The following is a 60,948-nucleotide window of genomic DNA, read 5'->3' as shown; positions in this document are numbered from 1 at the left end:
AGAGAGTTAACACTACAAAGTTAACCTCTGACCTCCCCATTGCATGAGGTATATATGTACACACACACACACACACACACACACAATTTTTAAGAATATCATTCTTTGAGGATGACTAGTTAGAGCTTTATGAATATGGAGAGTTGGAATACAGCAAACTGAGAGCCTGGTTTTTTTGGGAGGGGTGCTCTCTTCAGCCCCAGTAATAACCATTCATTGCCCGCCCTGATTCTAACCTTCATTCTTTCAACTAAAGGTAGAACCTTTGAGATGTATTGAGTTGGCAAATCATTAGCTTCCCCCATCCAACAGCTAAGAATGTCTTCAGATCATGCCTGAAGCCCACAACAGAGTTTCCCCATCTTCTCTGTAGGCCCCCGACCTGAGTTTCTCAGGGTATTTGATAAATGCCTTGAAGGTTCACAAAACAGCTTCCACAGGAGGACATGTTATTCTTGGTCAACCACAACTTGTGTTGCAAAGCTGTGGTCACTCACATTTGGAACAGAATAGGCTTAGTCTTATCTTAGGAGGTGCGAGCTATGTTTTGCAACATCTATATGGTGTCTCACAGCCTGACGCTGTGTCTTACCTTGAAGACTTTCTTCAAAGGACTGTCTCACTCTGCTTGATACAGCATCCCGTGGTGTGGAAGCCCTTTTGCACACTCACCCGGTCCCCATTGCCAGGCTGTGTGGGCTGTTTGCAAATGTAGCTTCTATAAACGACATCAACAAATAATCCTTGAACGCCCATTGTCAAGAACACAGTGAGAACTGAATTCAGAATATATTACATGGAAAAAATTAATTAAAAATATCCTATGATGAATTCTTAGCACTAATTAGAGGGAATTGTTGAACCCGAGAGTAAAAATAGTTTACTTTCAGTAGTAATTGCGAAGTGTTCCTGAATTAATTGGAGCTCTTACCACCAGGCAGAATGTTCATTTACATGGTCCATAAACACGACATCGCTTTCCATTCTGTACTAGGATGGGCTGCAGTTTATTGATGATTCTAAAGATATGAGGTCCTAGTCTCAGTGACCGTTCATGGTACACGATAAAGAGTGAGGATCTTTGTAGAAGCTCACAAGTAAGGAACGGGTGAGTTATCCCTGCAGGCCAGTGTGAGCACTACTGTCCTTATGAGACAGAAGGAAATTGGACACAACTAGAAAAGAAGAGGCTAGGACTAAAGAAGGAAGATGCCACAGCTGGGGTTGTGGCTCAGTGGTTAAGAGCACTGACTGCTCTTTTCAGAGGATCTGGGTTCAATTCCCAGCACCCACATGGCGGCTTACTGTCATCGGTAACTCCAGTCCTGGGAGATCCCACATCCTCTTCTGGTCTCTGTGTGCACCGGATATGCTGTGGTGCACAGACATACATGCAGACAAAAACACCCATACACGTCAAATAAAAATAATAGTTTTTAACATTTTTACTAATTTCTTTTTAATAAGGGAGGTGCTACAGTGCCGGGTTGGAAGGTGGAGGTAAGGCCACAGGCCAAGGAACACAGCCCAAGGAACTGGAGAAGGGTATAGAAGCAGACTGTCCTCGAGGCACTCCAGAGGGAGCATGGCTCTGCCAACACTCGCTCGTTGGATTTAGCTCTCCAAGAGCCTGGCTTAGAACTGTAAGAGAAAACAAATGTGCTGCGAGTCTCCAGGACACTGGTAATTCCTTATGGAGGTAATGGCCAGAGTGGGAGGGAGGCTTCACGCTGTCAGGGAGGGCAGCTACTGCCTGTCAGCCTCTACATCCTGTCATGCAAGCCGTGTCCCTCTAGCCCAGGCTTGTACCTCCTACCCTGCAGCGTAAAAACCTCACGGCCCACAGGCTTCACATTCTTGGGAAGGTGGCTGATGCGATCACAGCTTTCGAGCTGGATGCTAAAGTATTCCCCCTAACCTCCCGCAGATCTCTCCAACAAGGTGCCAGCAAATAGTGTTTCCTTTATCTCTGCTTCCAGCATGCTTGTTGTGTCGTATAGATTGCCTTGGGGACCTCGTGTGTCTATAAACATTTTTATAGCGTTATTTTGCAGCTCTCACAGTGGAGCACTAAGGGCCGTCTTCCCCAAGGAGGATGTGGGTGGGAGGGACCCCATTCTCTATGAGGCACAGCTTCTCTGTTCAGTTTCTGCAAGCGCAGTAGCATCCTCCACTTGGTACTCTCTCGACATCCCGGGGAGGAAGGAAATCTGTGTTTATTGAGGTTATCTGCAGGTTGCTAGAAAGGGGTTTAGGGAAGTATAAAATCTGAAGCTTAATTCATCCAGTCAAAGGTTCAGGTCTGGAGGGCAGAAGAGGAAGTAACTGCTGGGCAAACTCTCTTCATCAGTGTTTTTCTACATTCCTAATGTGGCAATGCCTTAACACACACACATATATACACACACACAAACACACACACACATACACACACATACATACACGCACACACACATATACACACACATACACATACATATACACACATACACACATATACACACATACACACACATTCACACACACATACACATGCACACACACATATACACACACATACACACATATACACACATATACACACATACACACACATACACACACACTCACACATACACACACATACACACATATACACACACATACACACACATTCACATGCACACACACATACACACACATACACATACATATACACACATATACACACACATACACACACATACACACACACATACACACACATACACACACATACACACACATATACACACATACACACACACTCACACACACATACACACATATACACACACATATACACACATACACACACATATACACACACATATACACACATACACACACTCACACACACATGCACACATACACACACACTCACACACACATACACACAGACACACATATACACATACACACTCACACATACATATAAACATACACACATACACACTCATACACACACACACACACACACACACACACACACACACACTTACCTTGCCCCATGCTCTGGGCCAAGCAGGTGAGAACTCAGAGGTACCTGCTCCCTAAATTGCCTGTTAAAATAGTCCTGGATCCCCTCAGATTCCTTCTGGCAAGCAGAACTGGCCAGGCAGTAGATGACATACTAATTATCCCAACTATCAGAAACTTCCCGTGTGTCTGTCTGTAACATACCTTGACAATCCAGTGGCTTGTCATTCGGAGGCCTCTTAATTGGCTACGTGATTGACATGCGTGTGGGGGATTTTTATTTTAAGAATCAAGGCAAGTCTATGCCTTTAAAGTGAGATCAGTTATACGATGCCAAGAAACCTGGTTTGCACCCACCATGAGCTAGAATGTGAATTTTAGGGTGACTCTGATCCTAGATAACTAGCAAGAAGGGCAGTGAGAAAGTGAAGTCTTTTTTTCTGGGTTTAATAGTTATCTCTAGGCTGTCCGGATCTCCCCCTTGCAATGAATGGCATCTTGGGCAGATGTGACCTGACACCTTGCTTTGTCTGGACTTAGTCAGTCAGGTCTATTTGCAGTCGTTTAATTTCCCCCCTAGAGTATATAACTCACAAGTCCAAGAGTTGAGCTATTTAAATTCTACTTGTCCACAGGGGTACAAAGAGCAGAGGCAGCCCCTGTTCGTCATTTGTTTGACTCAACCTCTACCTCCCTTCTGTGAAGTTCTTCTCTTCTAGGTTAGTAAAGATGGCCTCTGGTTCTGATGGCCTGATGATTCTGTAAGCCACCCTTACAGAACCCCAATTACCCATCATGCAAGAAAGTGAGCATCTCTCTCAAGTTCAAATGATGGTAGCAGACTTGGAAGGGGCTCATTGGTCCTGCTAAACTCAGGCGTTCTCTTGGTGCAGTCACTGAAGGCAGGATTATAGGGTCGTTCTATGGTTGGTCAGGCGCCAGCCACAGGATCAGACGGGCCTAAGATTGCTCCGATTGGCAGTCCCAACAGACCACATGAGATGGGAAGATGGCTTCTTTCAGTGACCCAGGGGTCTGGGGCAGCAGAACAAGAAATCATCTTCACAGACACTAGAACTGAAACTGTGGAAAGGCAGTCACTGGTAGATCCCATGTCTACCCCTTTCCTTCTGGAGTCTCCTCTCTTGATCTGGCAGTGTGGCCAGCTAGGGCAGGGAGCTTTGAGTTGTCAGTGTGTTGTTCCCAATGTGTAGAAAGCTGGGGCTACTTTGGTGTAGGGTATCCTGCTGGGGAGGGCGTTGTCTAGTTCTTTGGACTAGAGTTGATGAATGGAAGGGAGGGCAGACCTTTTGTGGGCTTCAAAGAGAACACTTCTTCATATGAACTTTCTCCTCTTTCCAAACACGACCCACACTCTGCCCAGGGTGTCCAATGGACTCTGAATTGGAGGATTATGAATAGTCTTTGGAAGCTCAGTTCTTAGTTAAAATAGGTCCTTGATTGCTGGGCTACTGCGGCTCTACAATCTTCAAAGAACATTTGGTTGTTGGTCACTTAAAGCTTCCTTTATTTATTTTGCAAAAACGTTGGCTAGGAAGACCCTGACAAATTACTGATCCACATCCTCACTTGAAGCTGGACGTCTCCGTTTGAATGCCTGAAGAAGTGACATCCCTCACCTCCCACCCCTTTGGCAGACTCCATTGCCAGAGGACAGCCCAGAGGTCAGAATGCTCTTTACTTGGAGCCTAACTCAGTCCTTAGCTTTGGCACACTGAATCTGCCATTTAATGCTAAACACTGCTTTCGTGGGCTAGAGAGCTCAGCAGTTAACACTGGCTGTTCTTCCACAGGATGCAATTGCCAGCACCCATAGGGCAGCTCACAACTGTTCCCAACTGTAACTCCCGTCCCAGGAGATCACACAGACACATGTATGGACAAAATGCCAAGGCACATAGAGATAATATAGATTTTAAAAAAGACTCCTTTGTGTATCTCTTCCCTCCTTTCTCCCCACTTTCCATCTCAGTTAATCTTCTTTAGTTCCGTGCTAACTGCTTTGCATTCCCATGCTCAGTCAGTCACCAGAACAGCCTAAGATGTAGGGAGCAGCATCACACACACATTTTATAGGTGAGGAAAGGGTGGCGTACAGCCATGGAGTCGGAGGTCAGATTGGGCCAGTACCAGAGCTCATGCTTACAACCTCAGCTGACCCACAATTTTTCTAACAAAAAAAAAGTCATATAAACTCAATATTCAGAATAGCCCTAGACAGTCCATATGGCCCTGATCAAGAAGACCAGCATTTTAGGAACGATGGAGGGGAGGTGTGGAGAAGCGCCATCTTGGAGAACATGAGGAGATCCCTTACTACATCCCTGAGGACCTGGTCTCTAGCTTTAAGGGTGATACTGAATGTGTTGGCCTGAGAAGAGGGCTCTGGGATGAAGTGAGTGAGAGTAAAAGCTCAGGAGACAGCACTGCATTTTATTTTAGACTGTACCAGAGAATCGAGATGATGTAGCTTATGAGAACTGGGGATACCCTCCCATCCCACCCACCTTGAAGAAAAGTTGTAAGAACCAGATGGGGTGACAAAATAGGATTTTGAAGCTTGCAGGAAAACATCAGTAATCGAAAAAAAAAATACCCAACTTTGCTTCTGCATAAACAACCCCACATTTTCCAGTTTCTGTGGGCAACTCGGATTTCTGGGACTCCCAAAGCGGAACCAGAAACCGCTGCGGTGACAGGCGACAAGCTGAGAGGAAGGATCGTTTTACCTAGAGAGAAACCCCTGTCTTTCCACATTTGTCTGAGCAGATGCATTTAGATCCTCTCCCCTTCTTTGAGGATTCTCAGAGGCTCTGCCCCAGGAGTGATGGATGTGAATCAATCTGTGTGTCTGGAATAGCTCATCGGCGCTGTTTTCTCTTCTCTCGCAGAGGAACATTAGCTCGCCATAATCTACCCTCTACTATAGCATACGTACAGATTAATCTCTGCCAAGCATTCCCTGGTTTCCCTCGGCTTCCCTCAACACCACCAGCCACCCCCACACCCCCGCCTCTGCAAAATAAAGTAAAAACCCCTGGACTTTTTCAGCGTCTAACAATCCCTCTGGTGATGGTTTCTATTGATTGCCAACTTGACAGATCTAGAACCAGCTAGGAGACAAGTCTCCAGGTATGCCTGGGAGGGGTTACCTTGGGTTAACTGAACTGGGAAGTCCCATCTTGCACGCAGGTGTCCGTGGGCTCAGTCTCAGACTGTAAGAAAAGGAGGAAGCTACCTGCTCATCGGGTTCATCTCTCTCGGCTTCCTCACTGCGGATACAATGCAAGCAGCTGCCTCAGGCTCCTGGCACCATGACTTCATCCTCTCTGACCGTACCCTCCAACTGTGAGGCAAGAGAAACCCTTCTTCAAGTTTCTTTGTGTCAAGTATCTCGCTGCAGCAAAGTACCCTTTCTTGGTTTATGTCTCCATCCTCTTTCCCTTCTTCCCATAGGGACTTTTTATTTTATTAAAACAAAACAAAAAAATCGAGTGCTGGGGTTGGAAGCCAGCGCTTTGCGCACAGAATTCAGACAGTCTTGTCTTCTGAATTCATGAATTGAATTCCTCATTTTGGACCCAAAAGTCGTTCAGTCCATAGAATGCCAACATACTGCGGGAGAAAGGGGAAGGAAGGGCTTTGGGAATCGGCTCTGCAGAAGATAATTTTAGCTACAGAGGATTAGGCTGTCGGTTAAAAAGAAAATTAAAAATAGCAGAAACTTAAACAGGATAGACATTCGTTATTCATCCAAAAGAAGTCTAAGGCCAAATGTAGTAGGGGTGCATATTTATGAAGCCTGAACCCCAGAGGCAGAGGGGGACAGGTTGCTACAAGTCTGAGTCAGTCCTGGCTACATAACAAGGTGTCGTTTACAGCAAAAACAATAAACAACCAAGTGTTGGACCCTGAAGAGATGGCTGTGCAAGTGCAAGGACCCAAGTTCAGAGCCCTAGGAACTCATGTAAAAGCTGAATATGCTACCATGCACCTGTAACCCCAGCTGGGGACTAGTGTGCACCTGTAACCCCAGCTGGGGACTAGTATGCACCTGTAACCCCAGCTGGGGGACTGTTGGGTTCAGGAAGGAAGTCGATTCAGAGATAAAAGCTTTAAACCTGAGCTTTCTTTTCTGGGGGCTCAGGGAGGTGGCCAGTTCAGGATTTAAACCACGCTAGGGGAGGTTGTACAACATTTTTAAAAAGTTTATTCTTTAATCTTTTTTTAGGTTCAGACTTTATCCCCCTCCTGATTCACCCTCCAACAGTTCCACATCCCACACCTCCTCCCCCCATCTCCAAGAGGATGTCCCCAACCACCCCCACTCCATCAGGACTCCCCACTCCCTGGGGCTCCAAGACTCTTGAGGGTTAAGTGCATTTTCTCTGACTGAGTCCAGACCCAGGCAGTCCTCTGCTGTATATGTGTTGGGGGACTCATGTCAGCTGGTGTATGCTGCATGGTTAATGGCTCAGTGTCTGAGAGATCCTAGGTATCCAGGTTAGTTGAGACTGCTGGTCTTCCTCTAGGGTCTACCTCCTCCTCAGCTTCTTCCAGCTTTACCCCAACTCAATCACAGGGGTCAGCAGCTTCTGTTCATTGGTTGGGTGCACATATCTGCATCTGACTCTTTCAACTGCTTGTTGGGCCTTTCAGAGGGCAGCCATGCTAGGCTCCTGTCTGTAAGCACACCACAGCCTCAGTAGTAGTGTCAGGCCTTGGGGCCTCGCCTGAGCTGGATCCCAATTTGGGCCTGTCACTGGACCCCCTTTTTCTCAAGCTCTTCTCCATTTTTGTCCCTACAGTTCTTTCAGACAGAGGACATCATGAGTTTTGCAGGCAAATGGATGGTACAAGAAAATATCATTCTGACCGAGGTAACTCAGATCCAAAAGGACATGCATGGTATTTACTCACTAATAAATGGATTATTAGACCAAAAAAGTACAGAACACCCAGGATACAATCCACAGCACTCAAGAAGGCTAACAAGCCAGAGGTCCCAAGTGAGGATGCCTCAATGCCACTTGGGAGGGAGAAGAAAGCAATCACAGGAGGCAGGGGTGGGGGTGGGGATGGGTAAGGGGACAGGGTGAGGAGAGAGGGGAACATGATCAGGTATTGGTCAGGGGAACAGTACTGAAGCCCCGAGGGCCAGCAGAAAGAATAGAAACAGGCAACCTAGGGAGGTAGGAGGTGGGGGGACCATCTAGAATATACCAGAGACATGGGAAGTGAGAGACTCTCAGATCTCAAAGGGGGGAGGTTCCTTAGATGAAATGTTCCACTGTGGGCAGAGAGAACTTGTAGAGTCCACCTCCAGCAGAAAGACGGGGCATCAAGTGGAGGGATGGGGTTGCCATCCCACAGTCAAAAACTCTGACCCAGAATTGTTCCTGTCTGAAGGAGTTGTATGACATTTTTAAAGCAGGGGTACTCACATCGAGAGTAGAGCTGGGGCGAGCTGCAGTGCTGTGTGATTGTGTTTGACATTATGGGTTAAGCCAAGGAAGTACCTATTGGAGCCTGGGCCGTATTCAGGGCATCTGGCTCCAAGGTCCTTAACCCATTCTCCTGGACAGAGTGCTAAAGGGACAAATGAATAAGTCAGCTGCAGGTAGTTAATTAGGGTATAATGACGATTGGTTATATATTTTTACAACTTATAAACCTGGGTTTAGATAACAGTGATTTCTATATTCTTTACTGGTTAACAGGTTAACAGACAATTAAGAAAATGTTTGGAGAAGTGGGATAGGTGTTTATCCCTAGGCTTGGGAAGATGAATTTGTTTAACCCCGCGGGCCAGATGGAGAAGTTGTCCTTGAGATAGCTGGACTCAGACAACTTCCTCCTTACGAGGTGTCTCTGAGATGCCGAGACGCAGACAACAGAAGCTGTTCAGCTCTTAGGGAAGTCTCCAGCTTCCCTAGGGTCTGGGACCTTGAATTTAGTTTCTCCCTATAACGAAATGGAATCTTTCCCAGGAGTTCACTGGTCAGTCAGCCTAGCTGGAACTGTGAGTTCCAGGTTCACTGTGAGATAATAAACAAACAAACAAACAAACAAACAAAACTCAATACTCAGCATCAACCTTTGACCTCTATATGCATATGCACTAGCACCCATACACACACCGAGCACACACACACACACACACCACATACACACACACACCATACCACACACACATACATACACACCACACAAACACACACACATACATACACACACACACATACACACACACCACACCACACACACACACACACCACACACACACACACACACACACACACAGAGAGAGAGAGAGAGAGAGAGAGAGAGAGAGAGAGAGAGAGAGAGAGAGAGAAACTAGAGGCAAGCAGTCAAGCAATGTCATTACATGGTGCCTCAGGGTCACTACAGCTCGAGCTCCCAACTTCCCTTCTCTTTCTTGGCATGAGGTTTGCAGCCTCAAAGTCGGTTCACATCCCCAAATACTTACTAGGCATTTTATAGGAGTTTTAGGCTCATTACAGAAGCTAAAATAAGACCAAAAGGCAAGTGTTCTAACAGCCCATTCTCTTTCAATTGCTTCTAGGAAGTTCCAGACAAAACACTTGCTCACATTTTATTGACCAAAAATAATTCCAGTGGCTATACTTGGTAGTCCCGTAGTGGAGTGTCTGGAATCAAATTAGTGTTGTATTGTTAGAGACACAGAGAATGGATATTATTAGCTGCTAGCCATTCTAAGAAAGGTTTACTTGAGATAATTCACGCATTGTACAATTCACCCACTCGATATATATGGATTTCATGGTTCTGATGAATTCACAGTTGTGCATTTATTACTTGGCAGAGTTAATGACACCTTTTTTCATTACCTCTCCACCAATATGACAAGCACCCTGTAGCCACTCTGCCACCCCTAGCCTTCTCCCTTTCCTTCCCCACATAGTCTCCAGCCATTAGCAACCTCCTTCCTACATCCTGGCCGCAGGTTTGCTACCACGGACATTATACTGTAAGTGATATCAAAGAAAACGTGATCCAATGTGACCAGCTTCTCTCACAGCATGAGTTCTCCAAGATTCATGCTGGCTGTAGGGTGCACCCCTAAGTTCTTCATCCCCTTATTGGTTTTAAATCAATATTCCATTGCACAGATACGTCTCATTGGTCTGCATACTTTTAGGCTGTGGGTTATTGCAAACAACGCAGCCGTGGGCACTTGTTAACAAGTTTGAAGTGAACACGTGCTTTTATTTCTCCTGGGAGTCCGATTTCTGAGTCAAGGGACAATTGAACACCTACCCTTCCCATGAGCTGTCAGGCTTTCTTGAAGTGGCTGTGCCATCTCATGTCACCACCAGTGGTTCCAGAGGACTTTCCATTTTGCGGCATCCTTGCCCTGCAAAGACGGATGTGGAATTATGCCTCATCTACCTGCTGACAAGTGATAACGAGGCTCTCTTGCTGTGGACCATCTATCTTTCAACCTAGTGGGAGCATCCATCCGGATCCTTGGCCAAGGGTTCACACTGGGTCAGTCATGGTTTTAAGACTGAGTGGTAAGAGTTCTTTCTGTATCCCGAATACAAAGTCCTTTACTGGATATGCGATCTGTAAATATTTCCTCTCATTTCCTGTGTTACCTTTCCACTCCACTGATCATGTCCCTGAATGCTTAGCTGATGCCCACCAATTCATCTGTCTCTTGCCTTTGTTGCCTGCCCATTTGGTGTCAGATACAGTAGACCACTGCTAAAGAGCTACATTGTCATTTAAATAACTTGCCAATGCCCAGATTTTGTCCCAGGCCTTATGGGCCTTGGCCCAATGTTCCTTATCTCCGTATTTATCCCTTTAACAACTCTTCCTCTATTAAGGTGTTCTAGACTTGCCTCCACTCTTCGGAACAAAAGAACTAAGACATACTTCATCTGTGTGCTCAGGAACAACAGCACTGGAGCCTCTGAACGCACATGCTAAGAACATGTGGAACTGAATGACCAGGGCTGTCTCAGAAGTGTTCCCCTTGTAGGCCCGCCACACACACCACCGTATTAAGACCTCTGAGGAGGTGGCTTGTAATAAAGAAGCCACTTTGATTTTGTTCAGTGGTTAAGTAAGTACATATTTTGGTGGACCTTCCATTCTCAGCCTGCCATTAACATGTACATATCGTTATTTTAGGTCTCCTAGATCCCTTTCAACTTTCTCCAATAGAGATTAACTTCCATATACTTTGCATGGTCCCTGACTTCCTGCTCACTTTCCAATAATAAAGTATTACAGTGCCAGTGAGTTTCACAGTCCAAGGACGGCCACCAGAAGGCTGTGTCTGAGCCACTCCAGGTACTCCAATCTTGACTCAGGTCAGGCTGCTTCAGACTCTGAGCTCAGTGAACAGGAGCTCCTGCTTCTCCTTCCCTATCTGATGGCTTTCCTCCCTGTCTACTCTGACGTTGGTCTGTGCTTTCTTCCAATTAAGCATAGAGACAAAAAAGACAAGCCCACTCAGAAGACACCCCAAACTCACAGTTCTAAGTGACTTGTGCTCTCACATGATGTCACGGCTGGCTCTGATTGGCAGGCCTTGGTTGAATTGAGTCATTCACCAAGTCTAGTTTCTTCGTTTGTAAGCCATGGCTAGAGAGCGTGCAGTGAAATTAGTTATATGGAGATGATAAGTGACAAATTTCCCTTGTCGTATAAGTTACTATGAATAATTGCTATAGAAAACACAGAAACCGAGCTTTGGAATCCAAGAGGTTGGAAGAGTGATTCCGGTTGACACACCAGGGGCGGGGTTTAATAGAAAGATGGTTAGAGAAAGCAGATGAACTAAATCAAGGCGAGAAGTTGGAGACCTAGGAAGAAAGACGGACAGAGCAGGAGCTGGGACAGTTGACAGGATAGAGACAACACAGTCTCTGAGCAATGGGAGGACGTAAAGTTCTCCACAGGGGAAGAAAACCCTGGAGATTAGAGGTTGAGGGGAATCCTAGTGCCATGGCCCAAGCCTGACCCAGAACGGCAAGGTGGTCTCCGTGTGGGACAATTACACTGAAGGTTCTGGATAACTGAGAAGTTCCAGATAACTTAGAAGTTCTGGATAACTGAGAAGTTCCAGATAACTTAGAAGTTCTGGATAACTGAGAAGTTCCAGATAACTGAGCAAGTAGATCCCAGAGAGTAAGGATTCTGTGCCAACCAAGGCCCATACAAAGCACCATCAACTAGGAAGGAGACTCTAGAAAGAGTGGTGAATTTTTTTCTTCTTTTTTCTTTTTTTTCGGAGCTGGGGACCGAACCCAGGGCCTTGCGCTTGCTAGGCAAGCACTCTACCACTGAGCTAAATCCCCAACCCCAAGAGTGGTGAATTTAAGAGGAAGTGTGAACATTTAAGTAGGTCATCCATGTAACGCCCCAGGTCTGAAGCAATGGGAACTTGAAATTATGCTCTGATATTGACAACAAAGAACCAAAGAATTTACCAAACTAATGATATGATACTTTTAATAAAAAGTGGTCTTCTCTCTCTCTCTCTCTCTCTCTCTCTCTCTCTCCCCTTTCCCTCTTCCCTTCCCCCTCTCTTCTCTCTTCTCCCCCTCTCCACCGTCTCCCCTATACCCTGACAACACAATCACCAAGTGATAAGGAAGCCCAGGCCTTAGAGAAACCATATGTAGGAATTCCAGTCAATGATATTCCAGTCAATTGTCCCATTAAGGTTTCTGCCTACAGCCAAGTCAACCCTAGGTATTCAAGAAAACATGACTTCAGATGATTCCAGCCACCGTCTTCAATGTTTTCCAGACGAGGCCTTAAACATCCTGGATTAAAAACATGCTGATCCGTTGTGTTCTCCCCCAAATTCCTGAACCCCCAGCCCCACCCACCTACCCTAGACCACCACAGTGAGAAATGGTAAAAATTATTGTTGTTTTACAGTTTGAGCTTTGGGAAGTTTGCTTTACAGCGACAGAGAACTGGAAACTTAGGAAACAGCTCAGTCAGTGAAGTGCTTACCTTGCAAGCATTAGGACCCAATTCTGGTCCCCGGAAACCACATTAAAACAGAACAAAGCAAAACAAAATAAAACTGGGTGTGGGCTTGCCTGCTTGTAATCCCAACATTAAGGAGGCAGAGGCAGAGACAAGCGTATCTCTGGTTTTCCTGGCCAGTCAACCTCATTGTTTGTTAAATTCCAGGCTAGTGAGAGATTCTGTCAGAAGAGATTCAGGCATGGTGGTGCGTGTGCCTTTATTCCCAGCATACAGGAGGCAGAAGAAGGCAGCGTTCTGTGAGTATGAGACCAGCCTGGTCCATATAGAGAGTTTCAGGACATCTAGGGGGTAAATAGAGAGACCCTGTCTCAAAATGAATAGGAAAGGGAGGAAGGAAAGAAGGAAAGAAAAGGAGGAAGGAAGGAAGGAAGGAAGGAAGAAAGGAAAGAAAAGAGATAAAAACAGGTATGCACCACTTAGTGACAGCTGGTCCTCTGGTTTCAATATGTACATATGTGCATGTGTACCCACATACACATATGCACCTGCACACATAAACTCTCACACACACACACACACACACACACACACACACACACACACACAGAGAGAGAGAGAGAGAGAGAGAGAGAGAGAGAGAGAGAGAACGGAACAACCCATCACTCTTATGTATATGTCATGTTTTAGCCTTAAATTTCCATAGCTAAATGTCCTTGCTTATTGACTCTTATGCTGTATTGCTGTGCCACAGGACAGCTCCAGGGACCATTAAAAAGGCATAAAAGGCCCAGGAGAGCCTTCCATGCATGCAGCAGGTAAGAGCAGAGGACTTGGAGAGGAGGAAGGAGAAAAAGAAACCACAGAGGAGAGTGACGTTGGTTGAGAAACTGTGGGGCAGGTAAAGAAAGAGTGGGGCACATGGAGGAGGAAAATGGTCTGTGACACATCCGGGGATTGCTTGTCCTGTCCTACTGCTGACTCACTTCCGGGGAGACCCTGATCGACCTCTCTGCAGGAACCTGATGAGTAACTCAAAACCTGATGAGTAGCTCAAAAGTGCATGGGAAAGCATCTGCCTTTCTTCCTCAGGCTGGAGGCTGCAGCTAGGTACTGTCAAGTCCAAGTTGGAGAAAACTCCCCTTCCTGGCTCTGTGTTGGGACCTGGGAACCTGGATGCTCTGAGACCCCACCCTCAAGCAGACAGTGTTCATTTGGGAAATAGACAAAAATACTCTGTCATGGTATTTTCTCCAAGGAGGGCCTCAGTAAAGAGGTAGAAGTTTTCAAATGCGCTCTCTCTCTCTCTCTCTCTCTCTCTCTCTCTCTCTCTCTCTCTGTGCTGTGCTCTGTGTGTGTGTGTGTGTGTGTGTGTTCACGTGTGCATGCTAGGGTTTGATGGTATTATAGGGAGGAAGAATCTTACTGTGTGGATCTAATTAAAACAAAAATACTGCTTTTTATTTTGAAAGCATTTGGCTAATGTTAATGAACCATCTGGGACCAATTTGATGCTTACTCCAGGGGCTTTGGCAAATAAAAGGGGGTGGGGGATTCCAAATTGGGTACCTTTCAAGCCTGATAGTTGGACTTTAGTTAGAACAAAGTCAGTTGAAAGCAATTCAAACTGGCTTAAAGTGAAAGGCCCGCGATTACTCTGGCTCCAGCTTGGGCTTCTGAACCATATTCCCGCAGGGAGCCTGGAGCCAGGCCCCTCTCAGGCCCAGCTTGGCTCTGTCTATTCCCGCTGAGGGTGGCACTCCTTAGGTGGACAATGTTTGCTTTGTACCCCTCTTTGAGTTGGCCGGGGCTTTGTCAAATATGCTTCAGAAAGTCGCATGTGGGGACTGTTAGGTAAGTCACAGGATCCTTCTGTGTGGCAGGTCTAGACCCTTCCATCTCCGTTTCTAGGGAAGCCACATCCAGTAAATTAGAATGTTAGCTGCTAGGGAGATGTGGCCACTCTTAAGGGATTGCCCTTAACAAAAGCATAGAGCAACCCCGAGAACCCAGTCCTGTTTGGCATTCTATATATAATGCTTTTTTTCTATTGTAATTCACGAATGGAAAGGTACACAGAACATAATATTTACAAAGTCAATGAATTTTAACAAACCACTTTTTCCCTCACCACCCACAGCAAAGAGAGACTTCCCTCTCCCGCTTACACCCCTTCAAAGTTCTCCACAAGTTTCTCATTCCGAGCTTAACGGAGGAAGCACCTGTGTCCATCTCTTCTAGTCAATGGACCAACAGATTGGAAAAGGCACAGAGAGACTTCTCTTTGATGGGTCTGTTTGTTTGCTTTAAGTGCAAAGAGTAAAAATTGTTTTTAAACTGGTTCCAAATCCATGGGTATTTTCGAGGCTCTGACTAGGAGAGGGGAAATAGAGAAAAGGCGGAAGCTAGAGTCTGTTCTATCCTTGCTTGGAAGTCTAATCTTGATAAGCAAAGAATGTAATTAAAATGGATTACAGACTATTAAACTCACACAAGAACAAAATGATTGCAGTGTGTACACGCCAGTAATTAAAGCTTTAGAGGAGGAAAAAGTCACCATCACTTAAAATGATTATCTGTCAAGGTTAGTAACAAATATTGACATGCAAGCTTCCCCCTCCCTGTTCTTGCTTCTTAGAGGCACTCAGCAATTAGTGGCGTAGATTCCAGGATCAATATGGCCTTGGGTCTGAAGGAGAGGGATCCATACATTTTAAAATGAGCGGGCAGAGTGGCAGACAGGCTCCATGAAAAAGAACTCCTTCCAGGATCATTCAATTAGTGCTTCAAAGACAAAGAGGAGCCAGTCAGGGCAGTGTCTCCCTAAGTGGGTTTATCTCCAAGATGTTCTTATGATAACGGCAGGGAGAGACTTCTTCACATCACTGGTTCCTACACATTATCTTTACTATTGAAACAACTGAAGGCAGGAAGTGGACTCTTGCTTTAAAGTGTGCTTCAGTGATCAGAAGCCTGGACTCTGTGGTCAGACTTCCTGGATTCAGATTTTAAAATCTTCAATTTTTTTCTAACAGATTTTGGGCAAGTTGTTCATCCTTTTTAAAAACCTCTTCACTCCCTTCTCTGTAAAATAAAATAACAATCAAATCTACCTTATAAGATACCCAAAAGAACAAATGAGATCTCGTAACCAAGAGTCTTGGAATGCAGTGAGGATTCAAATAGCAGGCACTGCTGCATTAGGAAGGACGGGCTGGGTTATGACACAGTGACACGCAAGCCCCAAATCCTGCCGGCTTTACTCAGTGAGCTAAGTTTCTCAGTCAAGCTATGTCTTTCCTATAGGGCAATGGGAGAGGGGCAGTCTAGGACTGTGCTTCCGCAGCTACTCTGAAGCCTAGCACTTCATAAGAATGCCAAACGGAACATTCACAGAGACAAGAGGCTGCCACCTAGGCGTTTCGTTGCTACCACTTAAGAGAGACAAATGTGACTTATAACCTATCTCACTGGGCAGAATGAGTACACTGAGTACCAAGAAGTTTCCAGAACATTAACAGCAGAAAGAACTGTGTTTAGCAAGTGCTTCATGTCTGCCATATGTATTTTCAGTGGCGCCGCCGCCGCCGCCGCCGCCGCTGCCGCCGCCGCCATCATCATCATCTTCATTGATGTCATAGGTCTGTAAAGGTTTTGCCACGTGAATATGGAGAACATTTAAACCTACGATACACCTGAATCCTCAAAGAATTCAATCATCACCTCATCCTATACTCATGCTTGAAGTAACATTATTCTTGGGTAGCCCACCAGGACGAACTTGACTGACTAAGGACTTCCGTCCCACGGACCATTCAGTACAATCATGACACAAGAGAGTAAGTACAGCAATCTCTGTAGCAGGCGGCGCCAACATCGGACAGCTTGTGGGTGTCAGTGTTGAGGCTCACATGGCGAGAAGATGCCAGCCAGAGGGAGAGCTGCAGAAATGTCCAGACAAAGGGAAAACTCAAGGGGTAGCAGGGGCCAGAGACATAGGCAATTTGGTTGGAAGGTAGGGAATGAGAGGAGGAGGTGACAGATGACAGAAGGGACCAGGAGCCAGTTCAGTGACCAGGAGAAGACACTTGGGGTTGAATTGCAGGGAGGTAGGGAACTTCGTGATTTCCAACAGGGAAAAGCAGCCGCTCAACTTAACTGCTTTCCAAGGTCTCAGTGCTGATGGTGAAAGGGAGAGATAGTAACAAAAGCAGAATCGAGAGGGGGTAATCTGTAACAGAGACAGATGGAATCCTCCAGCTGAGGCCTGGTGGAGGCTTGGATAACACTGGAGCCAGCGAGCGAGCGAGCGAGCGAGCGAGCGAGAGAGAGAGAGAGAGAGAGAGAGAGAGAGAACATCACATATGGACATATGGGGACACTTTGTTTGTAGAGCAGTTGATAATGGAGTTAGCTTCATGGCTTGCGTCCTTTCCTCTGACCAGTTCTCAAGTGTCCAACGTTTACTCTAAGGACCCTTTGAAACCACCCACTCTTGGGTGGACCATGGGATCAGTGACACCCCTGAACTCTTCCATTTCTCCAGAGCACACAGATCCCTATACAAAGGTTTGACAGAGTCCTTGAAATTTTCATTCCACAGTGAACCCAAGTCAATGCTTAGTAGAGATACCCAGTACAAATCTCCCATTCTTCAGATTTACGGCCTAAACTTCAGCATCTTCTTGCCTTGTGCCAATAGTCTCCTGTTTGGGGCTGTGTGTGGATTAGAGCCTTCTTCAAAAATCCTATATATGAAGCTCAGGTTTTTGCAGAGGCAGGGGTGGACATCTGGGCAGAGCCCCCAAACTAGCATCCCTCCCGTCTCTGGGCTTCACTCTCACCTGCTGTGAGGAGGGCCTTGGTAAACACTCCTGAGATCCCTGCAACAGCTACTGGCCCAGAGTTTGGATGTCATGCACAGGGCCTCCAAAGACAAGTAAACAAAAGCTCCTGGGCACAGTCGGCTTACAAGTTAGTGGAAAGGACCCCAAACACTACTTCTAGGTCTAGCCTTTGTGATTATCCCTCCACAACATTGGAAACCTTCCTTTTTTTTCCACTTTCATGTGGGGTAGATGGTGGTACTGAAACGCCTGCCATTTTGTAAATCTGAACACTGGTTCTCACATATCCATGTTCTCATCTGTCCATGCAGTGAAATACCTGTGGGCTTACAACTCCTCTTGTAGCCAACAGGAGTTATGAATAAAATCTCTCTGAGGCTATAACGAGAATTAATGAGGCTCAGCCTCTATAAGGTCTTGCCAAGCAGAGCCCAGGCAGTCAGGAGTGCTTATGAATCATGGGGTAAGTCATGTTTGTTTTGAGTCATTTCTTGCATCACTAGTGCAAAGAGTCATAACCTTTTGGAGTAGAAGAGGGTTTGTTGTGATGTCATCCAGACTCCATTGGGCTTAGATCGCCCCACCTGTCAGTTCTGCCATCTGCTACACACATAAACTCTCCCACAGGCTGGTTCCACTCTGTACCCACAGCTTTTCTTAGCACTTGTCTCACGGTCCCAGCATTTCTAACTCCTTAGGTTGTGTCTTCGTCATGGGTTTCCACTGCTGTGGAGACATCGTGACCAAGGCAAGTCTTATAAAGAAAACATTATTGGGGCTGGCTTACAGTTCCAGAGGGCCAGTCCATTATCATCCTAGCAGGAAGCACGGCAGCATGCAGGCTAACTTGGTACTGGACAAGTTGAGAGTTCTACATCTTCATCTAAAGGGGCAGCTAGGAGGAGACGCTCTTCTGCAGGCAGCCAGGAGGAGGGTTTCAGTCCACATTGGTAAGAGACTGATCATGGGAGTCTTAAAGCCCAACCCCATAGTGACACACTTCCCCTAACAAGGCCACACCTACTCCAAAAGGCCTCACCCACTCTAACAAGGCCATACCTCCTAATCGTGCCACTCCCTAGCCAAGCATATTCAAACCAGGTTGCCACTGAAACTTACATGGCATTACACAGAGCAGTGGTCCTCAACCTTCCTAATACTGTGACCCTTAATACCTAACAGTTCCTCATGTGATGGTGACCCCCACCCATCAAATTATTTTCACTGCTATTTAGTAACTGTAATTTTACTACTGCTATGAATTGCAATGTAAATATCAGATATGCAGATAATTTTAGGTGACCCTCATGAACGGGTCATTCAACTCCCAAAGGGGTTGAGACCCACAGGTTGAGAACCACTGCTCTAAGGGTCTCATTGCAGGTAATCTATCCATGCCATACATTGCCCCATCGCTGCAGTTTTCCAGAACCTTGGCGCAGTCTCCTAGGACCTCATAATTTTGCATTTTGTGTTCCTGCAAACCCAGAACCATGTGCACACTTCACTGTTAGCTCAAGCACATAAAGTTGCAGGTTTGTTTCCCCTGCTGGGTTTCAGGGTTATTTTGGTCAGATATTTCCTTGGTGTCCTCTCAGTCCTCTCCATGCCATTGTATATGGGAAGGATGTATGTAGTTTTTTGTTTTATAGGGCTCAGGGTTCAGAGATTACCTTGAACTCTTTGGACGTTGGCCCTCTGAACAATGCTAGAAGTTAGTGGGCTTCTGCTGAAGAACTAATTGTATTTTTCATTATGAGGTGGCTGAACTTTGACCAAGAATCAGGGTGGTGGAGTCATATACATATTCCAGACGGAGAGGGGTCTAGGGAAGGAATCCTCTGGTGCCTGCAGCCTTTAGAGTAGGAAGTGGCCTTGAAGCCCAAGCAAAGGGGTAGGTAGGAGCTTCCCATAAGGTAAAGCATGCCGTGTGGCACTTGTGCCATCCAGAGATCCACATATGTAAACTTTCTGGATTACCATCCTCTCAACCCACCACCACAAATTCTCCACATCAATTCCTTGCCACCCACAATTTCACCATGGGCTCCAGAACCAGCACCTCCACCAAGACCCCAGGTGTGGTCCAGCTCTTTAGCTAACAACCAACAACACTGGGTGTTGGCATTTTAGACCCAAAGAAAATGGCCTTAGGGGGAATTTGGCTTCCCCCTAAGGGAAGCTAAGAACCTGTGGAGAATGTCAGGTAGCGTCACCTTGATGAAAAGTATCTAGACCCATCTTGTCTTTAACAATAAAGCTATGGGACACCACCGTAACCCACATCTTCAGGGCAGACAGGCCATCTGGAGGATGCCTTCCTGCCAAGGTGACTGGTGTGCGCACTACTGAAGCCTGACAGAGCAGTAATGAACCATTCCTCTGTGAGGTCATACCTCCCTGCAACTGACAACATGTAGGTCAAATCGCATTGGGGGCAACTTTGGGGCACCCTGCAGGATCACTGTTTTTAGAGCAATTTCTTTTCAGTATAGATTAAAATAAGTCCTCTGTCTTAGGGTTTTACTGCTGTGAGCAGACATCATGACCAAGGCAAGTCTTGTAAAGGACATTTAATTGAAGTTGGCTTACAGGTTCAGAGGTTCAGTACAGTATGATCAAGGTGGGAACATGGCAGGACCCAAGCAGGCATGGTGCAGGAGGAGCTGAGAGTTCTACATCTTCATCTGAAAGCTGCTAGCAGAATACTGACTTCCAGGCAGCTAGGACAAGGGTATTAAAGCCTACACCCACAGTGACACACCTACTCCAACAAGGCCACACCTCTTAAAAGTGCCACTTCCCTGGGCTGAGCATATACAAACCATCATAATCCACTCCCTGGCTCCTATCAGCTTGTTCACATAAGTCTATGGGGCCATACCTAAACATAGCATAATGCAAAATGCATTTAGTCCAATTTCAAAGGTCCCCATAGTCTATAGTAGTCTCAACAATGTTAAAAGTCAAACAAATGTTAAAATTTCAAAGTCTCTTCTGAGATTCATCCAATCATTCCAAAGCAAGACAGGAAACCCGCTGGGCAAACTCCAAACTCTGCATCTCCATGGCTGACGTCAAAGCAGTCTACAGATCTCCAAATCCTTTTTCATCTTTGTTGACTGCAACAAACTTCTTTCTCCTGGGCTGGTTCCACTCCCTTTTAGCAGCTTTCCTCAGCAGGTTGTCTATGGCTGTGGCATGTTGAATATCTTGGGGTCTCCAAGGCAACGTCAATGTTACAGCTTCATATCCACACATGATCTTCTGGGCTCCTCCAAAGGGCTGGCATCACTTCTCTAGCTCTGCCCTCTGTAGCACTCTAAGCTCAGGTTGATCCCCTCCACTGCCATTGCTGTTCTTGGTGATCATCCTGTGGTATTGGCATCTCCAATATGCTGGGGTCTTCTGCTGTAACTAGGCTTCACCAATAGCCTCTCATAGGCTCTCTTCATGGTGCCAAGCCTCACCTCCTTTGCATGACCCCTTCAGTCCTGGGCCATCAACTACAACTGAGGCTGCACTTTCACCAATGGCCTTCCATGGCCTCTCACAGGGCTAAGCCTCAGCTGTTCTTTATGACCCCTTCATGCCTTCAAAACCAGTACCAGCTGGGTGACTCTTACACATAACCAAATACAGCTGCTTCAGTAGGTTCAACCTTGACTATCTCTGGAGCACAGCTTCTTTGTGCTCTCAGAAAACATTTTCCAAAGGATTTTACCTCAAGTGGTGCTGGTCTCTTCTTAATCACCACTAATTTCTTAGTTCTAGCTAACCAGCATCAATTGTCCCTTCTGTTCTGGACTCTAAAGCCAGAGCCACATGTCCAAAGCTGCAGAGTTCTGCTGCTTGCTGGGGCTGGAACATGCCCCCCTGCCTTGTTCTATTACATTATCACCAGCTTTCTGTTTTCCAACTCCTTCACTGTCTAAGCTTGGCTGTCCAGGAACTTGCTCTATAAACTGACTTTGAACTCAGAGATCTGCATGCCTGTCTTCTAAGCACTGAGATTAAAGATGTGGTCCACCAAGCCTGGATTTAGATTTTTCTTCACCTAGAACTTGCTCTGTCCCAGACTGGCCTTGGGCTCAGAGATCTGCTTGGCTTTATCTCCTGGGATTAAAAGTGTTTACCACCATGCCTTGATCTAAATTTAGCTGGGTAGGCTCTTGCTTCAAAGTCACTACTCCCTTAATTCAATTTATTATCTTTGAACACAGTTCACTTTGAACCGCAATGAACTTAGCAAAGAAGAATTGGGAAGCGTTCATGGTATGGGAAGGACCACAGGGTACTTGGAAGATTTACCAGGAAACCAGTTCAGCACAGTGGGAGCCTAGACTGTGTTATGGACTGAATTATGTTCTCTCCGAATCCATACATGGAGATCCTGATTTTCAGCTCTATTTGGAGACAAGCCTTTAAGGACGTGGTTAAGGGTAAATGAGATACTAGGAAGAAAGCCTACTCCAGTAAAACCCAAGGCAAGGAGTGAGGGTACCAGGATAAAGCAGTCAGCTATAAGGCAGGAGGAGCCAACCCTGCTCATGTTCAACCTGCAGAACTGTGAGGGACAGCTGTCTAAGTCACCCAGCCTGTGGCTTCTTACTATGGTAGCCCCTGGACATCTCTCTTCCCTGGTGTCAAAGTTCACATGAGTCCGGGCTCTTTAGAGAAACAGAACCAACATAGGGTTTATACTGGGGGAGAGGTTTGTCATGTGGAAATGGTCCATATAATTTGAGAGGCTAATAAATCCAAGATCAGCCGGGCTCCTGTCCCAGGGAAGTGAGTTCTCTCACAGCACGTAAGATCACCCTCCTGTTTCGTTTAGGCCTTTGGTGGACTGGATAAGGTGTATTGAGCATCCGAGAGTTCATGGATTTAAGTTATAGTCACATCCCCAAACATCTTCCTAGGAATAATCAGAACCATATCTAAGCAACTGACTGGGTACCCCCCTCGTCCAGACCACCACAGACTCAGCAGGAAAGGTAAGGGGAGGAGACAGGGTGCTGCAAGGCTGCGTCAGAGATCATCTCGAACTGCCCTTTAAGCAAACTTAACAAGTGTGAATTTAATTCTGAAGAAGGGGAGGCATTGGATGGGTTTATCCAGGCAATGACAAGTATAGAGTGCCCATTTTAAGACTATATATCGAGAGTATTGACAGCTGGGTATGGTACGTATGCCTATAATCTCGGCACGGAGAAGGCTGAGGAAGGAGCCTCCAGTTCAAGGCTTGCCTGGGCAACACAGAAATATGCTGTCTCAAAAATACAGGTAAAGAAGGAGCCTTGGGGCTGCCTTGTGGAAGCACAGGAGGGGCTGTCTGGTGCAGTTGGTGGATAGCACAGAATTCAATGCAGGCACCATTCCCATCCTAGTGTGTGAGGTAATGACGTCTCATGGAGTTTCTTAGCACACTCAGTGGCCGTGACTGCACTGGAAAGACATGAATGGAAGCAAAGAGTATGAAGCTGAGGGAGTCCTCTGAGTCTCACGATAGCCACCGCTTGGTGGCTGCCACCTGAGGGATAAAATGACACTTTTTTTAAACTGATTAATTTTGTTGACTATCTCATACACGTATACAATGCTCTGTAGTTTCTCCCTCCCATCCCTTTCTCCTACCTCCTTCCTGTTCCCATCATCCCCCTCCCCTTGTCCCTAACAGTTCCTTTCCACAAACGTGGCTTGGGGTTTGGTTTAATGAGCATTTCGTTTCACCAGGACCATCTGTGTGACCTTTAGATTTGGTCACCAAGGGGTGTATAACTGAAGGTAATGTTCGCCCTCTGCTTGCATCTACAGAGACAAAGAGAGCAGCGGTAGAGCTAGGGCTCCCTGAACCTCTCCTCCCTCCAGGCCTGATTACTGATGGGCCGTTTTCGTTCTTATACCAGTGTAGGTAAGGATGTGACTTCTTGGCCATTTTCCGGATGTCATTTTCAGGTCTGTTCTTGCCTTTGCGTATCAGATGTAAACAAGTTTGCCCTGAAGTCCAACACCTCCCACCAGGTCATACAGATCACGACGACACTGGGAGAGAAACAGCAAAAACTAAGGACACTGGAGAGCAGTCATGACCCATGGTCATCCTAGGCAGAGGAAGAAGGATCTCGCTTGTCCCCCTTGCAGGAAGTTTCATTTCTCAGGGACTCAGGGTCCAAGTGAACGTGACATACTCCCCCTGTGTCAACAACCTCTCCAGTCTGCAGATCAAAACCTTGTGGTTTTCTTTATGCTTCAGCGAAATGAATTGAACGGTCTACGCTTCCTTCTGTTCTCCCCGCGTTTTCAGAAGTAAGAGATGGCAGAAAACATTCCTTTTCCCCCTGCAAAGTGGCTGTGATCTCACGAGGACCTTTTTTTGCTTCTGTTTTTATCTTGATGTGATTGTCATCTCTTTTGAAGCTTTGAAGGTGAGTCTTCTAGACACGAAAGAACAGAGAAGACAGAATAACTGACTCCTCGACTGCTGCGTTTGGAGGAAAACAGAAAAAAAAAAAAGGAATAAAATACCAAACTGTGAAAGTCCCGTGTCTGCTGTATTTATGTTTTCTAAAGCTGAGGACGATCCGATGGTGTTTGTTCTAACATTGAAATACTTGCTATCTGCTTACTGCTAGTCGCCAAATCTAATGGGATCATCCAGAACGAAAAGTCAGGAGGCCTCCGACTTAGACCTATGCTTATGGTGGAGGAAGTTTCTGGGGTTTCTTTTCAGATATCGTGGACAGACCATTAACTGGAATTGCAAAGTGGTGTAAAGGCAAGCTACCTTCTAAAAGAGTTCTTGGCCCAACTTGACATTGAGCATGAGAAAAACTCCTTCCCTCAAGCACACCAGAGGAAGACTGATGTGCCTAAGGGACACCGATCTCAAGTCTCCATGAAGCAAGTTCTGTAGGCTCTGTAAGGAAGAATCAAGAAACTTTCCTGTGTAGATAGGAGGCCTTTCTCGCTGCAAAATTGCCTAGAGAACTAACTTAATAGGTTGTTGACCAGTGTGGAAGATGTGGCTGTACACAGGAAAGGACACAGGAGCCATTATATAAGTGGGAAGGACTCTCTTCAGATGTTACGCAGGCCACCGGACAAGAAGTTCCACAAGATTAGAAACCAAGTGTACAGCCATGGTAGGAAAGACAGAACCTGGGTCACTTCCAGTTTGTCCTTGAGAGCAATGAGTGACTTTTTGTAGGGGAGGAAGGAGAGTTTGCCACTCTGCCAGAGTCTGCTGCTCTTGTCACGAGGAAGTGCACCATTTTAGACTGAAATTAAATCAGGCCTTCCTGCTCTCAGTCTACCATGCAGGCTGAGCATGAACCGGGCCAAGGTGCTAATGCAATTAGGGCTGTGAGTTGGTACCCAGCCACCCGCCCCCATTCTGACTCATCTGCTGCTATGCCCTCAAGGTGACCCATAGCATTCCTCCTGCTGGTCCTTGACTCTCTCCTTGGCACTTGACCAGCAGGAGAGGAAAATTCCCATGATAATTGGTGAAGGAGATCATGACTAATGAAGAAAAGAAACACTGTCTTCAATACTTTTCCTGTCTCTGTGGAATGTCCTGGGGCCCATGATTTGCTGGAGGACTATCAGGTCAGTAAGGGACCTTGAAGGTGAGTAACAGGACTTTCATGAGTGTTCCACAAATCATATGACTCTTTGTCTTCTTTTCCCTTACAGCCATTTCTATAATTACTAATGTACCCAACTAATGGGACCGGTCCACCTCCTGTCATGATGTCTTGGACCTCCTAGCCACTTCTTTTTTTTTTTTTTTTTTTCGGAGCTGGGGACCGAACCCAGGGCCTTGCGCTTCCTAGGCAAGCACTCTACCACTGAGCTAAATCCCCAACCCCCCTCCTAGCCACTTCTATTGTACCTCCCCAGAATGTCAGTACCTCTTGACCTTGAAGAAATCGAGATGCTCTCTGATCAGCTGTGATGAGCACGTGAACCCCAAGGCAACAACACGTCTCAGATCATTTTCAAAACATTCTTGTGAATCAGACAACCCAGGCTGCTCAGGACAAACACAGAAAACCAGATGGATCTGCTCACACAGAGCCTTATGCAGACCCTCAGAGTGGAGAACCTTGTGCAGACCTTCGGTGTGGACACACGGTTTTATTCTTAGACTCTTGTCACTTGCTCTATCAATTTTCTTTGAAAAACACTTGAAGATCCAGGAGCTTCAGGTACACTGGCTGCTCTGCAGGTCTTCAAGTTTGGCCATGGTGGAGTCTCCTGGTGCAGGGGTCTGATCCTCAGAACTGCATTTTTAAAATTTACTTAATCTTTTTGAGCCTCGGCTACCCAGTGTAAGTGGGGTTAAAGAGGCCAACTGGTAAGATTTTGATAATGATAAATAAGATAATAATAGTTGGGATAAGTTACAATGTAAATTAGATACCCACTGCTTGCTTGACCCAGTGTCCAATAGTTCCTGCAGTGCACAAATCCTTGGCTGAAGTAGAAGTCACAATAATTGTTAGAGTCAATCAAGTTCCTAGAATCAAGGGGAAGCTTACTCCACCTAGCTTAGAAGATGCAACCCAACAGCTAGAGCGCCAATAGTAAAAGGACATCTGACCATTATAGCATCATACAGAGTCGGGGCCTCGGCATCCTTTCCACAGTAGGGGATGCTGCATATCGTCTGCATAGCAGATCAGTGGCAGTACCAATCCATGCCTGGGACGATAGTCAGTCTCTCAGGAAAATAAAGACGATGAGTAGAACAACTGATAGCTCAAAGTTACTGACTGGCTCCATGGGTTAACTATGTGACTGCCAAGCAGCCAATGCTAGGCACACAGGCCAAAGCCTCATTGTCCCTTCTTTGAGGCCTCGTGCACCTGCTGCGTTTCCGGGATGCATCCTTCCTTTATTCTGACCTTATCTAGCAAGAGGTCTTTTCTGCTAATTCCCTTAGCCTGGCTGCTTGCAGACCTCCTTGGTAGTGCATTTGAAGACTGCCTTGAGGAGGGGGAACTTTCACAGGTGGTTTCTGTCACTGCCTGGGGTGAGGTTTTTAGATGGAGATTCTCATGGAGTCACCTCTTTAGGTCCTGCCTTTGAACCCTAGTCTATGGGTTTGGGTTTTAGAGAGCTAGACGGTGAGTTGGGGACCTTATGAATTCTTACCCTCTTAGGATTTTGTGTGTCCCAGGAGGGGTAGGGGGAGGGAGGTTCAGGATGCTGAGGACTTAGGATGCCCAACAGGCAGGTCTTTGGCCCGTTTCTTCCTTCATGCCACAGCTGTTGTGTTTTAAGACCTTTGTGGCTTTTGTCTGGTGTTGCTGGCTTGAGATGTGTATTCCTCTTCTTGGCCTCTAGTTTGTGCTGCGTCTGGCCTTGTGTATACCCAGGAGAGCACCACAGGGCTTTCAAAGGTTTAGGAAATTGAAAAGCTGTTTTTAAACCATTGGTAAGCTCAAATCAGCCACAGAGGCCATATTTACAGGAGAAAAATTGGTAAATGTGAACATCATAGTGTTTGCCTTGGGGGAGCAAGTTTGTCTGAGCCAATAGTTGGCTTCTTTCCTCAACTCCAGATATCCACAGCCCAGTGAATCTGTAGGGCTGAACCAGAGGTACCCCAAACACAGCCAAGTGCAAACTGAATTCAAATGCATTCCTCCACTAACATAGGCATCCTCATGTAGTGTCTGTTTTGGTCTCTGGTACCAATAGCCGTCAAGATTTGGATGATTGAGGGATGAGTCACAGGCTTCAGCAGAGGAATGACTTAGCTACAGGGAAACTACTTCGCCTCTCTGTAGCCAGAGCAGAATAACAGTTCCTGAGCTCATCAGGAATGCTCTGAGGTTTGGGGGTGAAGCTTCCTTTCTCTGAGTAAACATGGAGACCATTCTTTGGAGAGACGTGCCAAGTGGTACTCCGGCAGTAACGCCATGCACACAGAGCAAGCCGGAGAGGACTTACTCATCTGTACAATGGAACAGATGTAAAACGTGACGATTCCTATTTCCTTATTTGTTTTAAAATTGAACCTGCTAAATATTTTGCCTTGCCTTGCTGTGCTAATAGGTGATGGACAGAGGTATAGGGATCTGTGTAATGGAGTTACAAACATCCCCGAGACAATGGGACACTGCCTTCTTATAACATGATACGAATCAGAGAGAGGAGAAGAACACCTCAGGGGAGCTTCTGAACCAGATGCCCCAGCAAGCCGCCAACACGCTGCTCACTCCCAAAGCTTGCTTGTTGCCACTGTCTTACTTCTTGTCCTGACAGCCAGACAGATGCTGCTCATCATCCACAGCACTTTCCTGGCTGACGCTGGGTACTCCCCAGAGCTCTTTCCTCTACCATCGCAGGTCAAGGAAGGTGATTCACGAGACGAGAATCATTTGCCATCCCTGACCCCATTCAAAAGAATTGGGCAGCACAAGAGAAAGACTTGAGGATCCACATCATAGGCTTACCAAGAGCTATTCATCCATTCTGGTTTCCTTTAGTGCTGATGAACATGGCTCAGTTAACAGAGTATGTTCCTAGGACGGCCGAAGCCCTGAGTTCCATCTCCGGCCATGCAGAAACCTCAGCACCCAGGAGAAAGGCAAAAGGATCAGAAGTTCGAGGTCATCTTCAGCTACAATTTGAGATTAGCCTGGGATACATGTGGTCCTGTCTCAACAACAATAACAACAAAAAAATGAATAGATACACATTTTTAAAAGTGTGACTGTATTTACTCAATATCCATGGTGTCATCTTCTAAACCCAAACTGTAACTTTCAAGACAAGCGTGGGGCACAAGGATGTCATCTTAGCACTTAGGCAAGAATGAAAGTTCCAGGCCAACTGAAGTTATAGATGAGATCCTGTCTCAAAAAAAAAAAAAGTGAAACTAAGGCTTAAGGCAGCTAAACCTTCTGTGGTTGCTTCTACTAGAGATCCTGAGTACGTTCGCCTGTTTAAGACTAAAGGGGATTTTTTTTCAGCCCAGCCCTTCCTTGTCCCCTCCTCTGTGGTAATGTGGTAGACCACACATCTTTAGAAGGACCCACTGTTCTGGAGTTTGCTCCAGTCCCTCCCTTTGCAACCTTTCTGCCACCTGCATCTTAAACATAAATGTTTGATATCAAAGATTCTGCTTTTCTCCGTCTCCATTCCCAGGCTCCACTCGGATGAACTAATCACCCCTTTGTAGTCTGAAATGTAGACTGACGTGCCAAATTATATCATCTAATCCTTGCCCTGAACTGACTCATGTATCCAACAGACATCTTGACCATCCAATGGGCACCTGTCATTAAATCTGTTCGAAACTAAGCCAATTATTCCATTGGTACCAAAAACATAAAACCTTCCCCTCGGAGTAGTTTAGTCTGGGAGAAAGCCCAAGTTAGAATTCTCTACTTCTCCTTTTGTGTCTGCTACCTGTCAGTTGTTTGTCTAATGAGTATGTCAGAAGTCTGTCTCCATTGTCTATCATGAACAAAGGGCTTTGCTCTGTATTTATTGAACAACACAGCAACCATCATGAGAATGTAATAAGAAATTCTTTTTTAATAGAAATCTTTAACAGGTTTTAAAGGGGAAGAAGTTATTTTATTCACAACTGACCCAGAATAGTGCTTGAAGTCACACACAGATGTTGTTGACCTATATCCACATGTTGCTTCCAACATTTATAATGAATAGTTGTTTAAGGTTGCTCTTAACCTGTTGACAGCTTTCAGCAAACCATTACCACAAGACACATACACACACACACACACAGACAACTCACACATAGTCACAGCACACTCTCACACAGACTCTCTCACACATACACACACTCAACACACACGTACACACACTCACACATACTCTCACACACTCTTACACACACACTCACACATACTCTCACACATTCACACACACTCTCACACATGCTCATACACACACTCACACACACACATACACTTCTGTGTCAAGAGTGTGTAAAAGTACAAAGTTTGTAATTAAAGCTACACATTTAGAGCAAGGGAGTTGGCTCAGCTTGTTGTTCTTGCAAAAGACCCAGGATCCATCCCAAACACCTACACGGTGACTCACAACCAACTGTACTTCCAGTCCCCCAGGATCTGATATCCTCTTCTGACCTCTGTAGGTACTAGGCACAGACATAGTGCATACACATACACATGCAGGCACATAAAAATAAGAAAATAAAATAAATTAAAGCTACGTAGTTAGCTTGGATTATAAAGGTTGATTGCATGGGGAGTGTAAGGTACAGTGAGGTTAGTTACATAGTTTTCTTGAAGATAATTTACACTTAAATGGATGAGCACACAGTAGGGCAGTAGATTGCTGTACGTATTTAAATGCTCTCAAGGCTTATTATCAATTTAGTTACAAGGTCTGACAAAAGCTCGGTTTCTTAGGTAGCTGGTACCTTCAGAAAAGCTGTTCCCAGTGGCCTGTGTGGGCCTCATTTCCTGTTACCCAGACTAGACTTCAGGGCACTCCTAGATTTAGTTTGCCTCCCGCAGCTACTCAAAAGTTGATTCTTGCTCCCCTGGTTTTATGAACGCTTCCCAGTTTCAATCCCTCCTCTCCCCTCCAGCTCAGACCTTGCTCTTGGAGTAGCTTTCTGAGTTCCCCTGCACGTGAGTCTGACCCGAGCCTTCTCTTTGCTTATATTGCTGAACTTGGCCTTCGCACATGCGCGTATCCCCAGCTCAGTCCCCGACTTGCTGGTATCAGCCCCAGTGATATCTGGTACCAGCAAGACGAACAGCATCTCATCTCCCACTGAAGCAAAGCCCATCAGTTCCCACACCATCTTTCATCCCCCGGAGCCTGGCGATGGCACACACTGCTGTCTATGATGCCCTACCCCTCTGTGCACCCCATTAGTCAGTGCCTCGCCATTGCTCGGTTCTCTCCAAGACACTGTTGCTTCAGCTCCAATCTGCCTAAATTCACCCGCTTTCTACAGAGTGCCCCTGTAATTCCCCACATACATCTCTGTGGGGCGCACCTCTGAAATAGGGTTAGGAATTGATTTATAGTGACTATTCATTCTTTTTCTTCTGGAGACAGCTAGCATCCAGATTCCCACCCTAGACGTGGGATGCCTTCTAAGCACAGCCTGCTTCCTTCAAGGTGAAAGAAAAACATCAGCTACCCACTCTTCCAGCCTCCTTCCAGTGGAAGTGAGAGCTGCTGATGGTCTGTGCCAGATGCAAACCCTGGGTCAAGTTTGGCTGAGAACTGTGTGGCACAGAAAGGAAGGGTCGCTTCACTTAGAGAGGGCGACTACAGCAGTTGCACCTCTTCTGGTGCCCCAAAGTCAAGGAGCCACATTAGTGACCCTGGTGGTACAAAATGTAGCAACTAACACTCAATGGATCAGTTGTGGTCATTTCTCAGCCCACTCGAACTCTGTACCTGATTCTATAACCCAGTCTCTAAAGTTTAAAAAAAAAAAAAAAGATACGCACTAAGTATATACAGTCGTGGGGAAATTACCTCATCTTATGGTGTTGTGTCTGTAATAAGACATAATTTGAGTACTATAAAGTTTACCTGTTGGGAACATGCGGTTCAATAGCTCCTAGTATACTCATGCAGGTGTGGGGTCATCACAACCATTCGACCACTCACAGATGTTCACTCTTGCTACTGGTTGACCGTCATTCCTACTTCTAACTACTGTCTGTCTCCTTATCCCAATGTCCTCAAGTATAAGGTGGCCTTGTCTGCTGGCAGTTTCCTGTAACATCTCGCTGATGTTTTTAGGATCAGAGATGCCATTTTAGATATCCAGGTCAGTTCCTCTTAATTGTTAAATAATACTGCATTATCTGGGTTTATTATAGTCCCCTGCCAATATTTTTGATGAGCTTAGGCTGAAGTGGGTCCAGTTGCCACCAAGAATTCAGACTGCATTTGTCCTCACCAAGAATGTGAGTTCCTCAGTAGCAGAAATGTCTTCATGGTTTTTGGTTTTTCAGATCCAGGAGCTACTTCTGGCAAACTGACTGTTCCATAGGCATTCTGTAGACATGTGGACTGACAATGATATTGGGGACACTATAAACATTAACATTTTTACTCAACTTCATCCATAAAAGAAACGACTGGGGTAGAAAACAGTTATCTGCGTCTTGTGCGCAGGGATGCTCCTCTGCGAGAAAGCATCGACCCCCCCATCCCCTCCTCTGCCACACCCTGACTCTACTGCTGTGCTCAGCACTCTCTGGCAGCAGTCTAGACTCACCGGAAGCCAGCAGGCGACCTTTCACCCTGCCCGAATTGCCCCTCATCCTCTTCTCTGGAGTGGAAGGTTGAGATTCCCTTCCTCACAGGGTCTGGGTAATGTATCCCGTGTAATATTTATGCTCTGCGTGTGCCTGGACTTCCCAAGCTGTGCCCTGTTTATGCATTCATGAGGAAGTACTTGGGAACATTATCTCGTCAAATGGAGCTGAACAGTGGCTCCACTTTATGAGGAATCGCAGGCTGTGTTTCTTCTTTATTTGTAAATGTGACAGCCCCAAAGATGCCTTATTTTATGAGAGACAGCTGATTAAACACCTTTGAATATCTGCCCGTGCAAACTGCAACATCATTAATTTGCGCCAGAAAAAAGAGTAGCTGGGGAAACGTGATTCAGACGGCAGGCGGCGGCGGCTTGCCTCGTCAGAGACAAGTAGCATTTACATCTTTGGAGAGCGCGTTGGGAAGAGTCACCCTAAAGTATCAGTGTTTTCAGGACTGACATCAGTGGGTGCTCACATCACTTTGTGCTCATCTATTTAAAACCCCAGCATAGATATTTTAGTCTTAAACAGCACTTGTCCCCACGGTGATCCAACGCTTCTACATGTGTCTCTCCCATTCCTTCCCCATCTTTCTCCCTTCTGGTTCCTCATCAGCCATTGCAGCCTCATCATTGCCACACAGCTTCTGCACCTTGTGGATCTCTTTGCCTGGTTCTGGAGAGCAAGGGATTTCTCCTAGCGGAGTTTGATGGGGAGATGCTTGAATGTATGATTTTTAAAGCAGCATCAACTTTACTTTTCAAACAAATAGAAAATTCAGGAGCTGGGGAGATGGGCTCATTGGCTAAAGTGTTTGTTGCACGAGTGTGAGGACCTGAGTTTAGTCCCCAGCACCCAAGTGGGAAAAAAAAAGTGGAAACTGAGATGTGTGCTTTTAGCCCCAGCTCTGGGGAGATAGACACAGGAGGATTCCTGAAGCTGCGCGGTCAGCCAGTCATTCCTAGTTGTCAAGGCCCTGGTTCCAGTGATAGATCCCCTTTCAAAATACAAGGTAAACAGCTCAGAGGAACAGTACACTCAGGGTTGAACTCTGGCTTCCACACACATGTACATAAACATGCACACATATGAATGTCTACATAACTCAGGAGGAAAAAGCCTTCCTTCTATAACCAAGCAAGTCGCAGTCACTAAGTTAAACGTAAGCTTCTAAAATGGGATTTTTTTTTACCCCTCATTAATTATTTTTAATGCCATCATGGAAATAAATGTTAAAGCAAAAAGAAATATTCACGAATCCTAATTTTTTTGGTATAGAGTTGTGAGATTACATAGCACTTTATTAGCAGCCTTTTAAATCTACACCTTTTTCCCCAAAACCTCATCATGTGGATTCTACCATATGCCCAACTCTCATAACTAAAACCAGGAGTGGCTCAACTTGTGTCATGACGTCTGGTAGTTAGCGCTTTGCATACAGAGCTGAGTCCCTTGATTATTCCTCTCAGTTGTCACAATAACTCTGTGAAGAAAGCAGAATTCTAGCTGAGCACGGGCCTGATTCCTGTTGTATCCAGTCTTCAGCTATTAGACTTCTAGAGTCATTTTGACTATGGCCGAAAGGACACAGGTAGTTGTCCTGCATTAGATCGCTCAGCTTGGCAGTCAGAGCCTACGCACATCTACTTCTATAGGTCGCATCCTATAGAAGGGGTACTGAGTAGATTCATGGCAGGAAAGGTGCTTTGCCTTGTCTGAGTCGGTGGGGGTGGCCATGGCAGGCTTAGGGGAGTGGTCCTTGTCCATGGTACTGAACAAGCAGCTACACAAAGGGGACATCCTGTGGTCTTTAACTGGGCTATTCTTTTCAGTGCTCTCGACTTCTCTTAGGGATTTCCTTTTCCAATGGATGAAGCTTCCCGAGCTTTCAATACAATCACAACACAAATAGGTCCCAAGACTCGTGCGTCACAGTGCATAAAGGAGACTGGCTCAGACCCACCGTTTGCTAGCGAGATCTTAGCGGGAGGGATCATTCAGTATTTCTGACATTACTGCCTTCGTTTTAAAGTGAGAACAGAGAGCAATAAAGAGCTTGTAGGGTTAGTTTACTGTTAAAGCTCTTGGCAAAGTGTCAAAGGAGCATGTTGTTACTAGGGAAAAGTTGACAGCACACTCCACAAGTAGTAAGGGCAATGGTTTGGATATAATAATTAGCATAACTTTAGGAACCACCCCATGTTTTCAACAGGGAACAATTTTTCAACAATTGAAAAAAAAGCAAGGAATGGGCTCAAGCGGTGACTCGGTGTTAAGAACACTTGCTGATCTTGCTGTGAACTGCAATTTGGTTGCAAGCATCCAGTTAGGCAGCCCACAGCTGCCTGTAACTCCAGTTCCAAGGGCTCTGATGACTTCTTCTGGCCTATATGGGTACTTGTAAACATGTAGGTACACACATACATACACATATATATACACACCTATATGTAAATAATACTTTTAATAAATAAAGGAAATACAAATTTTTTCCAGTTGTAATTAGGAGGGTCAAGCCAGGAAAACAAAGACCATGGCTGGCATTTTAGTGGAGAATATCATATATGAGTTTATGAAACAGGAAGTGATGGATATAGGAGCCCACTGTGGGTGGTGCAATCCCTCGGCTGGGGGTCCTGGGTTCTATAAGAAAGCAGGCTGAGCAAGCCATGAGAGCAAGCCAGTAAGCAGCACCCCTCCGTGTCCTTTGCATCAGCTCCTGCTTCCAGGTTCCTATCCTGTTTGAGTTCCTGTCTCAACTTCCTTCTGTGATGAATAGTGATATGGAAGTGTAAGCCACATTAACCCTTTCCTCCCCGATCCGCCTTTGTCATGATGTTTCATCACAGCAATAGTTAATCGTAACTAAGACAGAGAGCAATGCTACCAAGCCCCAAGGCTGGATCAAAAAGAGAAGAGGTGCATGTTTCTAAAGACATGAATGGTTCACCCACACGTTCACGATGCTGCTAAGATTCAAGAAGGAATCAGTGAGTAGAGATAGCTTGCTAAACTATCAGTCTAATTCAACATAGAAGGAGGACCCCATATTCTCAATATTCTCAATATTCTCCCCTCTGAGTGCAATACAGTGTGTCTTTCCATATCCCTCTTTCAGGTAAGAAAAGTTAAGGTTATTCAGAATGGGGAAAGGGCAAAGAATATTAAGCATCTTTTAATATTAAATCAGAGCACCGTCTAACAGACAGTCTCAAATGGAGTATCCCAAGACGCTTAGAAAAAGGCACTTTGTTTTATATAACCACTTGGCTTTTACTATGCGTTAGGATTCAGTAGAACAATTCCTACCTTACTTTGAGAAAGAAGCATAACTGGCAAGGATTTTGTTCAAAGGAGATATAAACGGCGAGGATAGCAGCCAACATCATGGTTTGGTTGCCCTCGTCTGTTTTTCTGTGCTTTGAATTCCACTCTTAGGTCCTGTCGATGATGTCTTCCTGAGTTAGTTGAACAAGTCAGGATTATTTATTCACTGGATCGTTGCGTAAGAGTCCCTTTTGAAAGCAGACGACAGCTATGACAATGGTGTTGATGATGTTTGTGTGTGATGTGTGTGTGATGGCACATGCATGACACATGTATGAGCTCGTAGAGATCAGAAAGCACTTCCAGGAGCTGGTTCTCTCCCTCCACCACAGGTTCCAAGGATCGAACTCAGTTTTTCAGGTGTGTGCTGTGTTTTGACCTATTGAGCAAGCCATCTCAAGAACCCAAGGTTGGTTTGTTTTTGTTTTTTACTCAAGGTCTCATGTAGCCCAGGCTGGCCCTATCAAAACCTTTTTTCCTCTGCCTCTAGAATGATGGTATTAAGGAGTCACAGTTTTTAAAATCACATCTTTCTTTAAAATTTTTATTAGATATATTTCTTTACTTAAATTTCAAATGTTATTCCCCTTCCCAGTTTTCTGTCCATAAGCCCTCATTCCCTCCCCTCCCCTACCCCATACGGGTATTCCCCCCATACATCTTCCTTACTGTCCCCCCCATATTCCCCTGCCCTGGGGGTCCAACCTTTGCAAGACCAAGGGCTTCCCCTTCCACTGGTGCCCCAACAAGGCTATTCTCTGCTACATATGTAGTTGGAGCCCTGGATCAGTCCAGGTATAGTCTTTTGGTAGTGGTTTAGTCCCTGGAAGCTCTGGTTGGTTGGCGTTGTTGTTTTTATAGGGTTGCAAACTCCTTCAACTCTTTCAATCCTTCCTCTAATTCCCCCCAAGGGGGTCCTGTTCTCAGTTCAGTGGTTTGCTGCTAGCATTGACCTCTGTATTGGACATGGTCTGGATGTGTCTCTCAGGAGATATCTATATCTGGTCCCTTTCAGCATGCATTTTTTAGCTTCATCGATCTTATTTAGTTTTGGTGGCTTATATATATGGGCCATATGTGGGGCAGGCCCTGAATGGCCATTCCTTGAGTCGCTGCTCTAAACTTTGTTTCCATATCCCCTCCTATGGATATATTTTTCCCTTTTAAGAAGGAGTAGGAGCATCTGCATTTTGGTCATCCTTCTTCTTGAGCTTCCTGTGGTCTGTGAATTGCATCTTGGGTAATTCGAGCTTTTTGGCTAATATTCACTTATCAATGAGTGCATACCAAGTATGCTTTTGTGTGATTGAGTTACCTCATTCAGGATGATATTTTCTATTCATTCCATTTGCCTATGAATTTCATGAAGTCATTGTTTTTGATAGTTGAGTAGTACTCCATTGTGTAGATGTACCACATATTTTGAATCCATTCCTCTGTTGAAGGGCATCTGGGTTCTTTCCAGCTTCTGGCTATTATAAATAAGGCTGCTATGAACATAGTGGAGCATGTGTCTTTGTTGTATGTTGGAGCATCTTTTGAGTGTATGCCCAGGAGAGGTATAGTTGGGTCCTCAGGTAGTGGAATGTCCAATTTTCTGAGGAACCTCCATACTGATTTCCAGAATGGTTGTACCAGTCTGCAATCCCACCAACAATGGAGGAGTGTTCCTCTTTCTCCACATCCTCGCCAGCATTTTCTGTCACCTGAGTTTTTGATCTTAGCCATTCTGACTGGTGTGAGGTGGAATCTCAGGGTTGTTTTGATTTGCATTTCCTTGATGACTAAGGATGTTGAACATTTCTTTAGGTGCTTTTTGGCCATTCAATAATCCTCAGCTGAAAATGTTTTGTTTAGCTCTGTACCCCATTTTTAATAGGGTTATTTGTCTCTCTGGAGTCTAATCTCTTGAGTTCTTTGTTTATTTTGGATATTAGCCCTCTATCAGATGTAGGATTGGTAAAGATCTTTTCCCAATCTGTTGGTTGCCGTTTTGTCCTAATGGCAGTGTCTTTTGCCTTATAGAAGCTTTGCAGTTTTATGAAGACCCATTTGTCGATTCTTGACCTTAGAGCATAAGCCATTGTCTTGACAAGAATTAGTGTCAAATAGGATACTTCATTTAGCCACACCACAAACTCACAAAGTACTGGAGTCAGACTCCCACTCAGGTCTGATTGACCCTAGCATTTGACTGATGATCACTTACTGCCCTTCCTCCCAAACAACCCGTTGCATCAAGAAGTTACTTAACATAGAAGGTCCGCCACGTTCCGGACACAGTCTGACACTCAGCCGTAGTGATAACCCAATCTAAAACATGCAGGGTCAGACAGGCCAGCAAGGGTCAAGGACCTGGGGAAAGCATGAACGCATTACCATCCATGGAAATGGTGATGAGAGTCTGAGAAGATGGTGAGGATCCGAAGGTCCAAGGCCGGAACTGGTGGCTGGTGCCACGGCTGAGCCCAAGCAAACCCCTCTGCTCCTCGGCCTTCAAACATGAGCTCCCAGGCCCGGCTGCAACTGGCAGCAAATGTTTGGCTGTTCAGCTAGGCTCTGTGACAAATTCTGAAGGGACTTCATGCAGAGTGCAGAAGAAAGGGGCTATTTGGGAATAAAGAGGAACGGCAACCACTGTGCAGGGGGCTAATGCAAGCTTACAGGTTCCATTTCAGAATTTTAGTATGGGGAATTTAGCCCTCAGTTAACTCAACAAATATTTAAAGGCCTCCGGGTCAATAGCACTGTGGGGAGTGGGGAAGGAAGAAAAGAATCTCTGATCAATTTGCCTGCTCGTTCCTTCCTTCGGGTATTCTCACTGCACTCTTCCTGCCCCAGTCCTGGAGATACAACAGAAATCTCAGGAAGTGGCCCCAGCAGGGGGTGTAGAAGTGGGAGGAGAGACAGACAATACAACGATCATGTTACACATTCACGCCCACTTCAGGAACCGTCTGACAACGGTGGACAAGGATGGCTCCCACAACACTTGGATGGGATAGAACGCGTCCTACCACCGAGTGACATCACACCAGACCTCCACCTTGCCCCCATGTTTTTGGTGACGTTGACCGCCTGTTTCTGCTTCCAGCCGCATCCAAGTACAACAATACAATTCCCTCTTCCTGGTTTCACACCTACTGTGTTATCCTTTGTATTTTAAAAAATTTATTTTTAGCTATGTGTGTCTATGGTGGGGTATATGCACATGTGCACACTGCCTCAGAGGCCAGAGGCTTTGGACGCCTCAGATTCGGGGTTATGAGTTTTTGTGAACTTACGGACGCTGTGTGGGTGTTAAGAAGCCAATTCAGGTCTTCTACTGGAAGAGTATGCGATTTTAAGGCTGAGCCATCTCTCCAGGCCCATTAGATTATCTTTTAAACTACCATTTTAAAATGTATTTTATTTTGTGTGTATGGTGCACATGTGGCGCGTGTCACAGGCAGTGTGCCAGGCAGTGGTACCACCGCATGCCTTTAACCCCAGTTCTTGGGAGGCAGAGTCAGGCAGATGCATAAGCTCAAGGCCAGCCTGGTCTACGGAGTGAGTGGAGGACAGCCAGGGCAATATAGAGAAACCCTCTCTTAAGAAATCAAGAAATTTAAAATATTACTCATTGAGTGCTTTGCTTGCATGAATGTCTGTGTACCATGTGTATCCCTGATTATTGCAGAGGTCAGAAGACAGCATTAGATCTCCTTCCCGGAACTGACGTCACAGATGGTTGCGAGCCACGACATGGATGCTGGGGACCGAGCCTGGCTCCCCTTCAAGAGCAATGCATGCTCTTAACCACTGAACCGTCTCTTCAGCCCCAGATGTGTTTATTTCCCATCTACTATTTGAAAATTTCATACCTGTATACAATGTATCTTATCATATCCAATTCCTGCTCTCTTCCTCCAACTCCCTTTGCAGCCCCAACACGTCTCCCCCGCCAACTTCACTTCTGAAAACAAATAACGAAGGGTCTAATTGGCACTCTCCACAATGTGCAGGGCTATGGAGTCACCCACTGGGGCCTGGACAACCCATCAGTGTCCTCACCTCCAAAGAAAAGTGACACAACTCTGTGACTTCCAATTCCAGAGCATCCCACAGCTGCTGCTGATTCTTCTGCCCGCTATGGGGTTTCAGGAGCCCCTCCCCAACCCATGCTGGAAATTTAACTGGCTCCATTTTTGCTGGTGACCACATCCAATATAGTGCCTTCCAAACCATGAAAGCAAATAAGCAGGAAGAAAACATCCTAGCCAGTTTAAATTTCATTTCTCTGTGTCCTGAAACCAAAGTTCGTGGTATTTTCAGCAATAGGGTCTTACTTAGGTCCTCCTTATTCTTATGGAGGTCCACCAAGAACAAGGCTTTGTCATTTTGGGTGCTCTGGGTCTAGGGTAAAAGGGGCAGGGGAAAGAAACCCTAACCCTGACTTGACTCCAACACCAGGGCCAAGAAAAAACTCCCATCCACCCCTGAGCTTTAAGATCAGGGCACAGACAGAATCCCACAAATCCCAGGCCACGCCGGAAAACTCCACCCCCTGCCTCAACCCAAGCCCCCTTTCTGCTCAGTTCCCCACTGCTTCTTGCCCTCCTGAGCTTTCCCCTCCCCATACATCTCTGTGTGAGGTTTGCTGGGTGCTGTGTGTGACTTTGTGGCATTCCTTGGCTCCGACACCAGGACATCTTTCCCTCTCAGAGTTGTGACACTTAAACTGGGACCTCTTTGACCAAAGCTCAGAGGGAAGGAACCTGCTCCTGGCACTGAGATTTTTCCATTATTAACCCATGTTTTCTGTGACCAGTAGTGCCTACTCATCCAAAGTTACCTCTCTGCAAAGTCCTTTTGCTCTTTCTTTTTAAATTATAGTTTAAAGTTGCTTTTAAACTAGTGGGCTTTCATAAAGCTTCATTATGTTCTCACTCTTGATTAACCAGGCCAGGAAAAGACATTTATTTGACATATATTTCCAAGGGATACAGCTGGGGTGCATCAACTGTCAGGAAGCAAGAGATGTAACGGTGGTATTCTTCTTTCTCCTTTCTATCCACTTCAGGACTCAAATTTTAGTCTGTTTTCCCGCCTCAATTAACCTAATCTAGATAATCCCTCGTAGACACGCCAGAGGCGTGCCTCTTCAGTGATTCTAGCTCCTGTCAAGTTGACCATCAATATTTACTATCATTTACTATCACTGGGCGCGCTTGATGCCTCAAGGGAAACGGGTACTGCCAAGGGATAGAGCCACAACCAGGGGCCAGGGTTTGTTTCTGAGAAGGCAAAGCAGGCTTCTCAGAGGGACAGTGTGAAGTGAGGGCGCAGTGAAGGGCGCAGGCTGCTTACGATGTGAGGACAAGGTGTCCCTGGCAGAGGGACCGGTTGACTCATAGGCTCCAAGGAAGGAGTGAGTCTGGACTGAACAGCAGGAGGCTTCGTGACTACAATGAGCTCTTTGAGAAGATAGTAAAGGGAGGTCAGTGGCAGTCATGCCTGGCCCTGCTGGCCTGCGGGAGTCTGTATTTTACTCCAGTGACGTCATCTTTGTTTGGTTGTTCATGTTCCACATGAAGAGCTGCCTTCCCCTCTCATTAAAAAAAAATCACCCTGCTCTCCTCTGGCTACTGCCCTCTTGCTTCTCAATTCACTCAGGGAAATGAGGGAAGCTGGTGACAAACTTCATCCCCCTCCTCTGCTAAGGGTACCCCTCTCTATTCTTTTGTTAGTGGATCGATTAGGAGCTTCATTTCAAACCAGCTGTCAAGTGCTACTCTGTATGCATTTTAAATCAGTCCTCCTCTCCATCTCCAGGGATTCAAACTGTACCTCCGTTTCAGTCGGTAGCATTGCTGTAGTTCTCGGGGGCTCTCTCTACCTCTGGACCCAACCCACTCCCAATCTAGTCTCCATACTGATTAAGCTTCCTAAAGTGTAAGGTCAAAAAAAGTGTCTTCTGTGCTTTGGATAGGAAGTGTCCTCCCAAAAAGCTTGTTGGGAAGGTTTGGACCCCAGACGATAGAGTTATCGAGAAGACATTACTTCATGAAGGTGCTAACTTCATTGATGGGTATCATGAATAACAACAGCTCTCTCTATTTTCTCTATGCCCTTCCTGCCATGATGCTCTGTTGAAGCACAGACTCCTAACAATGGAACCAGCTGACTGTGTGTCCAGCTGGCTGTGTGTCCAGCTGGCTGTGTGTCCAGCTGACTATGTGTCCAGCTGACTGACTATGTGCTAAACTGTCTGAAACCATGAGACAAAATAAGCCCTTCCTCTTGAAGTTGGTTTCTTGGGTTTCTTGTCACAAAGCTGAAAAGCGATTAATCCCTCTCCCTTGATAGAAAACTTAATGATTTCACATCAGGCAATGTTCGTTAACGCCCGAATTCCTTCAGGTCTTTTGCCTGTGGGCTTAGCCTGTTCATTTATAAATGAGCTATAAGCCATTCTCATGCTCCCCCACCCTTAGCACTGAGTGGTGATCTCATTACCAAAGTGCCTATTCTCCTAGAGCTCCAGCTAGGTCTAGTCGGAGAAAGGATGCCATGGAGACAGACATGGTGGCACACACCTATAATCCTAGAATCAGGAGGCTGAGGCAGGAAGATTGTGATATTGAGATGACTTCAAACCATACATAGAGTCCTAGGCTGCCTGGACTATGGAGTAAGGCCCTATCTCTACATAAATCAGTGCCACACAAACCATTACCCCAGGATATAATCGCACACAGTTGTAAGGGTCATGACTGGGTGTAGGAGAATCTTCTTATCTGTATATGGAAGCAGGGCCAGGAAATCTTCCTCAAATTATTAGTAGCTGTTTTAACTACCACCCCAAACAACACAGGCTTGCTCCCATACAGTTCTGGAGTGAGGAGTTTAGCACAGGTCTCAGTGGGCTGAAACCAATGTTTGGGCAGGGATGTGTCATCTCTGGAAGCTGGAGAAACTCTGTTCCTTATTTTTTCCAGCATCTCAAGGCCACTTATGTTCTTTGACTCTTTGCATCTCCAAAGCTGGCAATTCCCCTGTTTCTGCCATCATGGTCTCTCCAATCATTACTCTCTGTCATTTTGTTAGGATCTTTATGACAACACCAGGTCCACCAGGTAGCTCAGGTTATCTCATCTCAGAATCCTCAGAACCTTATCTTAAAGCACTGCCTTTGTCATATATGACGTAGTCTTTAAGTCAGTATGTGGACGTCATTGGAACTATCCTTCAGCCTACATCAATGTGGTGAGGAAGTGGCTCTGGCATATAAAATGAAGCAAAGGGAGTTAATTAAGCAAGGGATAACAGGAGAATGTTCTAGAAGGGAAAGGAACAGGAACAAGGGTCCTGAGGCAGGGAGGAGAAGGACGGGATGGAGAACTTTAGAGCAAGCTGGTGTGGTATGGCCCAGGGGCAGGGAAGGGATATGGAAGAAGCAGAAATGTGGTAAAGGTGAGGCTTCAAGCTTCCATGGCGATATATATTTTAATAATAACAAGATGAAGCAAAGATATAAGGAGAGTCTTCATGTATCTATCCATCTCCTGGCTATGATAACTGATTCATATTAATAAACTCTTTTGCCATTTATACAGTTCCTCATCCCAGTATTACTTTGAAGCAAGTCCAAAATAGTCTATAGTTTTACCCAAACTTTTTTGGATTCAATCTGTTTATGTATAGACCTGTGACGTTTCTACTTGACTATTTGTGTGTTCGCACATGTGCATGTGGGCAGTTTCACATGCGGAGGTCAGAGGACAACTGAAAGTCCGTCCTCCCTTTTCACCTTGTTGAGACAGGGTCTCTCTGTTTCTGCTATAGCACTGAGAACTCCAGGCTGGCTGGCCCACAAACTCCCAGGCAATTCTGTCTCCACTTTCAAGCTTAGCACAGGAGTGTTAGCAGTGAACATACATACCACCTCATCCAGCTTTTTACATGGGTGCGAGGGCCCAAACTCCGGCTGTCAGTCTTGGATAGTCAAGGAGTATTCTATCCCCAGAGCTTCTTAAAAAATTATTCTGACGTCTAAGAAGTCCCAGGAAGGATACATTTGTGGAAATAATTGGTGCATGCACTTAGACAGTCTTTCCCTCTGGTGTTCAAGATTTCAAAGCACTTTTCATATTAGAATGCACATCCTCTTAAGACAGAAGACCCTTCTACCCCAGTGATTGCACCCAAACCTTCTTTGAATGCGGGTGCTGGGGGCCTAGAAGAAATGGATCCCATTCATCAGATAGAACATGAAGCCCCTGCTCCAGTTCTAGTCACAGACTGAGATGCCAGGTTGTGTGAGTGCCCCATCCAGCTATTCCTGCTGCAGGAAGGGAGACGGCCTTTTCAACCAAGGCAAGAAGTTCACACAGCCCACGCTGTGCAAGTCAAGAACACCTGCAGCTAGGCCTCTTCCTTCTCTGTTCCTCTGTGTGGAAGAAGTGAGGGTGGGGGGAGGAGACGGCTCTAATTACACCTTTCTTAGGGGCCTTTGGTTCTGAGACTATTTCAAGGAGGAGGTTGACATCTCTCCTCTCAAACAAAGACACGCCTCAAAGGTTTCCTCTCTGTCTCCCCTCCAGCAGGGCCTTTGCTGCCTGGTGAGATTCTGTTATCATTAACTACCACTGTGAAACACAGCCTACAAATGTACTAGCTTAAAGATGCAATCACTTAAATATGGGAATAGATGCAATGGGTGCCAGGAAATAGTGTCAGGTATGTCCCTAGGACTGTTTAACTGTACATCGCTACTTCCTCCTGTCCTCAGTCCCCTCCTTCCCCCACACTGGACTTCTAATCACTCTTCCTTAGCTCATCCCTTATGGTTCTGGAGATCTGGTCAGCAACCCCCTAATATGTTAGTCGAGAAGGAAGAATAGTTCTTTGAAAGGTCTGAATATCACATCAGGGGACCAGGCTATGGACCATGAGATAGATTATATATATATATATATATATATATATATAATAGAGACATCCACTATAGTCAACCCAGTGGCTGCTCTTCTTCAATACTAATGTCTTCTCATAAGCTCAAATGCAGAAATGCCATGCTAACATGATTTAACTAAACACAGCACTAAACGCAGTCATCTCAATCTTGAGAGAACAAGAGAGCAAGAACCCCAAGTCTTGTCTCCTTCCTGCATCCCGCAAGCCCAAGCTTTTTTTGGATGTGTATTCCCCAACAACACATGATCAATCATAGTTCGTCATGTTGTCTTAGGGTAAATTACATTTAGCCATTGACCAATATACAAGACACTTGATTTTAAAACACTTATTTGAGAAAACAGAGAAGCAGACGTATTGGGCAAGAGTCCACGTGTCTGCTGTGTGTTGTTAGGTAGGCTGGGGAGTAGGACAAGGCTTTGATGCAACCAACTCAGATTTCTTGGACTTTCTTCTTGCTGCCCTCCATTGATGGAAGAAACGTAAGCATGGGTGGATTGCCCTCTGGGAACATAGTTCCTTAGGAGATCAACTCTCATTAGTGATACACTGTGGGTATCAGAAAATCACTCATCTGCAATTAATATTAGCAGGCTAATAATGACTTAAGAAAACATGAGTTTTTTTTTAAGATATTATGTTATCTGGAGACCCAGTCATCTGCTTAAAATTGGTGACTCAAGGAAATCAAGTGTCTCTGAACTGAACTTGTGGCTCTGTTGCCTACAATTCTAGTCATCATGTCTGCCTCAAGGGAGTAGTGGGGAGAAAGTATCGGTTCCAGTGTGCCTCTCCATCTCTGCTGCTGTTTCTGTTGGGTTTTTTTTTTTTTCATTCAGGGTCTTGTGCATCCCAGGTTGACCTTGAACTCATTCTTTGTCCTAGGCTGACTGTGAATTCCTGATAGTCCTGTCTCCAAGTACTAGGATTACAGGCATGTACCACGAGGTACACCAGCTCACATGTGTCCTTCATCATGTTCTCCCATAAATCTCCCAGAAGTCTGCAGCCAACTTTCTTTTAGATCTGAAGGAGTGGAATGGTGTTGCCTGCCCACCTCCAGCCGGAAGGAGCCTGGGAAAGCTAGTATCTTGTCTGTTGTTTCCCAAACAGAATTGAGACTTGGGGGAGCTGATCATAGGAATGCGTGGGGTGATATGTCTTTCCAGAGGGACATAGATTCTCAATGCTTCTTGTAAGAGATAAGAGAGGATGCCAAGTAACAGAAAATAGCAGTTTGTTATCGAAATCCAAAATAGACAATTTCTGGATCTAAATGAGCTTTTTATCCTAAGGGAGAAAGCTGTGTCTAGACTTAAAATAATAATAGATACTTCAAACAGGGTTTCAGAAAGAAAAGTCAATGGCTATTTTATTTTTCAGAATAACATCTTCTTGAGATAGCAGACAATGACAATTTGCGATTTCATCAGCAGTTACAGGAAGCATGCAAAGCACTTTCAAGCAAGCCGATAGGAGATTTACAGCTAAGATAGTATTTCTCAAGGGCATCAAAGAAACAGAGTAATCCCCCACCCACCTACCCCTGGCCAGGAGCCCATGACTCCTTCTGCCAACCTTGGGGAGCAGCGGTTGGCTCCCTTTCTAATTTACATAACCACTGAGACTAACCAGCCCAGTTAATACCTGTGGGTCCAGAGCTAAGAAGGCTTAGGGGAGATTTTTAGATGAGTCACAGGAGCCAAGTTTCATTATACCCAGGCTGGATTAGTCCCCCAAGCCATAAAAGCCTAATGGCTCACTCAGGGCCTCCAACCAGGGGCTCTTGGCGGTAGTGAGACAAGGGGAGCCTCTGCAAGTGAAATCTAACGGAGTGGGCCCAGGCAAGATGGGGATGGCAGTACAAAGGAGGCTACAAGTATCCTGGGGACTGGAAGAAGACGCTGCCATTCCAAGCATCTTTACCAGCCATCTAAGCTAACTTAGAAGCAACGTCTAACGCAGACTTCTCCGTTGCTCCCTATCCCCAAATAAGCTGACATCATAGTGGAAGTGATTAAAAGCACATCTTCTCTGCGGAACAGAGCAGACCTGCTGAGCAGCGATGACCCGCACTGCAAAAAGAGCACACGGCCGCGGGGCTGCCTGTTCGCCTGTTGGCACCACTAAAAAAAGAACGCAGGCAGCCCAAGCCCGAGCATTACTTAGGCAGTTTCTAGATCCCAGGGCTCTTTAAATTTATCACTCCACGGGGAGGGAATGGAAATCCTTTTTTAGGATTCAATTTTAATCTATTTTCTATTTTTAACCTTTGAAAGAAAAGATGACATCCTGAAAACTAAAAGAAGCTATTACCTTTGCTAAGGTAATTTCAACTCCAAGAGACTCTAATCTTTTTTTTAAAGTTTTTTTAAATTTCTTGTAAATTAGAGCAGATGATAACAAGAGGAGTTGGAAACCTGGGGGGGGAAAGATCCTGTGCCAAGAAACGGGGCCAGATACGTCAGTGGGGGGTTCCTTTAAAGCACACAGCACTGATGCTTTCCCCAATTGTCTTCCACTTCCAGCTACCCCATCCACCACATCTGAAGGTCCTTCAAGGAGTTCCCCCTCTTTAGTTTACTCTCTACAGTTTTGTTTGCAATTCCACACACCCCTGTATTTAACTCTCAGGACCACAGTGAACACTACACCATCTTTAGAACTATAGGCAAACTCAAACGCAATGATACACAAGTCTGACAAGCCCCGTTCTGGCTGTAGCCTTCCTTCCCAAGTTACCTCTGTTCTTCACAGCCAGTATCCACTGCCTGGCACAGCATCTGCTACGCATTTGGGTCATTTCTCCAGCAAATGTCACCCACACTTGCCAGTCAGTCCATCTCCCATGTAATACACATGTATGCCCCAACACCCCCCCCCCCCGCCGCCATTTTGTACATTCAAGCCAATGCCTTTGCCAGGGACAGCTTTTCTCATTCCAACCACTTGAGGGAAGAGGTGCATATTCCTAATCTGCTCATACATCACCCCCCTTTTCCCCTCCTAGCCTGTCTGATACTCAACTATCCACCCACACAAAAAAACATTCTGGGTTACCATCCGGTGTTCTGCATCCCTCTGGAGCAGCAGCTCCTGCAGTCTCACAGGCTGCAAAGAGATAATTGGGTTCCCAAGGAAACTTGCTTTATCAAAATTGAATTATAATGGAGGGAGAAATAAAAAAAAAAGGGCCGAGGTTAGAGTGTTCAGGGCTCACGGTAACAGCATCCGTTTTCCTGTGGGGGGTTTAATAATCTACAGCGCTAGGGAGCTACCAAAGGATTTCAACGCATGCTAAAATATCAATCTGCTTGATCTAGAAAAACAACCTCAGAAGCCACACACCTGCGAACCTTCCAGATTATCTATGGCCTTGGGCTTCTAACTTTGCCGGCATCATGATTCTTAACACACAGTAAACAGAAGTAAAGAGTGCACAAACAAGTGTATATATATTCCATATCACCATGGACCCTAACGCTGTATCCCAGAAATTATCTACCTGCCACCTGGGGACTAATTCCTAGTGACTTGCCTATTGTGACAATTACAAGTCGGTTTTGTTAATTCTGTGTTAGTCAACACAGTTCTTTTAGTGGAGAATAATTGCGACTTATCTATTTATAACATGTTTTCTTCCATTCAGATACAAAAGAGGAAGAAAATACAAAAGAGGGATCATGTTCTCGATCTCTAATGTTTGTTACCAACTAGTTCAGACTGAGATACGCCTAGGAGATTAGGAAAGCCAGGTCTGGGTGTCTGTGGGAGTATTTCTAAGAGAATTAGCCAATACATGAAGATCCACTTTGCATGTTTGGCTTTCAATGATATTACTGTATCATAGGATGGTACTGTATCATAGGATGGCGCTGTATTATAGGGTAATACTGTATCACAATGTGGTACTATATCACAGGATGGTACTATATCACAGGGTGGCACTGTACTATAGGGTGGTACTGTACCACAGGGTAACACTGTATCTAAGGGTGGCACTGAATCGTAGAGTGATACTGTATCACAAGGTGACACTGTATCACAGGGTGGCACTGTATTATAGGGTAGGCCTAGATGGAATAAAGAACAAAAAAGAGGCTATGGTCTTAGACAATAAATGGGGAAAGAGGAGCACTGGGCATTCATCTCTCTGTATTTTTTACTGAAAACACATGTTACCAGACGCTGGATGCTTCCATTGTTATGATTTCCCCACTAAGATAGACTGTACCCCCTAAAATTGGAAGCCAAACTAAATTCCTTCATCTTACTTTTGTGAGATATTTTCTCATATCAATGAGGAAAGTGTCTCATACAACAATACCTACCACCGTCAGAAATCATATTGCGTTCTTGCTTGTTTGTTACCCGTCTCTTACTTCCCACCTACCCTTCTTGTGGAAGCTTCTGGACGAGAGTTGTTGCACTCGTCTTCTTCATTTCTTCTTCACTAGCACCAAGAATGTGGCCTTGCTCTAAGTCAACATGAATACCTCATGAACAAACGAATGCTTCTTGATGCAGTCAGCAAACGCTCTCTGCCAGTTTACAATCTGCTTCATGAGTTGGGTTTGGGCTGGGCTAGGAAGAATCCCAGCACCGGTAAATAGAAAAAGACTAGAACTGAAAAAAGGACCAGTGGTCCAAGAGTAGACCAACATGGGGAGCAAAAGGGGCCTGGGGATGGTAAGGTACCCTGAGATATCAGCCATCCTTGGAAATATGTGGGCACTTTACCCGGCAGCTTCCCAGTGTCTAAGTTACAGTGCTTGGATATACTTCTAAAATACATTCCCTGAGCACTACACTTCGATCTCGAATACAGCCAAAATCATCTCTGAACCGAAATTCAAAATGCACAGCTCGACAGACGTGGGGAATGACACGATGTGCTGCTCCAGTTAAGCATGTTCCCGAGATTTCATGGCATTCCACTCCAAGTATCCCACATTCACGGTTTGAGACCCAGCCCTGTGAAGAGCATCGACATAGGTAAGGGTCGGCGTTGACGCACATACCTCGTTCCCAGTCTTGCTCGCTTCTGGCACGCTGCAACAAATCCAATTTCCCTTAACCACTTGGAAAAGTGGCAAATTATGGGGAACAAATGTCCTTTCCAACAGAAGGAAGGGCACCTACCTAATGAATCAGCATTGGCCAGATGGCGAGCTGGAGAAGCCAAGTCGGAGCCTGCTTGTCCTGATGGGTAGTCAGCACCCCAGAATATCTTCCCCCCTCACTAATCCTACCGGGCTGGACCATGTGGCTTCCTACACAAATGTAGGTCATTTAAAATGCTACTCCTTATTGCCAAGACACTGGAAAACCTATTGTGACAAGGAAAAAAATGTTTCGAGGCTAATTCTTCTCAATTAAAACAGAAAGTCCGGATTTTGAACGGCTACAATCTGCCATTTTATACTCTAGGTCCTAATTATCCATCAGTGATGCCCAAGTCACCACCAAGTTTGTAGGATTGGATATTGGGAAGGATTGGCTCCTGTTTTTAAAGGCAGGAGTTGGGGGTTGGGGATTTAGCTCAGTGGTAGGGCGCTTGCCTAGGAAGCGCAAGGCCCTGGGTTCGGTCCCCAGCTCCGAAAAAAAGAACAAAAAAAAAATAATAAAATAAATAAAGGCAGGAGTTACACGATTCACATTCGTAGGTATTTAAAAGCCTTGTATTCACTTCTATAAAGACTCAGAATGTTATTATCTATGCCAAGACTGGTTGAGACATTTGTCCCTTAATTTGGCTAAGAAAGAAAAATATCTATTCTGCTGATTGAATTTACCATTTTTCAAAAGTACCTCTGTTTAATTCATGGAATTTAATCAAGATCACACTGAGATTTATTGCTTCTCGTTAATGTTTCCTTTGAAGAGGAGTGGAAAGAACCCAGGGTTGAGAGGGAAGAATGATTCTTTCCAAAGTTCTGTGAGACTTAATTTGGACTTCATTAGACCTCATTAGTTCCCTAGTACTGGATTTATGACACTATGACAGAGAGTGGGATGGTATTTATCTTGGTTTAATCTATGAAAAAGAGATTTTTCTCTGCAGGTGAATGATATGAAAAAAAGATTCTTAGGAGAAGAGTCTGTACATGTGATGTAATAAATATTCATTATTAGTCAATTTCTTTTACACACAAGTACTCTGCTAAGTTCACATTTTTAATACTTTCATGAGCATGACGGAGTCTCCCCCTTGATAGCATTGTTCTAGTTTGTGTACTCTTATTGTTGCTTATGTATTTGTTCTCTAACCATTTCCAGAAAGAACCTAAGTCATCCTAAGGCAAAGGAATTGTTTTCATAGGTAAAGCTGAGTGGTTTTTCTGATTACCAAATCATGCAAAATGTTGAAGCAGATTTTGACTAAATTTAGAAGTTATTTTGAGGGGAGTCTGTCTAAAAATGTGCGATAAATGAGAAATTCATTCTGAAGAGTCCTGAAGAGTATTGCGAAAAGATAAGTGTGGCAACTTTACTAGAAATCCAAAAATAACAGCGACTTCAAAAATATAAACATTTATTTCTTACTAACCTAAGAGAAGCCCCCCCCCCCCCCGCTATGCAGTTCAAAGCTGACTAGGTTCTCTTTCCAGTAAGCTTATCTTTTTCTTCCATATTTTGGATACTTCCTGGTTCGAGGCAACCACCACATGCAAGAATAGAACCCATGCTATCCTCTAGCCTATACGTAGAAGAGAGGGAGAGTCGTCCTTCCCCAGTGTGTGGGTCACTTAAGCAACTCTCAGAAATCCTGGACAAAAATTTCGACATGTCCTTGGCCCAAACTCATGAAGTCATGCTGTCCCTCAATAGTGTTTCTGTTAATAAGGGAAAAGAAGAAAATCGTTAAGAGATGGAACCAACTAGTACCTGTTAGGGATAGGCAGCCACTCACCAGCACAGCTGAATCTGGAGTACAATTACCAGTGGGCAATTAGGAACTAAAGAAATAAAAGAATGTATACAGTTACTGTGGTTGAATAGCATTGACAATGAGCTTCATGATGGCTAGGGCAGGTAAGAATTATTGTTACAAAAGACTCGAATCCATCAGTTCCTCAGCTGGGGCACAGCTCAGCCCACAATGAAAGACTTTGATGTTTCTCACCCATGTCCTACATGATAGTTATGTGCTCTGAATTTTAAAACTTGCTTTCATCATTGGCTATTCTGTGCCCTTGTTCTGACATACTCACCCATGCATGTCCAATTTCCATCTCAGAATACAGAATCGCCAAGGGTATTGGAGACAAAAGAAGGCATAATTAAATGTTCTTGATAAAGCTTGTTTTTCAGGGGTGATGAAAGGTGGGTTTGTGGGAATCAGGAGAGGGGATGAGTCAGAAATGTCGCGGTGGTGTCATCCATGTTGCCTTTGTGTAAGAGGCTTGTCAATGCCATGCCTGGCTAAGTCCTGGGAGCCACAAGATGACATGCATCGGTGGCACAGTGACCATTAGGAAGATCAAGGCGCTTTCACTGGCTCCATTAGTCTCTTTCAGGTTGAGTTGGGAAAGACAAACCTTAAACAGATGTCATACTTTGGATTGATCATAAAATTCTCAAAGATAGGGTCAAAGCCCGCGTTTTCCTGTAGATGAAACCCCAAAGTATCCTCCTAAAACAAGGACTCAGAGGAAGCATGCTACAGTTTGACTGTGAAATGCCCCTATAAGCTCACAGGGTGGAGGCTCTACTTTGTCACATTGGAAACTTCAGAGGTGTGTCCAGTTGGAAGAAGTAGAAGATACACTGCTGCTGTATCTTTGAGGGAACCCTGTCACCAGCCTCTTCCATGCTTTCTGCTTCCTGTCTACCTTGAGGTGAATTCCACAATACTATTCCCATGTTCTAACTCACACTGGGGTCAAGGCATGGAGCCATCAACCATTGACTAAAAGCTCAGAAACCATGAGCTAAAACAACCCCCTCCTCCTTTGTTTAGTTTCTCAGATATTTTATTACAAAAAGTCTGACTAAGACAATGTGACACAACACACTGATGACATCAAGTTAACCTATTTCCAAACAGGTAGGACAGTTAAACTAGAGCTGGGAAGCCAGGGCAATATTTTGGCTGAGATTCTCCTCTTTGGATGTGGGTAATGTCTTCCCATTTCATGTTCTTTTTCTATATTCTTTTGGCTGCCTAGACCTGTGTCATATTATCCCTGTCTGTCTGTCTGTCTCTCTCTCTTTCCCCCTTCCCTTCATCTGTGTGTATGTATTATATGAATGTCTATGCATATGTATGTGTGTGTGTATGGGGGGGGTGTGCTCACCCACACACATGTACAAATGGAAGCCTTCCTCCATTGCTCTCTCCATCTCATCTTTTGAGGCAGAATCTCTGGCCAAGCCTGAAGCCTGCCATCTCAACTATTCTGGCTGGCCACCAAAGTGCAAGGATCAGCCTCTCTCTGCCCCCTCTCCCTGCACTGTGGTTACAGATTCATGCATCCAATCCCCAGCTTTCGTGTGAATGATGAGTCCCGTGTGCTCATTGAACATTCTTTCATGCCTGTTGTGTCATGGTATTCTTTAAGAATGTTACCACAATCAATCATCATGGTGTGTGTTGCTTGTTTAAGAAGCTGCTGTCTCCTAGGTGACCTTTCACTCTGTGGTCCTTCTTCAAGTGCTTCTCTCCACTCTTAATTCTAAGAAGTCAATACAGGTTGCCATGGAGGCCCCACACAGACATTTCCAAGTGTAGGTCTTCAAACGACCGTTTGTACACTCCAAGAACACAGGTTAAGACTCTGGTACTTACCATTTACTGGGAGGCTGGTGCTTTCCTATAGTTTATAACTAAATCCATGTAATACATGTTGGGAAATTGTTACTCCTGTTTCACAGATAGGAAAATGGAGCCCTGCAAAGAGTATTCATTTCTTGGATTTGCCATAGCCCAGTAACTACAAACAGAATTGCCACATACCTATAAACACCCTGCTTTTAATAAAGAAGCCAGAATTGAGCAATGGAAGAGGGAAAGCATCCTCAACAAAAGGTGCTGGTCTGACTTGATATCGACATGTAGAAGAATGCAAATAGATCCTTATTTATCACCCTACTCAAGTCCAAGGGGATCAAAGACCTCAACATAAAACCAGGTAGGCTAAAGTGTTGGAGTAGCTTTAAACACAGCTTCCTAAACAGAAACATCAATAGCCCAATCTCTAAGATCAACAATCAATAAATGGGACCTCATGAAACTGAAAAGCTTCTGTGAGGCCAAAGATACTGTCAATGGGACAAAAAGGTGGCCTACAGAATGGGGAAAGATTTTCACCAACTCCACATCTGGTAGAGGGCTATGACCAAGAGGCTCTTAAAGACAAGTTCAATATCCTTAGTCATCAGAGAAATGCAAATCAAAATGAACCTGAGATTCCACTGTAAATCTGTCAGAATACCTAAGATGAAAAACGCTAGTGACAGTTCATGCTGGTGACCATGGAGAGCAAGGCGACACTCCTCCGTTGCTGGTGGGAGTAAAAACTTGTACAGCCACTTTGGAAATCAATAAGGCTATTTCTCAGAACATTGGGAATTGATCTACCTCAAGACCCAGCTATACCACTCCTGGGCAATTACCTAAAAGATGTTCCAACCTATCACAAAGACATTTGCTCAACTATGTTCATAGCAGCTTTATTGTTAATAGTGAGAAACTGGAAACAACCTAGATGTCCCTCAATTGAAGAACAGATAAAGAAAATGTACGTTCACACAATGGATTATCACCCAGCTGTTAAAAACAATGAAGCCATGACATTTGCATGCAAGCGAATGGAACTTGAAAAAAAAAAACCACACACACTCCAAGTGAGGTAAGGAGACCTAGAAATACAAACATTGGCATGTAGTCACTTTTAAATGGACATTTACCGTAAAGGGCAATCATGCTATACTCCAGACCCAGAGAGGCTGAGAAACAAGGAGGGCTCACAGAGAGATGCATGGATCTCCCTGAACTAGAAGTAGAATAGATATTGCATGTAGACTGTAGATTAGGGATGGGAACAAGAGAGATCAGGTCTGGAGAGAATGGAGGGAGAGAATACTGAGAGAGACAGCTGGAATTGGTGGCAGGAAATTCAGGACAAAGTAGAAATCTAATGCATTGGAAACTCCTGGGAATCTGTTAGGATTACCCTAGGAAGACTCCTAGGAGCATGAACTGGCAATCCATAAATGGAAGGCAAGATTTCCGGTGAAGGGATTGGGATCCGAATCTAGCCACAAAACCTTCCATTTTATTTTATTTTATTTTATTTTATTTTATTTTATTTTATGTGTGCGGGCATCTTGTCTGGATGTATGTCTATGCACCATATACACGCAGTGACTGCAGAGGCCAGAAGAGGGCGTCAAGTTCCCTAGAGCTGGAGTTACAGATGGTTGTGTGGGCTGCTGGGCATTTTATCCAGGTCCTTTGAAAGAGCAACCAGTGCACTTAACTACTGGCTCCAGCCCGGGACAGCAGAATCAAATAGGTTTTTACTCAGCTTTCTTAGGAGACACTTTAACCACTAAGAACTTGTGTTAATTTTATCACAAATTCAAATCAGTAAAGCCCATAGATAATATCATTTGCTAGGTAATAATTATCCAAATGTAAGACCACGTTGATAACTGTTCTAAATTTACTTCAGGAATAGAATAGGTTTCAAGTGATAATATAGTTAGCACTGTGACCTCCCATGGAAAGGGTAAATGTTGTCAGGGGCTGAGGCACATCTACGACTTGCTGTAAGCCACAAGATATAGGGCAGAGGAATTTTGTCTTAATAGCTTTCTTCTTCTAGCTCCTGGTAGGGCTAGAGTTGGTCCCCCGAATCCTGCAGTCTCAGCAAGAAGGCTATTAATAAAGATGTGGCCAAATTTTAAAAGAGTTTTATCTATAGATAGATCAAGAATTAGACAGTGGGAAGGGAAAACAGAAATGCACCAATTCTAGAAGGTTCTTAAACAAGGAACCCAACTATCAGCTTCATGAGAGACCCCAGAAAGAAGGAGGGCAGGTTTGTAGCCCTGTTGTTATGGAGAGAGTCCCCGGACTCAAAGGGCCTCTGTGGAAAGGAACAGGGACACTTAGTGGGATCTGCCCAGATTCATCACTGTTGTCCCTCACAAATCTCACACACCATATTTCCAACAGGTTGGAACAGCAGGTGAAGACAAACTTGAATTAAGTTTAATGGTCTCTTGAATCGAGAGACCATTTCAATGATAGAGGAGGGCATCCTGCTTACTTGTGGACGGGTTACTCACAAGAACCTCTATTCAGTCCTCCTTTTGTGGGTCTAGGAGGAGGAGGAGGACTTGGTACCTCAGGAGAATGTGGTTGACTTTCTGCTTTGATTGATGGACTTCAGTTATGTAAGCATTGGTTCACTAAGGCACATAATTTCCCATGATGCCCCCGATTTTAATCATATGCATACTCAGTTATGCACAGGCAAAATAGGAGTTTCCTTTAACATTCATTCGAAGGACATGGTTTGCTTTACTGCACACACACTCAAAACCAGTCTCGGGTAGATTAGTCCATTATCTTCAGTTTTAGGATTTAGTAACTAACATTTCGAAGGTTCTGTGTTCTCCACATAAAATCAAATAGAAAAAAACCCAAATTCTTTAATCACAAGGCTGAATCAGTCAGAGGAAGGCTGAGGGCCCCTTTAACTGACCTATCTGAATCGAACTCCTTTTCCTCCATACAGGGTGATGACAGGGTGATCCCATGGTGGGCCGGTGGGTTCTTCTGACAAGCATGGAGTGTACTGGATGCTCCTGCAGCCCCCAGTGGACAGGCATTCTCCGTAAGAGTTGGGACTGACCATGAAGTGACCTAGGCAGCTGTGTTCATTAATGTGATCTTGCAGTGTAACTAAAAACTGTGCAAATGCATGCAGCCCAGGGCAGGAGGAGAATGATTCTCTGAAAACATATTAAGTGCACAGGAAGAACGTCATAGATGGTATCCAATGAGAACCTGGTAAAGAATTGTTGTCCAGCGTATGTGAGACAACTATGGGGGACTTCCCCCACGACTGCTCAACTCAGGTTCTCATTCCATGTTCAGGGTATTTAAATAAAAAGCAGAAAGATGAATGGCACTGTGGGTATGAATACAAAGGGCTGTATATCTTCGGATGAGCATGGAATGTTCTGGATGTTCCTGCAGCCCCCAGTGGATAGGCATACTCAGCACACAATCTCACAGTACATTCTTTGAAAGAATGAAAAGACCAAGGAGCTGGCCCAGTGTAGATAAAGCATTTGATGGGCAGGCATGGAGACTGAGTTTGGATTTCCAGCACTCGTGTAAAAATCCAAACATGGCGGTACACATCTATAACCCAGTGCTGGGGAGGTAGAGATTGGAGGAATCTGGTACCTTACTGGCCAACCAATGTACATAAGAAGTGGGTGCTAGGTTTAGTGAGAGACCATTTCAATGATAGAGGAAGGCAGTCATGGATTTTTACCTCTAGCCTACAGTCACACACACTCACGCACACAGAAAGGTTTTAATCTCTGTGAAAAGATTGCTGATTTCGTGTGTGTGTGTGTGTGTGTGTGTGTGTGTGTGTGCATTATTTGAACTAAAATCCAAAAGGGGCTGCATGTAGAATATCCTAGAGCGTCACCATTTCCTTGGCTTTCTGTTAATGATGCAGATTTTTAAGGCATACAGCAGGGAGCGTAATCTTCCTCCACAGAAAGGGATGCTCTTCAGCTGCTCAAAAAGGAAAGTGGAGAATAGTGTTATATGAAAAGCCCTTCACGAGAAAGCATTTGACAAAATTCAGCGCCCTTTCATGATAAAAGTCCTGGAAAAAACAGGAATTCAAGGCCCATACCTAAACATAGTAAAAGCCATATGCAGCAAACCAGTTGCTAACATTAAACTAAATGGAGAGAAACTTGAAGCAATCCCACTAAAATCAGGGACTAGACAAGGCTGCCCACTCTCTCCCTACTTATTCAATATAGTTCTTGAAGTTCTAGCCAGAGCAATCAGACAACAAAAAAAGATCAAAGGGATACAGATTGGAAAGGAAGAAATTAAAATATCACTATTTACAGATGATATGATAATATATTTAAGTGATCCCAAAAGTTCCACCAGAGAACTACTAAACCTGATAAACACCTTCAGAAAAGTGGCTGGGTATAAAATTAACTCAAATAAATCAGTAGCCTTCCTCTACACAAAAGAGAAATGAGCTGAGAAAGAAATTAGGGAAACGACACCCTTCATAATAGTCCCAAACAATATAAAATACCTCGGTGTGACTTTAACCAAGCAAGTGAAAGATCTGTATGATAAGAACTTCAAGCTTCTGGGGGTTGGGGATTTAGCTCAGTGGTAGAGCGCTTGCCTAGCAAGTGCAAGGCCCTGGGTTCGGTCACCAGCTCCGGAAAAAAAAGAAAAGAAAAAAAAAAAGAACTTCAAGCTTCTGAAGAAAGAAATTGAAGAAGATCTCAGAAGATGGAAAGATCTCCCATGCTCATGGATTGGCAGGATTAATATAGTAAAAATGGCCATTTTACCAAAAGCGATCTACAGATTCAATGCAATCCCCATCAAAATTCCAATCCAATTCTTCAGAGAGTTAGACAGAACAATTTGCAAATTCATCTGGAATAACAAAAAACCCAGGATAGCTAAAAACTATCCTCAACAATAAAAGGACTTCAGGGGGAATCACTATCCCTGAACTCAAGCAGTATTACAGAGCAATAGTGATAAAAACTGCATGGTATTGGTACAGAGACAGACAGATAGACCAATGGAATAGAATTGAAGACCCAGAAATGAACCCACACACCTATGGTCACTTGATTTTTGACAAAGGAGCCAAAACCATTCAATGGAAAAAAGATAGCATTTTCAGCAAATGGTGCTGGTTCAACTGGAGGTCAACATGTAGAAGAATGCAGATCGATCCATGCTTATCACCCTGTACAAAGCTTAAGTTCAAGTGGATCAAGGAACTCCATATCAAACCAGATACCCTCAAACTAATAGAAGAAAAAGTGGGGAAGAATCTCGAACTGGAGAAAATTCTCGCACTGGAGAAAATTTCCTGAACAAAACACCAATGGCTTATGCTCTAAGATCAAGAATTGACAAATGGGATCTCATAAAGCTACAAAGCTTCTGTAAGGCAAAGGACACTGTTGTTAGGATAAAACGGCAACCAACAGATTGGGAAAAGATCTTTACCAATCCTACAACTGATAGAGGCCTTATATCCAAAATATACAAAGAACTCAAGAAGTTAGACCGCAGGGAGACAAATAACCCTATTAAAAACTGGGGTTCAGAGCTAAACAAAGAATTCACAGCTGAGGAATGCTGAATGGCTGAGAAGCACCTAAAGAAATGTTCAACATCTTTAGTCACAAGGGAAATGCAAATCAAAACAACCCTGAGATTTCACCTCACACCAGTGAGAATGGCTAAGATCAAAAACTCAGGTGACAGCAGATGCTGGCGAGGATGTGGAGAAAGAGGAACACTCCTCCATTGTTGGTGGGATTGCAGACTGGTACAACCATTCTGGAAATCAGTATGGAGGTTCCTCAGAAAATTGAACATTGCACTACCTGAGGACCTAGCTATACCTCTCTTGGGAATATATTCAAAAGATTCTCCAACATATAACAAAGACACATGCTCCACTATGTTCATAGCAGCCTGATTTATAATAACCAGAAGCTGGAAAGAACCCAGATGCCCTTCAACAGAGAAATGGATACAGAAAATGTGGTACATCTACACAATGGAATATTACTCAGCTATCAAAAACAATGACTTTATGAAGTTCATAGGCAAATGGATGGAACTGGAAAATATCATCCTGACTGAGGTAACCCAATCACAGAAAAACACACATGGTATGTACTCATTGATAACTGGATATTAGCCCAAATACTTGAATTACCCTAGATGCACAGAACACATGAAACTCAAGAAGGATGACCAAAATGCGAATGCCTCACTCCTTCTTTAAAAGGGGAACAAGAATACCCTTGGCAGGGAATAGGGAGGCAAAGTTTAGAAGAGAGGCAGAAGGAACGCCCAGTCAGAGTCTGCCCCACATGTGACCCATACTTATACAGCCACCCAATTAGATAAGATGGATGAAGCAAAGAAGTGCAGACTGACAGGAACCCAATGTAGATCTCTCCTGAGAGTCACAGCCAGAATACAGCAAATACATAGGTGAATGCCAGCAGCAAACCACTGAACTGAGAACGGGACCCCCGTTGAAGGAATCAGAGAGAGGACTGAAAGAGCTTGAAGGGGCTCAAGACCCCATTTGAACAACAATGCCAAGCAACCAGAGCTTCCAGGGACTAAGCCACTACCCAAAGACTATACATGGACTGATCCTGGGCTACTCTTCGGGAACAGAACCCTGTGTTTCACTATGAGTGGATAAGGGGTAATGCTATAATGAAAGTCTCCCAGAAATGCCAGCAAGACACAGCCTTCGGTGGCACCATTTGTGCACTTGCCCTATTTTAGCATCCCATGCCAATCACGAGAGCTGGTCCAGGAAAAACCATCAGTGTTGTCACTCAGGGTGGGAACCTTCAGAATCCCATCGATGCATGGGCAGCACTTATCACACCCCCAACACACACACACACACACACACACACACACACACACACACACCTATGAAGACAGTGTTTAAAGAGGAGAGGAGAGGAGAGGGAAGGGGAAGGGAGAGGACTGGAGGGGAGGGGAGGAGAGGACATACTACAAAGGCATCTGGTACCCGAGGCCAATTGCAAGCTGCAGCCCAGGGCTACCTTCAGGTCACCTCATCACCAAGCAGCTGTGCAGTGGCAGCAACTGATGCAACATCCTTCCCTATACTGGTTCAGAGGGCTGAACTTGCAGCGACCTGCAAAGTTCTAGACCTCAGGATTTATTTTCTCCTCCTAGCTTTCTCAAGCTACGTGGATCAAGTCTGGAAGGCACAGTTTACATATTCTCTCTCTCTCTCTCTCTCTCTCTCTCTCTCTCTCTCTCTCTCTGTCTCCCTCTGTCTCTGTCTCCCTCTGTCTCTGTCTCTCTCTGTCTCTCTCTGTCTCTGTCTGTCCCTCTCTGTCTCTCTGTCTCTCTGTCTTTCTGTGTCTCTCCCTGTCTCTCTCTGTCTCTCTGTCTTCTCTGTCTGTCTCTCTGTCTCTCTGTCTCTGTGTCTCTCTGTCTCTCTCTGTCTCTGTCTGTCCCTCTATGTCTCTCTGTCTCTCTCTGTCTCTCTCCTATCTCTCCCTTCACTGTTATAGTTCTGGGGGTTGAATCTAAGATCTTACACTCATGAGGCAAGTGCTTGACTACTAATGCAATATCTCTAGGCCCTTAAAAGACAAATAAGACAAGAGTTCATTAAGTTGCGTAGGTCAGCCTTAAATTAACTTTATAGCCTCTGTCACCAGAATAA

General features: G+C 45.0%; 2 protein-coding genes and 1 long non-coding RNA gene across 3 annotated transcripts in view; all 3 read right to left on the bottom strand.

The window, feature by feature from the left end:
- Nucleotides 1–1,430: 1,430 nt before the first annotated feature.
- On the bottom strand, nt 1,431–9,011 carry LOC134479464 (uncharacterized). The gene is made up of 2 exons (XR_010052798.1): nt 8,463–9,011; nt 1,431–6,364 (listed from the first exon to the last, which is right to left on the bottom strand). It is a non-coding gene; the product is annotated as an uncharacterized LOC134479464 (long non-coding RNA).
- An 11,412-nt stretch (nt 9,012–20,423) lies between these two features.
- Cpg1 (candidate plasticity gene 1) lies at nt 20,424–32,417 on the bottom strand. Its single transcript, NM_178104.3, has 2 exons — nt 32,125–32,417; nt 20,424–24,348 (listed from the first exon to the last, which is right to left on the bottom strand). The coding sequence occupies exon 2, from the start codon at nt 23,800–23,802 to the stop codon at nt 23,518–23,520; it is 285 nt and encodes a 94-aa protein (NP_835205.1). The 5' UTR covers nt 23,803–24,348; nt 32,125–32,417; the 3' UTR covers nt 20,424–23,517.
- A 16,547-nt stretch (nt 32,418–48,964) lies between these two features.
- Ttc8 (tetratricopeptide repeat domain 8) overlaps nt 48,965–60,948 on the bottom strand; it is a 97,698-nt gene continuing 85,714 nt past the window's right edge. Inside the window, exons 18-19 of the transcript XR_010052075.1 lie at nt 51,341–51,411; nt 48,965–49,426 (exon numbers count right to left, since the gene is read on the bottom strand). The gene's annotated coding sequence lies outside the window, so the exon portion shown is untranslated. The remainder of the gene's footprint in view (nt 49,427–51,340; nt 51,412–60,948) is intronic.

This window comes from Rattus norvegicus, chromosome 6 (genome assembly GCF_036323735.1).
Source record: "Rattus norvegicus strain BN/NHsdMcwi chromosome 6, GRCr8, whole genome shotgun sequence".
In the NCBI taxonomy this organism is placed as follows: domain Eukaryota; kingdom Metazoa; phylum Chordata; class Mammalia; order Rodentia; family Muridae; genus Rattus; species Rattus norvegicus.
Note: the sequence above shows the minus strand (reverse complement) of the source record. Positions and strands in the feature narration are given on the sequence as shown.

Bases quoted from the DNA above. Each gene is read 5' to 3' on its own strand.
- Cpg1 (NM_178104.3), bottom strand. From the start codon at position 23,802: ATGGCCAAGAAGTCACATCCTTACCTACACTGGTATAAGAACGAAAAC.